Here is a 72,089-nt window from a genome sequence, read left to right as displayed (position 1 = left end):
GGAAACATGACTTAGGGCCACCATCAGGTGTTTATGAAGACCATAATTGGAAGGCCTGAATGAATTTGTTTCAAATGAGAGATTTTTTCCACTCTTGTGAGAAAATCAATCTAGAAAATACTATGTACTATAGAAATCTTACTGGGGCACTATTCAATATGAATATCACTATAAAAACCACACTAACCTCTTGTGAAACTTCATCAATAATATTGGCTGCAAAGTTTCCATGGCTTCGGCCCATATGAAACAAAACAGAGAAGATATCAACTTCATCCTAGAAGCAAAGAGAACTTTTGAACAAGTTAAAGAAAATAAAAAATAATTTCATATTCCAAAATGTATTGAATAAATTTTTGAAGGATACATCAGAAGGTTCCTTTATCCCCAATGTGCTGAGGGGGAGGATCTGAAATCCAGAATGTCAAATAGAGAACTATGATCAGAAACTGCATACCTGAGGATACTTCTCCAAATTTTCAAGTAGACCATCAACACATAGTCTAAAGAATTCCAAATACGGAAGCCTCGCTAATTTGAAAATTTTTCTAGCAGAAGACCTTATCAGAACGTGATTGTCAACTAAACTGCCAACGAACTACAAAATATAGCAAAGCTATTATTTGGTGACTATCCATGAGAAAATAAGTACAAAGAAATCCAACAAAGCAATGGTTCTTATATAGATTAAAACTAAACACAAAAACTGATTATGATTCGTTGCAGAATCCAGTTAGTTCATATTTCTACCGATCAACAGCATAATCATTATAAAGTCAAACCACAATACAACATTGTAATGTCAATTCACAACCAGACACATACGTAGATAGTTGCAGTGGCCATTTGATTTCCTACTCCCACTACAGCATGGTCAAACTATGGCCTCCCTCCCTCAGTGCACTAAATAGTAGATTAAGGATCATTTTTGCAAACAATTGTCAAAAATCATATCTTACCATATGCATGTGTATCTCTTTCACATTCAGATACTCAGAGGTTGCCATGAGATGCAATGTATCAAGAGCTTCTAACCTGACAACCAGTGAATTATCATTCAGAATGTCCATCAAGATGTTTAAGGCCCGATCAGCAAACTCAGCAGAAAGGATAATGAGATTACGCAATGAGTAACAGGCAGATTGTCTCACCTTTCAGAAAATTACAACAAAGTCATCATCAGAATAAACAAATAATAGAAAATGCATTCAGACTAGTTCCTATTATGTTAAATGCTCTTCTACACATGTGGAGAGAGAGAAAGAGAGTCAAGTACATCATTGACCACGGAAAACAAGACCAATCTTGCAAGAAAAACTGTAAATCCATAATCAAAATGGGTCAGAATGAACAATTATATCAAGCCAAAAAGGGAAAGACGCTGTTGTAACCAAGATATACTATATCCAAACATAATAGTCACAGCTGGCACCGCACCTTCAAGTTAATTTACCTCATAGTATTCGTCCTCCAGACCATGTACAAAAGCTCCAGCAGCATTTGACGCCAAAATTTCAACCCTTTTTGCTATGTGTAGATGGTAAGGTTTCTTCTCTTTCATGATTGACAAGACCTTCTTAGATAGGGTTTGTAACAAAATGTCCTCAGATACCATTTTTATCTTCCCAAGGGAATTAAAAGCTTCAACCCTGACCATAAGACTCATATCTCTTACCATAGAACAAAGCTGCAAGTGAAGAGAGAAATATTCAAGTTGAAAATGATAATAAAGACTAAAAGGTTGATGGCATAGTCTATTTCGTATTACTGTTGAAATTTATACTATAATGCATCTCTCCAAGCAAAAGAAGTAGATCTCTAGCTAGGGCAAAGTTAAATCAGGAGAACAAAAGATGAAATCATCATCCAAACATTTGTTTCTGATTGAGAATGTCACATATCAGCGTAGACATAAAAAGTAGAAGGACTAAAAATGATATTATTCTATGAGTTAGTTAAATCTGTTATTGGTTATCTATTTGTTACCCTTGCTGTTTTAATTATGGTATTTCCCTTGTCCTTTTCTAGTTTGTTAGGAGATTGTTATTCCAGCTAAGGAATGTAAAGGTACAATAGTACTGGCCATGCTGAGTCACTGTACTATGCTGAGTCACCGTACTAATCCTTATCCTATTTAGGTCATGCATCTGTACTGGGTAATTATCAATGAAAAATATTAATCTTCACTTCCTTCTCTCTTCCGACTATTCTCTCTTCTAATTTCTGTCTATTTTCTATAATTCTGATCTCTATTCTTCCTAAATCTCCTGAATTCTATCTGTATGCCTGACATTGGTATCAGAGACACCGTCCTCCGGCCGTTTTATGCATGATAAATACCTCCCACCAGAAAACAAGAGCAGCCAAACGCCGCCGCGCCATGGATGCCCTAGAACAAAAACTTCAAGAACTCACCACACAGTTTCACTCTAGATCTGAGGCAACTGCTGAGCATTTAGACAGACTGCAAGCCCAGTTCCAGTTTCGCAAAGAACAGATAGCTGCTCACCAGAACCTTGAGGACTTGCTCCACAACTCGGTTGAAAAACTCACCAAACTCATTCAATCAAATCTAGATCTGAAACAGCCCTCCTCTCATTCTGTTATTACATATCCTCCTGAAAAAGGCATTTTGGGAAGCATTCCTATGACTTACCAGACAGGGGAACAATCATCACACAAATTACCTTATTTCCAGAAACTACTTCCTAAATGTGAGCTTCCTTCCTTCAATGGTATGGAGGTTGAAATATGGATAAGCAAATGCTCTAAATACTTCCAGTTGTTTGATGTGGCAGAAGAGAAGAAGGTAGAGTTAGCAGGACTGTTTATGCAAGGTAAGGCTGAGAAATGGTTTAAGAACTGGATTCCAATACATCCAGGGGCTAGTTGGTCAGTGTTCATTGATGAAGTGGGAAAAAGATTCCAGGAAACAGAAATCACTGAAGTGGTGGAGCAACTGTCACAGCTGAGACAACTTTCTTCTGTGGCTGCCTACCAGGACCAGTTTGAGGAAGTTAAGTTGAAGATGGAGAAGGAGCATCCTGAACTCACTGAAGCATACTACACTAAGAGCTTCATAGCTGGGCTCAAACCCGAGATTCGTGCAGCAGTCAGAACTCATGAACCCAAGGAAGTTTATGGAGCGATAAAGCAAGCTAAGTACCAAGAAACCTATCTAAGAGAAATGTTAGAGATGGTTAAACCAAAACCGACCTTTCGTTCACCTCTTTCTCAAAAACCTTGGCAGCCTTCCACTATCACTACTAAGCCTCCTGTATCAACCCAGAACACATCCTATCCTAAGCCACAAGACCTCAAGCCAAATACCTTCCCTATTACTAAGAGAGTTCCGGGGGCTTGCTGGAAATGTGGGGAGAGATATTTCCCTGGGCACCAGTGCACCACAAAGAAACTTTTAGCCATTTCTGCAGACGAGGATGCAAATGCTGAAGAGGCTGAGTTAGGGTTGGACACAGAGGAAATTACAGAAGAAGCAGCAGATGAGGTGGAGCAAATGCTGGTTTCCTTGAATGCTCTGGATGGAGGGCTCACCAACACCACCCTTAAACTAAAAGGTACCCTAAATAAAAGACCTATAATGATCTTGATTGATAGTGGGAGTACCCACAGTTTTGTGGATACTAAAGTAGCTAAAGAGGCAAAGTTACCCCTAGTGGCAATAAAACCTGTAGCTGTGACTGTAGCTGATGGCAGACAGCTAACTGTCACCTCTAAATGCAATGACTGCAACTGGTCAATGCAGAACAACAGATTTACTTTTACCTTGAGGGTTATAGAGTTGGGTGATTATGATATTATTTTAGGCTCGGATTGGATGAGGGGACACACTCCCGTCACTTTTGACTTTGATAAAAATAGGCTGTTAGTTTGCAAGGATGGAAGGCAGATCGAATTAAAAGGGGTCAGTGATGAAATAAGCCTGAAGCTTATGACAATTAAGTCTGTGAACAAGCTAGTGTCCAAGGGGTGGAAAGGGGTTACTAGTAAGTTATTCCTCATGATCATGCACACACCAGCAGAGACTCCTAACCTAAACACCACAACCTCAATTGATCCTACACCAACAGACCCCATACAACTACTCCTATCACAAAACAACCACTTATTTCAACAGCCTACAACCTTACCACCTACACGCACCCATGATCACTCTATACCCTTAAAACAAAACTCAGAGCCAGTAAATCTCAGACCTTACCGTTACTCTCATCACCAAAAAAACGAGATAGAAAGGTTGGTGGAAGAAATGTTGGAAGGAGGCCTCATTCGAGCCAGTACTAGCCCTTATGCCTCACCAGTGCTGTTGGTTAAAAAGAAGGACGGATCATGGAGATTCTGTGTGGACTTCAGAGAGCTTAACAAGGCCACCATTAAAGACAAATTTCCTATACCCATCATTCAGGAGCTCATTGATGAACTCCATGGTGCCACAAAATTTTCTAAGCTTGATTTACGTGCAGGTTACTACCAGATTCGCATGACAGAGGCAGACATTTACAAAACAGCATTTAGGACTCATTCCGGCCACTATGAGTTCCTAGTTATGCCCTTTGGGCTTACCAACGCACCAGCCTCATTCCAATCCCTCATGAACTCCATTTTTAAGCCCTACCTACGCAAATTCATCCTAGTGTTCTTTGACGATATTCTCATTTATAGTCCTAACCTGGATTCCCATTTAGACCACCTGCAAATTGTTTGTGATATCCTCACTCAGCACCAATTGTTCCTTAAGGCCTCTAAGTGTGAATTTGGGGTTGATCATATCTCCTATTTAGGACATATCATTTCAGCAGACGGGGTGGCTACTGACCCTGTCAAGGTGGCTGCAATGCTCCATTGGCCACTTCCAACCACTCTCAAGGGCCTTAGAGGGTTTCTAGGCCTCACGGGCTACTACAGGCAGTTTGTTCAAGGGTATGGAATCATTTGTCGTCCACTGCATGACTTATTGAAGAAGGACCAGTTCCATTGGAACGCTGCAGCAACAACAGCCTTCACTCAACTAAAAAGCCTCATGTCACAGGCCCCGGTCTTAGCGCTTCCCGATTTCTCTGTTCCTTTCACAATTGAGTGTGATGCTAGTGGTGTAGGGATGGGTGCAGTACTAATGCAGAATCAGCGGCCTCTTTGTTACCTTTCCAAAGGCCTATGCCCCCGTAACCAAAAATTGTCTGCCTACGAAAGGGAATTCCTAGCCCTCCTACATGCGGTGACAACTTGGAGACCATATTTGGAGCACTCTAAGTTTGTGATTAAGACTGACCAGGAGAGTATAAAGCATCTACTGGAGCAGCGGCTTCACACCTCCCTGCAACACAAGGGTATTTCCAAACTGTTAGGTTTGGAATACACAATTCAATATAAGAAGGGTTCTGAGAACCGTGTGGCTGACGCCCTATCCAGACAGTTTGAGGACCAAACAGTTCTACATCCTGAACTTTTAGCCATATCTGTGGCAGTTCCGTCTTGGTTAGACGACATTCAAGCTTCCTATTACCAAGACTCCTATGCCACTGCTCTTCTTCAACAGCTTTCAATTCAGTCCACATCAAGCACTCATTTCACATTAGACAAGGGTCTCCTCAAATACAAGCAGCGCCTGTGCATTGGTAGTTCAACTGACCTTCGTAGTAAGCTCATCACCGTATGCCATGACTCGCCTATTGGGGGACACTCAGGCATTAAAGGAACCCTCTCCAAACTCCAACAAAGTTTCTACTGGCCACACATGGCCATTTCAGTCACTAAATGGGTCTCTCAATGTGATACTTGTCAACGGTGTAAGGCGGATTTAGCCCCCTATCCTGGCCTCCTTCAACCGCTTCCTATTCCTAAGTCTGCCTGGACAGACATAGCAATGGACTTTATTGAAGGTCTTCCTAGGTCAAACCACTATGACTCTATTTTGCTTGTGGTGGACAGGTTTACTAAAACAGGGCACTTCATTCCACTCACACATCCATTTTCGGCTGCTACGGTGGCTAAGGCTTTCCTCAATCAAGTGTTTAAGCTCCATGGGATGCCTAATACAATTGTTACTGACAGGGACAGGATCTTCACAGGTACATTTTGGCGTGAACTCATGAAGCTCATGGGCACCAAACTGCTCTTTAGCAGCGCATACCACCCCCAAACGGACGGCCAAACTGAACGGTTGAATCAATGCCTTGAAGGCTACCTTCGCAGCATGTGTTTCCTCACCCCTAAGCATTGGGCTAAATGGCTGTCCCTTGCAGAATACTGGTACAATTGCACATACCATAGTGCAATTAAAATGCCTCCTTTTCAAGCTTTGTACGGTATGACTCCTACCTTACCTGTATTACCCTGCATCACCTCTAATGTTGCAGCAGTGGATGGTTTTTTGTTGGAACGTGAACGCATGAATCAAGCTCTTAAAACTTGCCTCGCCCAGGCACAGAACCGCATGAAACAGTTTGCTGATCGTCATAGGTCTGACAGGACTTTTCAACCAGGGGATTGGGTCTTCCTCAAACTTCAGCCTTACCGTCAAGCTACCATTGCTCTACGCTCTTCTCAAAAGCTCTCTGCAAAATTCTATGGCCCATTCCAGGTCTTAGCTAGAGTGGGCAAAGTGGCATACCGACTCCAGCTGCCTCCTTCTTGCAAAGCTCACCCGGTTTTTCATGTTTCCCTCCTCAAGCGAAAACCCGACCCTCTCACCCCTGCCTTAACTACTCTTCCTCCCCTAGAGGATGGTCCTGCTGCTGTACTACCAGCTCGAGTTTTGAACACACGCAATGCCATCATCAAAGATGTGATGGTGCCGCAACTACTCATTCACTGGTCCGGGTTGTCTCAATTGGATTCTACTTGGGAAGATTCTACTTTCATCGCTCAACAATTTCCAGAATTTTTTCATTCTTGGGGACAAGAATGTGCTCAAGGAGGGGGAATTGTCACGTATCAGCGTAGACATAAAAAGTAGAAGGACTAAAAATGATATTATTTTATGAGTTAGTTAAATCTGTTATTGGTTATCTATTTGTTACCCTTGCTGTTTTAATTATGGTATTTCCCTTGTCCTTTTCTAGTTTGTTAGGAGATTGTTATTCCAGCTAAGGAATGTAAAGGTACAATAGTACTGGCCATGCTGAGTCACTGTACTATGCTGAGTCACCGTACTAATCCTTATCCTATTTAGGTCATGCATCTGTACTGGGTAATTATCAATGAAAAATATTAATCTTCACTTCCTTCTCTCTTCCGACTATTCTCTCTTCTAATTTCTGTCTATTTTCTATAATTCTGATCTCTATTCTTCCTAAATCTCCTGAATTCTATCTGTATGCCTGACAGAGAACGTCTAGAAAATGGGTTGAGTATTGAGTTCTCCCTCAAACTTCTACTCCAGGATCAATTTTTCCCTTATACAAATTTAAGCCTTAATTTTCTCTTTCATTCTTAAAGTTGGATCAAATCAACCCTAAATTAACAATCAAACTAAGTTGACTGATAATTTGTTAGTCGTAATTTGTCATCATTTGAAGTGCCATTTTCTTGAAAACATTCATTTAATAAAAATGCCACATCAGATGCAGGAAATCTTTTTCTATTTTCATATCCAAAATCCTTAATTTCATTTTCAGCAAGTTCATGTATACTGTAAACGTAAACACATCTCTTTCCCAATTTTAATCCAAATTTTTTAACAACAAAAGACTTGGAAGACGGACCAATCTACAGAAACAGTGAAGGAAGGGATGATCTTTAAAAATAGATCATCTACCCTAGCAAAATATTACGCTACTGAGTTTGGAATAGCTAGGACTTTTGTTGTGATTTTGAGAAGAGACTAACGTGTCTTCTAAAGTGAGTGAAAGAGTCCTGCTGGAAAATAAATAATTCTATTAATGCTGACATGGTTTGCCTGTTAATTTAGGGTTGATTTTTCCAACTTTGAAAGATGATGGGAAAAATTAAGCCTTAAATTTGTTTAAGGTAAAATTGATTTTGGATTAAACGTTTTAAGGGAAAATGTGATACTTAACCCTCTAAAAAATAGTAGACAAAGAGAATTCCTACATAGGTGATGGATGCTAATTTATCACAGCACAAGAAATCAGATAGGAGAAGAAAAGAAAAATCTAGTAGCATAGATAATGTGGCAAAGAGTACCTGGATGAACACAGTATTCGACCAATCTCTTTTATCTTCCTCTTCACTGGTAGCTATAATAATTTGACCCAATTCACTAACCTGGATTACCATAAACAGCAGATAATGTCGCAAAGATACAAAAGCTCTCATAAATTTACTCTTCAAGAAGTAAATAACTCCACAAAAAAGAATGACCTAAGAAAAAAATAAAAAATATGTAAACATAGTCTCACCAGGCGAACTGCAGCAGAACGTACACAATCTTCCGCATCTTTTAGAAGCTCAACACCACGGTAATAGCATCCTTCAATCAGACTCCTATCCTGAAAGACTCCATACCTGCACAGGCCAACCAATCCATCCAACGCCTCTTTCCTGACATAAGGATAAGGATCTTTAGTGAACCCCAAAAACACAGTCAACAAGACACACGGCTGAACACCTAATTTCTCGGCGTTCCTAAGAAGCCGCAGCCGTTCGGAAACCGAGGCACCAAAACACATCGATACGAATAGGCTATCATCCAGCTCGGTAATTATGTTTGGATCCCCGTCGGCGATTGACTCAGTAGCTAGTGGTACAGAGTGGAATATCAGAGGATGGCATGAGGCGAGGTCAGTGAGTAGCTTGACAGTGTGGTGACGAGTTAGCGGATCAGTGGTTTGGTTGAGAAAGCGAGTTAGGGTTTCAAGGATTGAACAGACTGTGGAATTGGAAGTGTGAGGATTAACAATGAGAGATCTAATGGAAACTAAGGATTGCAGAGAGAGAGGCTTATCGGCGTTAAGGGACTGTTCCCACGAGCTCCACAACTCCTGCTGCAACATTGAAGAGTCAGCTTCTGTTTGACAGCTCGGGGTTAGAGATGAAGTTGGATGCTGTTTTGTACACCGTTAGAAGCATCCAGTTCTCATTTCAAACTGATGAACTCTGGCACCTAGTTTGACACGTATGAACTCATATTATTAGGCCTAATACTTGTTCACCCATCAACTCGTCCAATATCTTATTTACCCCTTTAACTCCATAAAAGTAGTATTTTCCACCCCTCAACTTATACATTTATCCCTTCAACTCATAGAATATTCTATTTACCCCCTTAACTCCATAAAAATGGTATTTTTCACCCTTTACAATCCATTATCGAAGCCTAAATTGATAACTTTTTTAAACGTTAAATCTATATTTATGTTATTTTGTAAGTGGAACCTAAATTGATACTTTCCCAAAAATCATAGACCTATTTTGATATATATATATATACATCATCCCTACATATAATGTATTTAACTTGTTTATATTAATGTTCTTGTTATTTGTATTTTTTATTCGTTTTTTCTCTTTTCAACTTTTTTGACTAATATAAAGGGATAAGAAATACCATTTTTATAAAGTTAAGAGGGTAAATAGGATCATAAGTGGTGAGAAATACCACTTTTATGGAGTTAATGGGGTAAATATGATATTCGATGAGTTGAAAATTAGTAAAATGACAAATTTGGATAAGTTTAGGGGGTGAAAATACCATTTTTATGGAGTTAATGGGGTAAATAGGACATTCGATGAGTTGGATGGGTAAAATGAATAATTTGGACAAGATAAGCCTAATTATTATAAGAAGCTGCATTATTTTAATGGCTTAATACACAAATAACCCCATAAACTTGTTCAAATGTTGCAATTGTCCCCTCCAACTTTCAATTGTAACAATTTACCCCTCGACTTGTCTAATTGTAACAATTTACCCCTTAAACTTGTCCAATTATAAAATATAACCCTAAATTGCTGACATGGACTGCAATTGAAGAAACGCGTAAAATGAAAAATCTCCGACGCTCGTGAAGTGTGATAATCAGATCTTTGGCGTGATTCGAATCCGGGGAAACGCTTTTACTGTTGCTTCAAGTACGGGGTAAAAAAATTCTCAACTTGGGGTTTTGTTTTACAATTGAACAAGTTTAAGGGGTGCGTTGTTACAATTGAAAGTTGAGGGGGGAAGTTGCAACATTTGGACAAGTTTAGGGGGTTATTTGTGTATTAGGCCTATTTTAATTATTATGTAGAATCACTATATACGTATCCAAATATGAATTGGGGTCCTCCAAGTGACATAGAAGACCGAGTGTTTAATATAAGAACCCGTTTTGGAGGGTAAGTAAAAGGAAGACTTTGAAAATATCAATAAGTTTTTTTTTAATGAAAGAGGAATTTGGTATGCTATGAGGATAGAGATTACGATAAATGCAATGTTATTGCACCATCCTACGGAGTGCAGCTCCTCGATGTGTGATGCGATGGCGGTAGATGGTTTTATGACCTACAATGTGGACGCAAGTTTTTTTTTACAGAAAACCGCTATTGCTCGTATGGTTTTCTGCTCAAAAACTCAGTTGGTTTGTGTACTTATGTCTCACGTGGGCCACTCGAGGGATCATATGAACAAATTGTTGTTGAAGTCGTTGCAATCCGTGAGGTTTTTATCTTGGTTGAAACTCCGGAAAGTCAGCAATCTAGAGGTGAGGTCGGATTGCCTATTAGAGGCTAAAGGGAAGGCTTTGTAAATATAGATAGGTACTTTCTTTTCTCTGTTTCTTTTTCTTTTTTTGAATAAAGGGCACGTTTGGTATGCTACGAGGATAGGGATTACAGTAAATGCAATGTTATCGCGCCATCCTGTGAAGTGCAGCTCCTCGATGTGTGACGCGGTGGCAGCGCCCGGTAGAGGGTTTTATGGGATGTGATGTGGACGCGGTTTTTTTTTTAAAAAAAAACAGCTATTGCTTGTACGGTTTCCTGCTCAAAAACTCGGTTGGTTTGTGTACTTATGTCTCACTTGGGCCATTCGAGGGATCATATGAACCAATTGTTGTTGAAGTCGTTGCAATCCGTGAGGTTCTGTCTTGGTTGAAACTCCGAAAAGTCAGCAATGTGGAGGTGAGGTTGGATTGTCTATCGGTGGTCCAGGCGATCAACAAGTCTTTGGTACAATTTTCATATTTGTGTGATGTTATTTCCGAATGTATTTTCTTTATGCAAGTATTAGATAATGTCTCAATTTCTTTTGTTAGACGCACATTGAATTCTGCAACTCACGGTTTAGCTCAGGATGTAGTCTCTAGGTTTGTTCGTGAGGACTGGGATGACCGTCCTCCGTTTATTTCCGATGTTATTTTAGCTGATTAAAAATTTAATAAAAAGTGTCTTTGTTCAAAAAAAAACTTGGACCGGACCGGTCAGTCCGAACTGGTAAGGAGTCCAATCTGAGATTGAGCGGTCCGATGTATGTTAAAAAAACCAACGTGAACCAATGACCGGAGGTCGATCTGGGAACCGATGCAACCCTAGTCTAAGAGATCTCATTTTGGTGTGGCATTCGTATCGCTCACGTCCAGATGGTATTTCGACTACACTCCTTGCGTGTGAGATAGTCTTTCCCTGGTAATTGGTTAACGGCTTGTAAGGATCATTTACTTATAAACTAGTTAAGATTCTCATTTCTTTCGTACTTGTAATGAAAATGTTTAATTTTATTTTCTCTTATTCTAAACCATTTCAGGTGGTTCACTTTAAGCATCAATTTCTCATTTATCACTTGTCTGTTCAGAGTTTATAATATATCGTTAAAAAAATATCATAATATAGAATAATGTTGACATATTTCAAGTTATTCTAAACTTTATTTATCTGTTATATATTTAAGTCTTAAGTTGACAAAAAATAACAAACCAGAAGTTGTTTATAATTTGTTTTGGATATATACAACTTATTAAAATAATTTTAAATTAATTATAGATATTTAATATATAAATATTATTTATTTATTTATTACATCATTTGTTCCGATCAATCTGAGTCTTTCGCCCGACCAAGTGGCCCATGATCCAGTTATGAATCCGGTTTGTTGTCCAGTTAGATTTTGATAACATTGGATAAATGTTGGGATCGGTATAATATGAAAGGGTAAGATAAGATTAAAATAGAATAGTTGAGAATTATTATTTCATATATGTTTTGTGAGATTGGGATACGGATAAAAAAAAATAAAGTTTACCATGTCATCCCTGCTTAAAGTACATAATACTGATTTCATGGATAAAATGTACGGTTTCATTTCAATAAAATTATAGAACTTTATCTCACCTCCTTATACTACCATATGGTAACAAATGAAGTTTTGAATAACAAATAAGGTATCGTTTGGTACATTGTAATAAACGTTGTAATGAAATGTCCATTACAATGGATGTTCATTACCATGTTTGGATTGGTCTATTATTTTTATCGTAATAGAATCACAATTATATCACTCAATTTTTCTTTACAATTTATGAATAGGGATTACATAAAAAATAGGCATGAATTCTCATTATGACTAGCTCAAATATATATGATTATTTATATTTATTATCCACAATTATTATTAAACGGTAAAATATAAAATGAGAAAAACATGAAAAATACGAAGAACGGGGAAAATGTGAAAACGGAAAAACACGAAAATAGAAAAATGGGAAAATATGAAAAACGAGAAAAAAACATGAAAACAAAAAATGAAAAAAACGTGAAACATGGAGAAAATGTGAAAAGTGCGTAAACGGAAAATGAAAAAGATGTAAAAACGCGAAAAATGCAAAAAAAAAACAGAAAAACGTGAAAATGCGAAAATGCGAAAATGCAAAAACGAAAAAAATAACGAATAAAATTTAACAAGTTTTTAACCATTATATATGAATGAATTGAGAATAATTGAATTTTCTAACTACATTTGACGAAACAAATATAAGTATTGTAATAATAAATTATATTTCACCAAATTTTTTAAGATTTATTAACCAAACATTGAAATAAAATCATCATTTAATCACAATATTGATTATATTACATCATATAAAACAGAACCTAAATGTTTTAGCATAACGATACAGATATTGGATGCCTTCGCCTAACTTTAGCAAGAGAACTCTGACTTCTCTCTAGCTTCTTTGCCTATCTTTCTCTTCTAATTTTCCGATCCTTCGGCTCTCCATTGCTGTCATTATCGTTCAACGTTCCGATCTTACTTTCTGACAAGGTTTACTCATTCATTCTTCCTCGTCTCATTTATGTTTAAATAGTTTTTAGTTTCTGATCTTTTTTTTTTTTTTTGTTAGTTAGAAGTCTATATTCCTCACTAAATTTATGTTCCCGTAAGATCTACACTTGTTAGTTATATTTCTTTCATTTATTCTTTTTTTTTTGGTGTTAGTAAGAGCATAAAAGGTTCATCTTGTCCGTAGACCTATAGATGTGCTTGGCTGGGAAAAAAATGATATCGGATCCAAACATCCGGAAGAGCCGAAAGGATGAACTATGGACTACAACGTTTTTTCAACGGGATTTGACTTGCGATAATGATATCTCATTTATGTTTAAATAGTTTTTAGTTTCTTATCTTTTTTTTTTTGTTAGTTAGAAGTCTATATTCCTTACTAAACTTATTTTCCCGTAAGATCTACACTTGTTAGCTATATTTCTTTCATTTATTCTTTTTTTGGTGTTAGTAAGAGCAGAAAAGGTTCATCTTGTCCGTAGACCTATAGATCTGCTTGGTTGGGGAAAAAATGATATCGGATCCGAACATCCGGAAGAGCCGAAAGGATGAAGTATGGACTACAACGTTTTTTCAACGGCATTTGACTTGCGATAATGATATGATTTATATTTTTATTGTATTTGTACTTTTTTGTTTTATTACTCTTTGTAGTATTTTTTTTTTCTTCCCTTTACTGGTTATAGTTTGTATGTAGGGGTGTGTATCAGTTCGGTTTAAACCCCATATCAAACTGAACCGATCGAATTCAGTGTTTCAGTTTTGTTTTTTTAGCACTTTGGTTTGGTATTGGTTTTAATTTTAAGTGTATTTTAGTATTTGGCTCGGTTCGATTTGAAACAAAATGTTTAAAAAACGAATCACACCGAATTACACGTATATATATATATATATATGTGTGTGTGTGATTTTACAAGTTTAATTTTATTATTACTGTTGAGATAATAATAATAGATATATTTTGAAAGTATTTCATTTTTTTTGTTGAGGTAAATTTAATTAACATAGTGGTTTTTATTTGTTATTTTTTATTTTTAACTTAATTTGGTTTGTTCGGTTTAAAAATGAATCGAACCAAATATTTCGGATCGGTATTGGTGTCAATTATTCTGATCATTTCAATATTCGGTTTTTTGGTTCGGTTCGATTTTGAACTGATACATACCTCTATATGTATGGGTGGAAAGTTTTATTTCTTTGAATTTTATCTAAATGAATAATATACAGTAAAACCTCTATATAAAAATACATTTGGACCGAACTATTTGTATAATAATTGGGAGGTTATTACTAAATAAGTTTGATATTCAACCCATAAAATTTAAATTTTTATTATAGGCATCATGGTTTATATATAATGTATAATAATAGCCATTAATGGAATAAATTAAATATAAGGCTCGGGGTGATTTTCAGGGGTGGTTTTTAGAGGTGCCAGCATATCTGGGATGTCTGACGATCCTCCCTCATTCCCAACCTTTCAATTAAAAAAAATATTTAAAATTTCAATTTACAGTTTAGGTTTTCAATATATATATAAATAATTGGAAGAGTTTTATGGGAAACATGTAAACATTAATGAGAACACTAAATATTTGTAATTTCAAATTGTAGTTTGTGTTTCCAACTCATAAATAATTTCAATAGTTTTTTTTTTTTGGTAAGAAAGGAAAGGAAAAAAAACAAAACCAACAAAAAAACCAACTCATAAATTTAAATTTCAATAGTTTTTTTTTAATATTTTATAATTTAGTTTGAATTCTTAATATATATATATATATAAATATATAATTATTACTATATAGAGACATAGTTTTTAAAGGTGGAACTTGAAAAGTGTGTAACAAATAATGTTTAGGAGGTTAACTGGCCCAAATTGAGACCGAATTTTTTATAACAAAATAGAAATCATTCCTATATAGAGTATTTTTATACAGACGTTTTACTGTATAACATTTTTATAAAAATAGGGTTAATACACATATTTGCCCCTATGTTTTCGCGGAAAAACAGATTTGCCCTTAAATCAAATAAACCCACAAAACTATCCCTGAATTTTCCATAAACCTGCAATTATACCCTAATCTAACGGAGCTGCTAAACGGCGATGACATCAAACCTTCTTACCTGCAAAAAAAATTGGATAACGACAATCAAAATTCATTTGGTTTCTTATTGTTTTCTATTGCTATTGCTTTTGGATTAATTAGGAGGTTTAGACGCCATATTATTAAGTTGATTGAGCTTTTATGAAAATGAATTTTGACCAATCTGTTCTTCTAACTTGCTTTTAATCGAAATTGAATATGCATATTTTTTTCTGTTTGTGATTGGTTGTTCTTTTCTGAAGTTTTTCTGGGGATAAGAAGGTTTGATGTCATCGCCGTTTAGCAACTCCGTCAGATTAGGGTATAATTGCAGGTTTATGGAAAATTCAGGGATAGTTTTGTGGGTTTATTTGATTTAAGGGCAAATCTGTTTTTCCGAGAAAACATAAGGGCAAATATGTGTATTAACCCTAAAAAATAAAATAAATGTTTTTATATATTTTTTCTAAAAACTAATTTTATAAGATTATTCTTTATGATTAGTGGAACCCACCTATAAAAAGGATTAAACTACCAAACTTGACATGACATAAATTGGATTGCACCAATTTAGCATTAATTAAATAAAATCATGTGCTTATTAAAAAGAACAGCACTTTTTTAAACTTACGCGCTTAATAATTTAATTAAGACAGAATTAAATCACTACGAAACGAGTAAATCTAAGTTCTAGAAGAAACTCATCAATCACTAAGATTCACCCTTGGAATCTTCTGCAGAGATATTCATGAGATTTTTGTTTTTTCCACAAATAAATAAATCCATGCCCCTCCTCTAATTTATAGCGTTTTGGCCATCTTTTATTAGAAATTATAGGTAAATTACATGTATGGCCACTGAATTTTATCCATTTTAATATTATAGACATTAAACTTTAACTAACTCCTCAAAATAGCCGTTAATGACCTTATAATGAAAATATTCAAAATTTAAAGTTGTTCAAATCGACATTTAATATAAAACCACATTTTTTATTTTCCAAAATCATATTTTTTTTGGAGTTTTCTCTTTCTAAAAATCTATTATCGCTCCTAACAATGACTTTAAAACGAAAATTTTAACAAATTAAAGTTATTTAAAATATCATTAACTCTTTGAATTTTTTATTTTGATGCTATCAATGATCGTTTTGAGGCACTGAGTGACCAACGATATTAAAAAGTGTAAAATCCAGTAGTCATGCCATTAAAAATTGAAATTTGATGGCCATAATATTAAAATTTGTAAAGTTCAGTAGCAATGGATGTAATTTACACCAAATTTTAGGTAGGCTAAATTAAAAAAAAAGTAAGCGTGGTTTCACATTTTGGCTGATTAGTACCTGTGGTTTTCTTTTTGCCTCAAATCAAATTGGGTAATGCTATTTACCGCAATATTTTTTTCACCTACCGCACTCTTTTTGACATTTATGCCCTTTTCATAATTTTTTCTCAAAAATCAAAACTTTTTTTTCTCTTTTTTTGAAATTTTTTTAAAATGGATTTGGCCTAAACGGGCACCGCGCACCGTTCCACCGTACGGTGGAACGAACGGTGGGCAATGAGCTTAACCTAAAGTGGGGTAAACCCATAATCTAAAATGGTAGAGGGAATGAGATTTTTTTTAAACAAACAAGAACAAAGGGAATGAAACCCTTCCATTCTCATTTCCATTCCTAAAGACCCCAAACCAAACACCCCTTAAAGTTGTTTATAATTGTTAGCGATATTTTGCGAATATGCTAATTTCAACCTTGTCACGTGTGGTTAGGGTGCGGGCGTACCAGAGAAGATTACTTCTCAATTGAAATGGTTAAGTTTATGGAAATGCGCGCCAAAACTTGAATTCTAAACGAAACGATTAGTGAGGAACGCAAGGATTGAAAAAATCCCTCTTGGGTCTCTAGCGCCGTTATAAAAACTTTGCTAGATAAATTGTTTTATTTAAGCTAATGCGGGTAAATTGAAGACGAGAAAATAAAGGAATTTAAAGTGCGAAATTGACACAAGATTTGGTGAAAATTGGTATTTTATTGATGAATAAAGGTTTGAATACATAAAATTGGAAATGAATTACAATTGAGAAATCTCTATATTAAACATATAGGTAATCAATTGAATTAGAACGAACAAATCAATACGAAGAATTGAAATGCAATAAAACAAATTGGAATTCAACAACAAACTCGGAGCCACAATAGCTATCTCGGATTGATGTTGAATTTTGGTGTCGGCGTGAGGTCCTTGGAGAGCTGCAACCGGTCGGGCCCGTACGGTATATGATCTTGGCAATGGCAAAACGTTGGTAGGCAAATGGGGCAGATTTAAACCTTAATTTCGAGAGCTTTATTGGAGTGCTTAAGAACATGGAATTGGGCAAGTAAATAGTGTAAATTGAACTTCGGGACGTCAGGAACAACTTTGTATAAGGGATCGAAGGCTAAAACAGATGCTAAGTAGACGAAATTGGGGATTGAAAATGATTGGTTGAATCTGGAAAATTCTGGAAACAGGATGTCTAAAAGAATTTGGGCTGGAAAGATCGGCTTGTAAATAGAGTTTTTGGGCACGGAATTGGGTAAATGAATAACTAAATCGAAATTCAAGACGTTAGGAACAACTTTGTCGAAGGGATTGAAAGCAAAAAATGACTTTAAACAGACGGAATCGGGCTTTGAAAGTAGTTGGACGAATCTGGAAAATTGATTTGAAAACAGAATTATAGCTAGGAATTGAGCAAATTGAAGGCTTGGAATGCTAAATTGAATTGGAAAGGACTTGAAAAGAGGCTATTGAAACTTGGATTAAAGTTGAAGAAGAGCTAAAAGAGGAATCAAAGCTAAGAAAAATGAAGAACGAAAGGAAGAACTTTGAAGAACTTGAAGAACTAGGAGCTAGGAACTAAGAACTAAAAAGAGAGCATTGAGAGTAACCTTTAGAGAGGGGTTTGTATGTGTGTTGAGTGTGATCTTTAATAAGGGGAGGGGGTTTATTTATAGTATTTTGGAATGGCATTTTGGTAATTATTCACCAACTAACTCAACTACCTCCATGCCACATCACCCCACTACCTCAACTTCCACTAACTACCATCAACTTCCATTGACTGCTTCCAACTATTGCCGGAAGAGGCGATATGCCCCGCGTATCATTAGTTACGCCCTGCGCATTGGAGGTCCTGAAGTTTGTGCGTTTCGTTGATGATATCTGCGCGTGGCGCCTCTGGTGTTATGTCCCGCATAGGAAAGTACGCGCTGCGTAAGAGAAGGACGCCCCACGTGTTTGTGCTCCTGAACTTGGAACGCCTTGTTGATGCGCTTTACGCGTGACGTATAGGAAGACACGCCCCGCGTAAAGCAGTCTCTGAAGCGGAACGTCTTCGGGTGTGTGGAATACGCCCCGCGTGTGAAAATACACGCCCCGCGTATTTGAGGTGAGCTTACGAATTTTTTTTCTGATTTTTATTTATTATTATTATTTCCTAGACAAAATATAAACTATATCCTAAATTTGACAACAAGCATTATATATATATATATATATAAAATACATTTTATTTATTTTGGGCCAACAATTGCCCCCCTCTTTTGTGCATAAATGAAGTAGCGAAGATAAAATTTATGTACAAAAGAAGTTTTATTAAATATATTCTCTTTTTAAGATAATAGAGAAAAGAATCCTGCAGGATTTTTGGAATTTGAATTCCTTAGAACTCTCCATCTTAACATGTCTACAACTCTTCTTCCTCTTTTGTTATTCTCTTTTTTTTCTGCCATTTTCTTTCCTGAAGCTCAACAAGCATTCAGAATCAAGCTTTTAATCTTCCAAATATGGGTATGCGAACTATTTTTCTTTTCTATTTTCTTTCTTTTTCTTTTGCTTTTGTGTATGTAGAATCATATTCATTGAAAAAGCTGATAAATTGAATTGGAATTAAATATAAGGATTTTAGAGCTACCATGTGTGAATATGATTGTATTGCTGAAATTTTGTGTCTGTCTGTCTCAGCTGCGTGTTCATATTCTGACACCATTCGCGCTGATTCTCGCTTAGGCATAACACTTGGCTTGCAGGAGGTAATTTTCAATGAACTTTGCAATTTCCTGATCATGTATTTGAAGGTAGCATCCATAGGCTTAATTGATCGTGTTTATACTTCAATTTCAGGATAGTGCTTTTACTATTAGCCCTGTTGCTGCGAATAATTCCCCTTTACCCCCATATCCCATGAGCAGTTCTACTGAATTGGCCCTCCATAGAAAAACTTATCAATTCCCTGCAAGTAAGAAAGGACTGATATTTCCTCGCTGTTACATTGGATGGAATGACCTTGTAGATCGCCTAGAGCCGAGATATGCAAGTGTTTGGAACCAAGTTGGCATTAGGGATTTTATTCGTCTGACCCGTCATGAAATTACTCCTTGTGTGAATGTACTGGAGAGGGTGCTGAATAATTGGTCGTCGGTGTGTAATTCGTTGATCCTTCCGCTGGGTCCCATGTCTATCACCTTACGTGATGTAGTGGCTTTGACGGGGTTGCCTATTATCGGAGAGGAGGTCCCGAGTTGTGTTGAGACGAATGCGTTTTCTGAAGTGAAGGCTATCTTATCCAAAGCGGTCGGGACTTATGTCCAAATGATCATAAGGAAATTGGACAAGAGGGAATTGGATGATGAGGATCATGTGCATTTTCTGTGGATGATGCTTAGCAATTATATTTTTGAGCCGTTAGGCCTCAGACCTACTGCAGAAATATTGATCATTGCTAAGGCTCTGGCTTCGGGCCGTCGTTTAGCTCTTGGCACCATGTTGTTGGCCTCAACATTCCACCGTTTAGCTCTTACTATTGAGGATAGACCATTCATAAAACCTAGAGGTGGTTTGTGGCTGCTGCAGCTGTGGCTTTTTATTTATTTCCCTCATCTGGCCACCGCCTCGTCAATTGAGACTTCGGGACATCTTGGCGTGGACCTTTGCTACAGCTCTTCGAGTTTGGCTGTTAGTGTAGTTGTGAGATTTCTTCATACTTTGGTGCCATCTACTTATAACAAGCTGTTTCTTTTTTGGGAAAAAGATAACTCGTGTCTACCATCTTGGGCTCTCTCTTACTTGTCCGCTGCCCCCCCCCCCCCCCATGAAGGTGCTGAATGGCGGATGACGGTATGTGCGACACGTCGGTTACACCATGGGGTGAATCGAACTAAAATCTCTCGCTCATCAAACCTTGGTTTGACCTTATATGCACCCTGTCTTTGGGCACGTCAATTAGGCTTTTTCCAATCTATCCCGGGGCAACTCCCATTTCCTACCCCTTCACAGCGGTGTGGGGCTAGTGATGAAGACATCGCGGTTGCGGTTCTGGATGCGGGATATGATCAGGGACCACTTCTGCTTGGATCGGATCAACCTTCGTTTGATGCTTGGTGGGAGACCATTTTTCAGCATTGTATCCCTCCTGTTGGTAAGCTCTTTTTATTATATATATATATATATATATATATATATATATATTATTTTTTTATCTCTTTTTGTAGACTCAAGCGGTAGCTCAGGGAAAGACAACAATCCGAATTTCCTAGCTCCGAATGAGCTTGACGCCAACGACAATGGGAAAGGAAAGGCAATCATGATGGATGAAGGAGAGTGGGTGGCTATTGCTGTAGGGCGTTCTGCGAGACAAATGGAAGAAAAAGACGACTCCGATGAGGGCCTATACTTCGGGTTTGAGGATGAGACGTTGGATCAACTGGGGGCACGTTGGAACTTGACGTCTTCGCTTGGCACTTTATCTCTTGACGAGGACTCGACTGAGGTGGCTATGACTCTATTGCAACTTCCGGCATGAACCCAACTTCCTTCCGCGTCTTCTCTGAACCGCCTAGTCCTTGCGCCATTGTCTCAGGTTTGTATGATCTTGCTAATCTGTTACTTATGAGTCATGCTTGAGATAAATTGTTTAGATTGATTGATTGAATTTGCTGAAATATGGCAGGAATCAGCTCTTGTGCGTCCTTTGTTGGTCCCTATCGGTCTTAAAGCTGATAATCCTTTTGCCGGTTTGGATTTTTCATTTTTGAAAGGACCGTCTACTGCTGCAGCTGACTCATCCTTGCCTAGTGATGACTCGTTGAGTGACGCTCATGCCAATCTTAGCAAGCTCGTTGCTTCTCCTCTTGATTCCTGGACTCCCACCCGTATTGCAAGGGCAATGACTGATTTTGATCTAATGATGGGTGCATGTGCTCATCCTTTCAAGACTGAGCCGTTGAAATCTGCCAAGAACCATGTGTTGTTTTGCTATCAGTCCTATGTTACTGAGAAAAACGTGGCAGCAGGTCTTGCAGCTCGAGTTAGATCAAATATGGCAGAGTTAGAGGCCTACATCAAGAAGTTTAATGCTCTGGTTGATGCTGAAGAAGCGGATAGGCAACGATTGGCCAAAATTTCAGCTGTAGAGGAGCGGCTTGCGGTATTGGAGAGAGAGGTGGCTGAAGCTCGAGTGTTTAAGGAAAATATGGTTAGAGCTAGCTCCGGGTTTAGGGCTTGTTTCCCGCGGATGGAGGAAGAATTGGGTCGTGAGAAAGATCAATTGGCCAATCATTATGATGAGATGTTGGCATGGCACCGACAGAGCGAGCAACACAAAGAGGCTGCCTCCAAACTTTGCGAATCTTGGGCGAAATACCCAAAGCCTGACTTTTGTTTGTTTCCATGAGGCACGTTCACGGGTTGCCCGTACTTTTCCTCTTTGTTTTGAGTTTGTACGCTCATTTTTTCATTTATTTATTTGTGTAGCACGAATGGACATTGTTTTGTGAGTTGATTACCGTTTGAACATTTGCTAAGTCATCTATTTTTGGCCATGGCACACTTATTCTTTTATTGATGAACATTTAGCACTTACAAAGACAATATATAAATGCCCAGAAAAATTAGCACATACGCCCTGCGTGTACCTGATTACGCCTCGCGTATTTGAGCTTCTGATCCTGGTGTGTATAGTCGATGATGACTACGCGTGGCGTCTTTGGTGTTACGCCCCGCGTAGTAGAGCTCCTAGAGTCTGTCTTTTACACACATCTTGCGTATGGGGAAAGCATCCTGCGTGTTTGGTATATGCCCCGCGTATGAGAATGCACGCCCCGCGTGTTCGTACTCCTAGATCTGTCTTTTACACACGATTGGTTTACGTCCCGCGTGAAATAAAGACGCCCCGCGTATTGTCGAACACGCCCTGCGTGTTGGTGCTCCTGAACCTGAAGTGCTTTATTGATGTATTTTATGCATGGCGTCTCTTGTGTTAAGCTTCGCGTAGGGAGGTACACCCCGTGTATGAGAATGCACGCCCCGCGTATTTGTGCTCCTGACCCTGAAACGACTTATTTATGCATTTTACGCGTGGCGCCTGTGGTGTGCACCGCGCGTAGTTGAGCCTCTTCTACGTCTTGCGAGTTGGTTGCTATATTAATTACGTCCCACATACTTTGGAAATATTTCTTCAAGTATTTGCCGTTAATGTATCTCCTGTGTGGTTCTCCGCCCAAGCTCTTCAACCAATACGCGTTCCCGGGAAGCACCTTGTGGATTTGAAATGGTCCTTCCCAGTTGGGCGACCACTTTCCAAGCTCACGGTCCTTCGTCCCAATTGGTAGGATTAGCTTCCACACTAGTTCGCCTTCTCTGAAGCTTTTCTTTTTGACTTTCTTGTTGTACACGTCTTCCACTTTCTTCTTTTGGATCATCATGCAATCGAGCGCTTTCTGCCTTTCGTAGTCCAAATCTTCTAGTTCCATGGTCATGGCTTGTATATAATTGTCTGGCTCCAAGTCATTCTGACGCATTACTCGTAATGAAGGCACGATGACTTCTAATGGTGTTACTGCATCATGACCAAATGTTAGAAAAAATGGACTCACTCTGGTCGCTCGTGTCTTAGACGTTCGCATGGCCCACAGTGTTTCTGAGAGAACTTTGTGGCATTCTCTAGGATTGTCTTCTAGCATCTTTTCCAAGATTTGGATCAGGATCTTGTTGGACGCCTCAGCTTGACCATTCGCTTGTGCATAAAATGGGGTGGAATGAATCAACTTAATCCCGTACTCTTCTACGAACTCGTTCATATCTTCGCCTGTGAACATGGTCCCATGATCTGTGGTGATGGATTCTGGGATTCCGAATCTATGAATCAAGTTCTCTTTGATGAATCGGATCACTTGTGTTTGGCCGACTTGTTTCATTGGTGCTGCTTCCACCCATTTGGAAAAGTAATATGTGGCAACTATGATGAAACAATGACCTTTTGATGAAGCTGGGAATATTTTCCATATTAGATCAATAGCCCATCCTCTAAACGGACACGGCTTCACCACTGAGTGTAATTCTTCTGAAGGGACTCGTTGGATTTGGCCATACAGTTGACACTTCTTACAACCCTTCGCATATGTGATGCAATCGCGTAGGATCGTTGGCCAGAAGTATCCATGGCGATTGATAAGCCACCGCATTCTCCTTCCGGATTGGTGAGTTCCGTATATGCCTTCATGGACTTGCTTCATGACTTCCATTGCTTTTGGGAAGCCGAGACATTTGAGTAGCATTCCGTCGTAGCTCTTACGGTATAAATCCCCTTCCATCAACATGTAATTTTGAGATTGAATGCTCAATGAATATTTTACTTTTTTGGATGGGTCATTGAGGTAGTCGGTAAATGGTTTCCTCCAATCCTGAGCTAAGTTGATGTCGATGTCGAACGATTCAAACTGGACACCTCTGTCTGCCACGGATGGATGACCTTGTCTTCTGATGATGACGACTTTATATGCTGTTTATTTGGAGATCTTCATTCCATAAGCGATTTGGGCTAACTCGCCAGCTTCCCAATTATCATTTCTTGGAATATGCTCTAAACTAACTTCATCAAACATTTCCAGAAGTTGAATTACAAACGCGAAATAAGTTAGCAAAGATAAACTTGAGCATTTATATTCTCCTGTTAGGTTCCGGATAACCAATTGTGAATCACCGAAAATCTTGACCTCTTTCGCTCCTAGGTCTATCGAGATTTCTAAGCCGATGATTAGAGCTTCATATTCGGCCTGGTTGTTCGTGCATTCAAAATCCAAGTTTACCGCTAATATTTTCTTTGTCCCGGATGGGGCTGTGATGATCACTCCTGCTCCGTTGGAACTGTCTGTGCTTGAACCATCGAACTTCAACTGCCATGGTTCTTTGTGCGTCAGATAAATTGGTAGTTCTGCTTCTTCGGGATATTGAAAGTTGGTTGGGTGGTCGGCCACAAAATCTGCAATTGCTTTCCCTTTTATCGAGGATTGCGGGAGATACACCAGAGTGAACTCGGCCAATGCTAGTGACCATTTTCCTATTCTTCCTGAGAGGATAGGCTGGTTTAGCATGTATTTGATCAAGTCGGTGCTAGCAATCACATAAACTCTCGCTTTGAGCAAGTAATGCCTCAACTTTGTGCAAGCGAAGTAGAGAGCCAAGCATGTTTTCTCGACTGGACTATATCTTGTCTCTGTTGATAGCAAAGTTTGACTTAGATAGTAGATGGCTTGTTCATGACGGTTTGCATTGTCTTGGGCAAGCAAGCACCCGATTGACTCGTCGATCGCTGATATATAGAGTTTGAGTGGAGTATCCTCCCTTGGTGGCATCAACAGAGGTGGGTTGCTCAAGTAAGTTTTGATCTCTTCGAACGCCGCTTGATGCTTGTCGTCCCACTTGAAGCTTTCTTCGTCTTTGAGTCTTAACAGATCTGAGAATGGTCTGGATTTTCCAGCCAAGTTTGATATGAATCGTCTCAAGTAGTTTACTTGGCCCAAGAACCGCTGCAACTCCTTCTTATTCTTCGGAGGTTGTGCTTCTTTGATTACTTTTGCCTTATTATTGTCAATCTCGATCCCTCTTTGATGGACTAAAAATCCGAGGAAGTTTCCTGCTTTGACCCTGAAGGCGCACTTTAGAGGATTGAGTTTCAAATTGTATTTACGCATCCACTCGAAACTCTTCCTCAAATGGCCGACGTGTTTTGCCTCTCGCTTGGATTTGATAACGATGTCATCTATGTATACTTCCATGGAGGTGCCGAGTAAATCGTGAAAGATGGCATTCATTGCTCTTTGGTATGTGGCACCGGCATTTTTCAAACTGAATGGCATGACGACCCATTCAAACGTACCAATTGACCCCGGGCATCGAAATGCCGTTTTTGCAATGTCTTCTTCGGCAATGGGGATTTGGTTATATCTCGCATAGCAATCGCAAAGAGATATTAATTCATTTTTAGACACATCATCTACTAGCATATCGGCAATAGGCATCACATAGATGTCTTTTGGCGTAGCTAGATTTAGATCGCGGAAATCTACGCATACGTGTAATTTACCGTTCTTTTTTACTACAGGCACGACGTTAGATAGCCATACCGCGTACTTTGCTGGTCTGATGAATTTAGCTTTGAACAACTTTTCTATTTCTTCCTTCACCTTGCCTTCAACCTCTTTGCTCATCCTTCTTGTTGGTTGCTTGAAGGGTTTGAACTCCGGTTTGATTGGCAACCTATGTTCCACTACGTCTTTGCTCAATCCGGGCATTTCGTCGTAATTCCAAGCGAAACAGTCTTTGAACTCCCGAAGCAAAATGATGATGGCTTCCTTTAACGTTGGGCGTAGTAAGCTACTGACGAGCGTAACCCGAGATTCATCTTCTGTCCCTAGGTTCACTTCGTCTAGAGGGTCGACTGCCATGGAACCTTCATCTTCTAACTTCGGGTTTGCCCTTTTTAGATCTTGTAATTGGATTTCTTCTCCTTGAGGATCTAGTTCTGCTACTCCTTTGGGTGCTTCAATTTCTGAGACCCTCATGTCGTTCTCCTGGTATAGTTTCTCCACTAGTTGTTGTGCATTCAGTTTTGATATAGCGGCTGAAGCCATTGCTTTTTTTCCGGATGTTGTCTTAATCATGGAATCTCTTCAATTATCGGTTCATCACGGAATGACCTTCGACGGGGCACGATTGCTGTTGGACTTAGGATATTCTTAATCTCTTCGCCATATGATTGCTCTTTGTAATTGGATCCCACTCGGATTGGGCCTACAGATTCCTCGTAGAGTCTAGCCTCGACCACATCTGAGTAGGCTTCGAATGGTTTCTCGTTTGCCCGAATGACTTCCACCTCGTCTCCCTTCCAAAATAGAAGAAGTTGGTGCAAAGACGAAGGGATGCATGAGTTGGAGTGAATCCAATCTCTCCCTAACAGTGCCTGATAACTCGCGGTTGAATTTACCACGAAGAAAGCGGCCATGGCGGTGTGAGAGCCAACGGTGAGTTCCAATGGTAGGACGCCGTATGTCTTTGCAATTTCTCCCGTGAAGGCTGAAACTGACACCTCTGATGAGATTATATCTTCCTCTGATTTCATTAAGGCTAGGACCATCTTTATAGGCATGATGTTAACGGTTGATCCATTATCGATGAGCACTCTGGAGATTGGTTTGCCATCTACATGAGCCTTGACGTATAGAGGTTTGATATGGCGAGTCATCCTTGGAGTGGGTTTGTCAAAGTAAACCCTCTTCATGCCCTCTTCACCCGGTGCCTTCGGTGTTGCGTCTTCTTGCTCCTTGTACTTGGGCTTGGGGAATTCTTTCTTGATATCTTCGCTTCTAAAATCCGAAGGTAAGATTAAAGAGGTAGCTGCACAATCTACCCGTATGATGAAATCTCCAACCCAGATTTGGAGGTTCTTCTCTTGGTTTTTTCCTCCTCTTTTCGCATCGTTGGAGTTGACGCTGGATGACTCCTTTTGACTATTTCTCTTTTCTGCCTCTCTTTTCCTTAATCTTCTCTTTGCATTCCTGGAGAGAGGCCTTGGGAATTTCTTGTGGCTATTTAATTTCCATTGATTGAGGGGTGACGTGCTCGAGGGTGTCACGAAACGTGACCGTTGTTGTTGCACGTCTCTTTTTTTTGTATTCTGTGACTGCCTTGAGCTTTCCTCCAACTTTGGTGGCATTGCTTTTGGTACCCATATCTGTCGGGTTGTCACGTCACCCTGTTGCTTTCCTCCCCCCCCCCCACACTAGTGAAGTGGCATTGACCATATTGGCTACCGGGAATGGGTCCTCGTCGATCAGCATGCTTTCTTTCTTTTCCGGGAATTGGAGTATCCCGCGGTTAATCCTATCCTGCATGGCATTTCTAAAACCAAAACATGCTTGAGTGTTATGGCTCTAGTTGTCATGATACTTATAGTAGTCTCGTCCGCGTATTTCCTCTTTGGATGGGATCACATGTCTAGGAGGCAGCGTGATGAATTGTTCCTTTAACAGGTAGTTGAAGATCTCTTCCGTCTTCGAGACGTCAAACGTATATTGGGTGGTTGGGATCCTCTTGACCACCTCCAGTGCTTTGGGATTTTTTAACAACACGGGACATGTTCGAGATCCGGTGTTCGTTAAGTCGGCAATGGCTACCTCATGTGTTTGTACATCCCATTGGTAGCTTTCTACAGAATTCTTCTTACGTCGGTGATCTTCCCTCATCAACTCCTCATACTCTGAAACCTTGGCCACCAACTCGTAGTAGTCGCAGAAATCTATCCCCTGAAATTTCTTCCGGTTTTCGAATTCCAACCCACGTTGGGCAATCTTCACGAACTCGACCTCGGGGATGTTGATTCGACAACGATGTCGCATCTTTTGGAATCGGTTGATAAAATTTTCAACCGGTTCTCCATGTCGTTGCGTCATTCGGGACAGCTCCGCAACACAGATCTCGGGCTCCGTTCGATAGAACTGGTTGTGGAACAGTCTTTCCATTTGTTCCCATCCATGAATGGATACGGATGGTAAGGTGGTGTACCAAGAGAAAGCCGGTCCCGTTAGTGAACCTGGGAATAGCCGCAAGCGTAACATGTCGAAGTTCGTGTCCATGCTCAAACCGCTGCACTGAAAGGTGAAGCGTGTCACGTGCTCCACAGTGGATTGCCCTTCTTCTCCTGAAAATAAAGCGAAATCGGGTTCTCTGAAATTGTGGGGTAAAGGGTATAGCTGATCATAGTGCCGTGGATATGGTTTCTAGAACTCGGGTCGGTATACTTCCCTCACGACTGGCCCATAGATCTCTTGGACGATGTTTCTTATGCGATGGGCCTCTCCCAAGTTGTTGGTGGGCTCCATGCGTGTATGTGTCATCTGTTGTGGGTGAAAATTGGCTTGTCTCACATTGCCCCCCAAATTACGAGCATAGCTTTCCTCGTAATGTTCGGCATGGTTACTAGGTCCTGTATGAGATCTAAACTGTTGTTGAGGTGGAGGGATTTGAATAGGTTCTGGGCTGATCCTGTCACCGCGCTCATTGAACCTGAGATTCTCTTCTCGAGCTGGTGGCGGGGTATACCTTTCCCCAGCTCCTGATGTCGGTGTTTTCTTCCCACCGTCCACCGGTCCTTGAGATGTCGCCCTTTGTGTGAACTGCTCGGTGCACTTTTCTGGGATTTTACTGATCTCTCCGGTTAAATCAACGATCCTTTCCTCGAGAGCCGGTCCCTTGTTGGAATTGTTCATCACCTCGTTGTTGGCTTGCATTGCCTTGCACACATCCTCATAACTTTATCTCATGGATTGCGAAAATCCATGTAGAAATTGGTCGATCTGCTTCTCTAGTTTTGCTAAAAATGGTGCCATGTCGAATATGGGTGGGCCTTGAGGTTGTTGGTTTGCACATCCGCTATTGTTCATGGTCTCAGCCGCACAACCTTCAGGCATACTGGGTTCGTTGCTCTAATCCCGGTTCTGATTTTTACTCTCTTCGGAGTCCGATGGGATGGGATCTTTTCCCGTGTTCTTCCTAGGAGGCATTCTCCGTGAGTACTTATAAGTGAAAATGATGAAATTATGTTAGTAATCTAGTGCTGAAAAAGAAAGAACAAGGAAATAAATAAATGCTTATTAATGGAATAAAAGCAAGGCATGAAAAACAAGTGGTTTAAAAACTGATTGAAAAAAGAAACGAGTTTTAAATTTTTGGCAAGCTTAAATAAAAAGTCCCACTGGGGCGTGCCAAAAATTGTTAGCGATATTTTGCGAATATGCTAATTTCAACCTTGTCACGTGTGGTTAGGGTGCGGGCGTGCCAGAGAAGATTACTTCTCAATTGAAATGGTTAAGTTTATGGAAATACGCGCCAAAACTTGAATTCTAAACGAAACGATTGGCGAGGAACGCAAGGATTGAAAAAGTCCCTCTTGGGTCTCTAGCGCCGTTATAAAAACTTTGGTAGATAAATTGTTTTATTTAAGCTAATGCGGGTAAATTGAAGACGAGAAAATAAAGGAATTTAAAGTGCGAAATTGACACAAGATTTGGTGAAAATTAGTATTTTATTGATGAATAAAGGTTTGAATACATAAAATTGGAAATGAATTACAATTGAGAAATCTCTATATTAAACATATAGGTAATCAATTGAATTAGAACGAATAAATCAATACTAAGAATTGAAATGCAATAAAACAAATTGGAATTCAACAACAAACTCGGAGCCACAATAGCTATCTCGGATTGATGTTGAATTTTGGTGTCGGCGTGAGGTCCTTGGAGAGCTGCAACCGGTCGGGCCCGTACGGTATATGATCTTGGCAATGGCAAAACGTTGGTAGGCAAATGGGGCAGATTTAAACCTTAATTTTGGGAGCTTGGTTGGAGTACTTAAGAATACGGAATTGGGCAAGTAAATAGTGTAAATTGAACTTCGGGACGTCAGGAACAACTTTGTATAAGGGATCAAAGGCTAAAACAGATGCTAAGTAGACGAAATTGGGGATTGAAAATGATTGGTTGAATCTGGAAAATTCTGGAAACAGGATGTCTAAAAGAATTTGGGCTGGAAAGATCGGCTTGTAAATAGAGTTTCTGGGCACGAAATTGGGTAAATGAATACACTAAATCGAAATTCAAGACGTTAGGAACAACTTTGTCGAAGGGATTGAAAGCAAAAAATGACTTTAAACAGACGGAATCGGGTTTTGAAAGTAGTTGGACGAATCTGGAAAATTGATTTGAAAACATAATTATAGCTAGGAATTGAGCAAATTGAAGGCTTGGAATGCTAAATTGAATTGGAAAGAACTTGAAAAGAGGCTATTGAAACTTGGATTAAAGCTGAAGAAGAGCTAAAAGAGGAATCGAAGCTAAGAAAAACGAAGAACGAAAGGAAGAACTTTGAAGAACTTGAAGAACTAGGAGCTAGGAACTAAGAACTAAAAAGAGAGCATTGAGAGTAACCTTTAGAGAGGGGTTTGTATGTGTGTTGAGTGTGATCTTTAATGAAGGGGATGGGATCTATTTATAGTATTTTGGAGTGGCATTTTGGTAATTATTCAGTGGTATTTTGGTAATTATTCACCAACTAACTCAACTATCTCCATGCCACATCACCCCACTACCTCAACTTCCACTAACTACCATCAACTTCCATTGACTGCTTCCAACTGTTGCCGGAAGAGGCGATACGCCCCGCGTATCGTTAGTTACGCCCTGCGCATTGGAGGTCCTGAAGCTTGTGCGTTTCGTTGATGGTATCTGCGCGTGGCGCCTCTGGTGTTACGTCCCGCGTAGGAAAGTACGCGCTGCGTAAGAGAAGGACGCCCCGCGTGTTTGTACTCCTGAACTTGGAACGCCTTGTTGATGCGCTTTACGCGTGGCGTATAGGAAGACACGTCCCGCGTAAAGCAGTCTCTGAAGCGGAACGTCTTCGGGTGTGTGGAATACGCCCCGCGTGTGAAAATACACGCCCCTCGTATTTGAGGTGAGCTTACGAATTGTTTTTCTGATTTTTATTTATTATTATTATTTCCTAGACAAAATATAAACTATATCTTAAATTTGACAACAAGCATTAAATATATATATATATATATATATAATAAATTTTATTTATTTTAGGCGAACAATAATATTATTAAGTTTTGATATTTTATGTTTTGAAGTTACAAATAACTAAACTGATAGTATCAATTTAAAGAGTACTGGTTTTGCTAACCGCGAAGATCCCAATCATTTTTTTTTGCAACAAAAAATCATAAGCGCTAGTCTACAAATCCGCGAAACACACAGATTTATATTTTGGAGTTTACCTTAAATTAAATGAACAAAAGTAATGTAAATAAGGAAAAAAAATACTACCAATTGGAATTGTTTCATTGACATTATAAAAATGCAAGTTTATTTCATTGAGTTTATACAAATTCAATTTTATTTTATTTTTAAGAATTTTGTCGATAAATTTATTAAACTAATTAAGGTGACTTCTCCATATATGTTAAGTGTATTTTTAACACGTGTTCCAAAATAATTCACCCATTAATGAATTATTTTTTTGGAAAGAATTCTTTTTTATTTTTCTCAAACGTGTTATAATTAGTGAAAAATATAAATAAAAAATATAAATAAAGAAATATTATTTTGTTTTTTTATATAATAGTCATTTGTTTTATATAGTTGGGAAAAAAAAATTAACCAGTAGTATTAGATTTCGATAAACGTAACATGTTGATTTGATAAAATGACATGTTTTTATTTTCTTCGTGATAAAGTACACTTTAAGGCACTTGTTATTGGATATATTCCACTAAGAATCAAACGACGGATATATTCACCAAATCATTCAGTTATTGTAAGGAACAAACTGATAGCTCGTGACAGTCTTATTCAGCTTGAGGGGAAATAATAACGAAAATTAATGAAAATAAAACCAATGATTAATTAAGTTTTCAATAATATATATCCAATGTTGTTTTGTTTAAGAATGTCTCGCTATTGACGAGATTTTTTTTAGGCTTCTTTTTCTATTTTTGTTTTATCTCCCTTCTCTCTATGCCATGAGTACTTTAAGTTAGAAATGGGCAATCCCCGACCAGTCTGTATGTTAACAAATCAAACTCAGTTATGTTCGACGCCTGTCAGACTGTTTTCTCCGACTGCCCGTCCAGCTGATAAGTGGTGTTTGCCTTCGCGTGGTATGTTGAAGTGTAATGTCGATGTTATGACTTTCGCTACTCAAGGCGCTACTAATTTTGGTTTCGTTATCAGAGATTTCTAGTAACCTAGTCGTTGCGTCAGTTCGGCTTTTATCATGTTTCTTAAACCCCCTTATTGTTGAGTGTCTTAGTACGTGGGAAGTGTTGAGTTGGTTGAAAGAACACAATTACAAATATATTATCCTGGATTCTGATTCTCAAACATATGTTTAGATCATATGGCACATGACGCAGTTGTTTTGTGGCACACAAAATGACATCGTTTTGTGTCACACAGAACGACAGTGTTTTGTGTCATATGATCTAAAAAAATTAGGATGGAAATGATACGGATCGAGTTTGAGTCGATAGTTTTCGTAAATTATCAAAGATATTTTCAAGTTAAACTTGAAGGAGTCGTGAAACTTTCAAATTCATAAAGTAAAACTTGTAGGAATTAAAAATCTTCATTGATAGAGGGATGAACCCTAACAAACTCTCAAAGAAAAATTTATATTTGATTGATAAAAAGATTGTTTTATTACAAAAAAAAAATGAATTTATAACCTTTTTAACCTAAATGATGAAATCTATATATAATATAAAACAGTAACAATGGAGCTGAGGTGTCACTTCCTCATTTTTTACCGATAAAAAATATAATATAAAATATAATATATTAACTTTAGTTATATTCTTATATTTATTTATAAAAAGATTATTTTATTCATACAATATCTAAGAGTTCTATAGAATTTAAATTAATCCCTAAAATCTCTCTAATTCTCTTCATATCTACATTATATCTAAAAGTTCTACATAATTTAAATTAATCCCTAAAATCTCTCTAATTCTCTGCATATCTATATATATAATATAAAACAATAACGATGGAGCTGAGGTGTCACTTCCTCCTTTTTTACCGATAAAAAATATAATATAAAATATAATATATTAACTTTAGTTATATTATTATATTTATTTATAAAAAGATTATTTTATCCGTACTATATCTAAGAGTTCTACAGGATTTAAATTAATTCCTAAAATCTCTCTAATTCTCTGCATATCTAAAAGTTCTACATAATTTAAATTAATCCCTAAAATCTCTCTAATTCTCTACATATCTATATATCTATATAAAACAGTAACGATGGAGCTGAGGTGTCAATTCATTGTTTTTTTACTGATAAAAAATATAATATATTAATTTTAATTATATTATTATATTTATCTATAAAAAGATTATTTAAATTAAATGTGAAAATAAAATAATAATATTTAATTTATATATCACTTTTATATCATTAATTGTATTTATTAAATTATATTTTTGTTAATATTTATATATTAAGTTGAATCCGTGCATCACACGGGTCAAAAACTAGTTACATAAAAAGCCTAAAAGTAAAACTAGTTAGATAAAAGGTTAAGGGGTCAAATGAGATAGGAGTGGCAAACTTGTAAATAAGTTGATGATAGAAATTGTAAATAACTGATGGTAAAATTGTAATTAAGAGGAAACTGGAGAAGGGGCATGGCTGATTCGTAATGACATTTTAAAAGTTCACACAATGTGTAAAAATAGCCACACAGTGGGTGGGCTTTAATTTCGAACTGAACTGGTGACTTTGAAAGTCCACACGACGTGTGGAAATATCCACATTGCGTGTGGATTAAAAATAAAGAGTGAATATGAAGAGTATTATTGGAAATGATATGTCTTAGTCGCATCTCAAATTATTATTTTTAGATAGTGGACTAAGTGTCCATTTGTTTCCATTTTTCGGAACTGCTTTTCGTCTTTCAATTTGGTAAAATTTCGGAACATCTGTTTTTTTTTTTTTTGCTTAAAAAACAACTAATATCTACTACCTATCAACAACAGCAAACAACTAACAACAACATCAAAAAAACAAACAAGCATAATTGAAACAAACAGGCCCTAAGAGTTTTGAAAATGCTCTTAGCCACTAAGTAAAAAGAGTTAAATGACAAAATAAGACAAGTTAAAGGGCCGATAGAGGTATTAAAACTAAGTGCTCGATTGCTTCCATTTTTCGAAATGACCTTTTAGGGGTGTTTGTTTCAGCTTTTCGGATTAGTGTTTAGCGTTTTACTTCAAACCGCAGAAAATATAGCGTTTGGTTAAATTTATATAAACACAACGTTTAACATTTTTTCTGAAAACTGCAACATTTTTTAGTTTTTCATAAAAAGCTCATATTTGGAGTTTTTCATAAACAACAGTTTGTAGTTATTTATTATTGACAAAATTATCATTTTTATTTTTATAAAATATGTTTATTCTTTAACATTATTTATATTTCTACAACATAATTACCAAAAGAACAAGGTTTTGTTGCGTTATTTTTTATTTTTTATATAGATTATTTTTATTAATTTGTGTGCCACATTTTTTATTTTATAATAGGATAAGATGCAAAAATATCCTTAACATTTATATCAATGAGTAATTTTACCCTTAACGTCTAAAATGATGCAATTATACCTCTAACATTGACAGCAAAGAGCAATTTTACCCCTAACATTGACAAGTTTGGTTAATTTGAGAAATAATATATTAATTGTCTTGTCGGTTATGAATATTGTCATATACGCTTTACATATGTATCATTTTATCATAATTAGGAATAGATTACAAATATATGATTAGACGTGAAATTAAAAAAAATAAAAATAAAAATATATTGTCTTTTATACGAGTTGAGAAAAAAAAATTCAAAATTTTTGCTGAATTTGTAAATTTTAATTTTCAATTTAATTATTAAATAAAAAAATATAAAATCTCTTTTCTAGAACTAACTGGTATGTGCAATTAGTGTAGAATAAGAAATAAAATATATGTGTTTTATAATAATATCTAAAATTGACCCAACTTGTTAATGTTATAGGTAAAATTACTTAACTACTCACATTATGAGTAAAATTGCACAATTTTAGACGTTAAGAGTAAAATTACTCCTAATTGTAAACTTTATGGGCATTTTTTCACCTTACCTCTTTTATAATTTTGTTGTTGATTAATTTAAAACATGTACATATAGACCTTTTAAATCCGAACAGCAACAGTTCAATATAAATTTACCAAACACTAATAATTAAATAGCTAACAGCTTACTGTAACTGTAAACAACTAACAGCAACCGTAACAACTATTAGCTAACAGCTGAACCAAACATACCCTTTGTCTTTCAGTACTAAACATGAGATAGAAAAAGTTTGGTAAAATTTTGAAACAGTTGTTTTTTTACAGAGAAAAACAACTAATATCTAGGGTCTGTTTGGTTTAGCGGTTAGATAATAGCTGTTGCAGTTGCTGTTTGCGGTTGCAATAAACTGTTTGTTGTTGTTGTTAACTGTTTATTGTTAGCTGTTTAATTATTAGTGTTTGGTAAAATTATATTGAACTGTTGCTGTTAATATTTAAAATGTCTAATATAGACATGTTTTAAATTAATTAAGAAATAAATTATAAAATAAAAAGGATAATTTTATCAATAATTAATAACTACAAACAACTATTTATGAAAAACTCCAAAATGCTGCAGTATTCTAAAAAAATGTTAAACGCTACGGTTATATAAACCTAACAAACGTTATATTTCTTGCGGTTTGGAGTGAAACGCTAAACGTTCTTTTGAAAAGTTGAAACAAACAACATCTTAATATCTATGGGTAAATTATACCCATGGCCACTGAACTTTATCCATTTTCATATTATGGCCACTGAACTTTACACTTTTTAACAACGGTGGCCACTCAATTTTAACTAACTTCTCAAAATGACCGTTAACGATCGTTAACGACCTCAAAGTGAAAATATTCAAAAATTAAAGTTGTTCAGAACGACATTTATCATGAAACCACATTTTTTATTTTCGAAAATCACATTTTTTTGGAGCTTTCTCTCTCTAAAAATTCACTTCTCTCTCCTAACCAAACAACACCTAAATGACCTCAAAATGAAAATTTTCAAGAATTAAAGTTTCTTAGAATATTATTAACGCTTTTGATTTTTTATTTTTAGCCGTCAACGGTCGTTTTGAGGCGTTGAGTAGCTACCGGTGTTAAAAAATGTAAAGTTCAATAGCCATACCGGGAAGAAATGAAGTTCAGTAGTGATAATGTGAAAATGAGTAAAGTTCAATGGCAATGAGTGTAATTTACTCTAATATATAAAAATAACAAACAGTTAATAACAACAACAAACATCAAACAGAAACAACCAAAAATAAACCTGTCATAAGTTTAATATCCATATTGTTCCTTTAAAAAAATATTGCTCTGGCCTACAAACGTTAGGGGAAAAATTGCACCATTTTAGACGTTAGGGGTAAAATTGCTCCTGACCCAAAACGTTAGAGTAGTTTTACACCTTAACCCTTAATTTTATTATTATCCCTATAGTAACACACGCAACAAAAACAATTCCTTAGTTAGTACTGTAATATATTTTATTTTGTGCCATTTGAAACATGAGGAGATATCCTCTAATTAAACACATGTTAAACCTGACATATCTGAGTTAAAAATAACAACGTGCCAATTATTTTATTTTATGTTTTATAGGACAACGTGCTCATTATCTCAATAATATATAAATTATTTTTAGAATCTCTTTTTCATCAGGTGAGATTTGCCATGTCACAAAATTCTGCTGATGTGGTCCGTGTGGGTCCCATATTTCTTTCCAAATTTCACAATTCTCCCTCTTACCAAACACCATTGAACAAATTAACACATTTTTTTTTAACTTAATAATGCTATTTATGAATAAATTAAGGTTGATTTAATTTTTTTAAAATATTAAATTATTTAAGTTAAATATCTCTAATTTAATTATTAGTGTAAAAAATAATCAAATAAATAGTAGCTAACAAATCTCCTAACCAACAATCAAATAAATTATAAAAAATTATGTAAAAATATCTCTAACGTTTTGGGTCATAAATAATTTTACTCATAATATTAGAAGTCAAAAGCATTTTTATCTCTAACGTTGATAAATTGAATGAATTAAAATTCATTAAAATATCTGTTCGATCATAAATATTGTCATCTATGCTTCACACCTGCGTCATTTTATCAGTAACAAATCACAAATATTAAATCTCCAATTCTATTATTAAATTACAAAAAACATGAAATTATTTTTTTAGAAGGAATTGATATGCAATTGATGCAAAATAAAGAATAAAAATATCTGTGTTTATAATAGTGTCTGAAATTGATCCAAATTATCAACGTTAGAAATAAAATTGCTCTTGGCTATAAACGTTAGGGATAAAATTGCAATATTTTAAACGTTATAAGTAAAATTGTTCCGGACTTAAAACGTTAGAAGTATTTTTACTAAGCCATAAAATAACATGTAAATCAAACCAGTGTTACCATTTAATTTTTTTTTGTTCAAAATAGAAAAAAAAATCTCAAAATTATGGGAAAAACAACGAAAAATCAAACAAATTAGTAATAATAATAAAAATAATTACAATTAATTATATTATTATTATTAACTGCTAATAATTAAAGAATAACTAATCCATAAAAATTTGATTAATTTTTGTATAAACAAAATAATTAATTCATAAATTTCCGATTGTAGCAGAAGTACCAGGAGAATCTGATGAATCTCCATTAAAATCCATCATCATCATCCATTCTTGAATATCTTCTTCTCCGATCTTCTCCCAATTTTTATCAGTTCCCATTATCATATCCGTTTCCAAATCTTTCCTTTTTCCGGCATTTTCTTGCCTTATTTCTTGATTTCCCGGCGCCGGATTTTCAAGACTCACAGCGGCGGCGCCACCACCACTGCTCACATTGTCCGGAAACGGAAAGTTCAGTTTCGCTCTCGGTCCCCGGAACTCAATCGCCGCTTTATCATAAGCTCTCGCCGCTTCCTCCGCCGTATTAAACGTCCCCAGCCAAACCCGCATCGCCCGCCGCGGGTCTCTTATCTCCGCCGCCCATTTCCCCCATGGCCGCTGCCGTACTCCCCGGAAATTCTTCTTCGCTCTCTTTCTTGTACCTTTCTTGCCACTCTCTTCTTGATTCGGCGGGAAAAAATTACACCCCAAACAACCTTTGATTTTGCATACGTTACACGTGTCAATATCTGACGGCGGAAGCAACGGGTTGAGAACACTAGTACTCGTACTCGCCGGAGCCGCCGGGGTGGGGTGGGGATTAGGGAGGTGGGATTGAAAAAACTCCTCCGCCGTCATAGTAGTACCGGAGACGACATTTTTCAAAGCGGCAACCATGATGGAAAATTCTTGCTCCGGCGAAATTCGCGTCGGCGGAAATGGTGGTGGGGAAATGCTGAAGCCGGTGGCCGGAGCTCCGGTGTGTTTTGAACGTTTTGTTGACTTTTGCATACCTGAGAAAAAACAGGGACTAAACTGAACTACTTTGAAACTGAGAATTGAAATTTGGTTTTCTGGTCAGAAGACTGCGTATATATATAAAAACGGGGTTGACCAGGAAAGGAATTGACAGCTGGACACGCATATTAGACACGGGGTTGGAAAAAGTTGAAAGGGACACGTGTGATGATTAAAAAAATAAAATAAAAAGGGACACGTGTGAATATTGGGAGACAGAAGGGTCCCAGTGATGGTAATTTTGAAGACAGGCTGGCAGTTGGGAGTGATGAGATGGCAGATGACGTCATGTTTGGACGGTATTACAGTTAAGACGTAATGGAATACGTGGGCTGAGCAATATCTATTGAGAATTGACACGTCAATTTAATGGGGTCCACGCTGGAAGTTTCTTACTTTCCTTTATTGGAAGAACTACGTTTAGTTTGAGTTCAATATGTTTATTACTATGTAACCAAAAGAAAAATATGTTTATTGCTGTTAATTATTATTGAGTAAATAATGGGATATATAGATCAATTTAGTAATGTGCTATCTAGTGGCGAAACCAGGACACCAGATGATTCGGGACTCAAATATATCAATAAAAAATTAAAAAAGTTAAAAAAAAACCGAATTTAACTGTGCGATTGATGGTAAATTTTCAAATTCCAGCCGGTTAGGGTTTGACAAAAATTTTTTAGCCTCCAACGCATTAAAATTGTAAAAATGTTATCATTTTTTTAGAAACTAGCATTGAACTAATAGAAAATTAAACATGTTTACTTTTTTTTAATGATAAAGACATAATAAAAATGAATATTAAATGTCTATTTTTTTTAATGGTAAAGACATATTAAAAATGAATTTAAAAGTGTTATCAAAATAAAAATAAAGAGTCTATTTAAATTAATTAATAATGGTAACATGTTTTTATAATTATTGAAAAATAAAAATAAATAAAAACTTTTAAAAAAAATGAGATTAAAGATAGTCGAACACATGACCTCTCAAATAGAAGTAAACATCCTTAACTATCTCATCTACCTTTAAACATTAAAATAATATTACATAGAGTCAATATAATTCTCTCCAAAATATTACCAAACACCATTACTAAAATTTTCTTTTTTTCTCAATTCTCTGGTCGTCTGCCGGGGCTCGAGCCCCCCTAACCCCCTGGTTCCGCCCTTGGTGCTATCGAAAATTTGAAAATACTGTGATTATGTTAGTAATAATACACTAAATATCTTAGACATAATTGATATTTAGAAAGTATGTAGTGATAGTTAGATATCAATCGATCCAGTTTTTTCTAATTTTTTATAACATAGGGTTAAAATTGATATTGCATGGAAACTTTAGGTTAAAGTTGCACAATTTCATACGTTAAAGCTAAATATGCACTTGCATTAAAATGTTAGAGCTAAATTTGTTCTTTTTGTAATTATGTTAGTAATAATACACTGAATATCTTAGATATAATTGATATTTAGAAAGTATGTAGTGATAGTTAGATATCAATCAATCCAGTTTTTTCTAATTTTCGATAACATAGGGTTAAAATTGATATTGCATGGAAACTTTAGGTTAAAGTTGCACAATTTCATACGTTAAAGCTAAATATGCACTTGCATTAAAATGTTAGAGCTAAATTTGTTCCTTATCCCCATTTTTTCTTAATACATCATTTGAATTTTAAAATTATTAAAAAGCTTGATTGACCATCTTAATTTTAAAGTGTCTGGTAGCGCCTCCAACTTGCTCAAAATGTCTTGATAGTACCTCAACTTTCTTAAAACGTAGTTAATTAATCAGTTGGTTGCAAAGAAATAAGTTACATGGGAAAGATGTGTTGCACGCGCCTTAGAAAAGCTAAACGATCAAGATCGGAGTATTGAGTTGTAGTATTAAATGACACATGATTTAAAATTGAGCAAATAATAAATTCATTTTTAATATGTTTTAAGCTATTCGTGAATTATATAATAATATTTCAATAAGTGTCTAACACATCTTCTGCATGTATTTTTTTTTATAACTGAGCGATTAATTGACTACGTTTTAACCAAGTTCAGAGGGGTAACAGAACATTTTAAACAAGTTGAGGGGGCTATCAGGATACTTTGAAATTATAGGGGTCAATTAAGTTTTTTGGACAAGTTCAAAAGACATATGTCATGCTATGTGTAGGTTTCTCAAAACAACTCTTTTTGGTTCTCATGGTCCAATTGATTAAATAGTGACCCTTGTAGTGGATGAATCTCTTTTCTCGGGAATAGGTGAATTTTTATCTTCTTCAATATGATCATTACTTGAAGATCCTAGGAAATCTGTTGGCAATGTCACTAAGGTTGCACATCTAATAGGTATCACCATGTCACTATTCACACCTTCTAAATGATTTCCTCTAAACTGTCTTCTGAAAACTTCTTCTATGGCTCATTGGCTTGCACTTCTTCCTTTTTCTCAACATAATGCCTTTCAGCTTCTCTTTTGCGCTGCATCTTTCTCTTCAGTGTTCTTGTAATATGTTAGGGCAACTGTTTATGGCGTACCATATGCCACTGGTTACCAAAAAAAATTGTTGGAGGCACCACAAAGCGAGGTCACATCTGATTGGAGGCTAAATGAAACTTCTTTTATATGAAATTCACTTATTTGAGGTTTTTTTATCCCTCCTCGCCTAAACTCTTTATTCATAATGATTCATTTCGATGCTCTTCAATTTTACCCAAATTTTTGACTCATACCCTCACTTTTCCACTAGTGTTAGCTTGAAGTTGCTCAGAACCTCGAAGGTACGCCCTAGGAATCCAGATATGAAACTTCATACCTTTCTCCTTCTTGAACTCTGTAAATTTTAGATGGAAGTCTCATTTTTTTTATCGTTGATGATATCTCAAATATCTACTGCCACCATATGGACAGTTTCCACCAAGGGAAAAGGATATTCATCTATCAACATTGCTTCATTTTTCTCTGGGAATTTAAGTATCCTTGTTGATCCTCTCATAGACAACCTTCTTGAAGCCCAAAAAGCAGTTGGTCGTATGATTCTAGGAATCATGGTACCTGTAGTATGTTTTTCATGTTGCTTCTTCTTTCATTGTTAATCTATGACCTGCAACCTAAGTAATACATTTTTCCTTTAGGAGAAAGTTAAAGAGAGCATTAATCTTGGACACTTCAAAGCTGAATTCAAGAGGTTTATCATCAAAAGATTTTTTTGATGCCTCGTGTCCTCTAGTGGGCTAAGACAGTAAAAGGAAAACGCAAGTCCCTATACTTTTGATATTTGTCACTTCCACCTCATATGATTTAATTTTTGATAGTATGTTCCCACGATGGCACTCTTCTTTCTTTGACTCTATTCCCTCAACATATTCTCGTACTTTGTCACCTTGGTAGCTAACTCATATACTTCTATGAACTATACCCTTATAACTTCTTCCTCAACTCGATGTCAAGTCCCATATGGCCATTTTTACATACTATATTTCTGGGAGATAGACATACACATATTCCTCATATTTTTTAAACGAGCAATAAAATTGGTATGCCTTTTCTCACGCCTTTTGAGTAAGCCTATAAAGTTTAGCAACATGCACTTTTGGCTTTACCCGAAAGAATTAAGTGTAAAATTGTCTCTACATATATTTCCACTCGTAGATGGAGTTCCTAAAGAGTGTAGGATACCAAGTGAAGTTGGTCCCATCAGAGAATTTAAGAGGAGTCTCAACTTAAAATGGTTAAAGTTAGGGTAGTTGGCAAGTTCTCCACATTGGATCATGAATCTTTCTACGTGCTCCAAAGTTGACAAATCATCTTCCCAAGAAATTAAGGAGAAGTCAGGTACTTTGTATCCCATTGGATAATGATTCTCCCTATCAATCACACGAGGATGTGGCTTGTGGAACTCAAGGCGGCCAACCGATACAACTCTTGGATAACTTCTCTAACTGCCTCTATAGTGAATGTGATAATCTATTTAGGGATTCCATTCTGCTGGTGAACATAAAGCACATGAGAAATTCTAGTGTTCCTCCCATTTCCTCTATAGTTACTCCACATATCTCCAATGATATGGTGGTTTTCCGCCTCCTCGTTATATAAAGCTGTGTGGGAGGTAGGATTAGTGTTTCCAAAATATTGAAGAATAAGTGGCTTACCATAATTTTCCCGACCTATCGAATTTAGTGGCCTTCTACAAGACTACCTCCTCCTTCAAGGGAGCAATCTGATACTTCTCAGCATTGAACGCACCACGACGTTCATTGAACTCCGAGAAGCCTTGATGAATATGGTTTCCTCCACTCTTGATAATCCGTGGCTCTAATATCTTTTGGAGTATCTTATCCATGTCACTCCTTAGAGCTTCCACATAATTTTCAAGGAACTGAAATGTTCCCAAGAATGGTGAATTTTGGATCTCTGCAGAGGTCTATGATTATTCTTTAGAGTTAACATTCTTTTCCGCTTCAATTCGTTTGTTGCCCTGTTCTCTTCCTTTTCGGAATTTATTGTTCTTATCATTTGTCTTAGATGGTATAGTGATTTCGTTCCATTAGACGTGCCGATTTTTATTTGCCTCTTTTTAAAAAAATGCGAATATGTTTAAAAATTATAGTATTTTCGAAATATGAAATAAAATTACGGTCACTAACTTAAAAAAAATTTATGGTGCAAACAATGTGATTATTTTTAATTCAAGTTATTTTATCTCTTTATTAAGGGTTCGTTTGTTTTACATGCTGTTTGTTGTTTCTTGTTATCTTTTGTTGTTTGTTGTTTGAAAAAACTTATTTTCCAAAAAACAGAGATTTGCTGCTTTTATAAAATGCTATTTTTTAGCTATAAAAGACAAACATAACCAAACACCTAAAACTCGCGTTTTCAAAGTGAAAAGGAAGATAAGAGATAAAAAATCAACTCAACACCTCCTAAATTCAGCAAAAATATAATTCTATAAATAATTGTAGGATGATTTTTTTTGGTAATTAATTTATTAGTCCCTATATTTTGACAAAACACACTGTTTAGTCCCTATATTTTTAAAAATACACGGTAAAGTCCCTAACGTTTTTCTCGGTGAACTGTTTAGTCCCTAACATTTTTCTTGGTGAATTGCTTAGTCCCCGCCGTTAGACTCTAATGAAGATTCTGTTAGTCAATTTGGATTTGCGTTCTTCTTTTCCTTTATTTTCCTTTCCTTTAAACTCTAATGCATCTGAAATCAATTTTGAGTGTTATTCTTCTGGATTTTCTTCTTAATCGTTCAAATTCGTAGGCATTGGGTCTGTTTTTTTTCGTGTTCTCCATAAAAATAGCTTCTTCTTCTAAATTGGATTTCCTCTTCTGAAGTTTGAAGGTAAATAGTAAAGGGTAAATTAGTCATTTCCGAAGTCATAAACGGTAAAAAAATCTAACAAACAAACTGAAGGACTAAACAGTTCACTGAGAAAAGGTTAGGGACCTTACCATGTGTTTTTGAAAATATAAGAACTAAACAGTGTGTTTTGTCAAAATATAAGGACTAATAAGTTAATTACTTTTTTTTTTTTTGGTAAAAGGATGAAATTTTTGATTAAAATGAGACAGCTAATGCTACGGACTATACACGTGTGAACGCTTCTGACTTATAAAAGCTTCTAGAGTACACGTCGGATACACCCTATTGAATATTTGACTGTCTTTATCTTTGACCCCAAGCATAAATATTTTAGTCATTATTATCAAAAAAAAAAAAAAAATCTTTAGGCATTATCTAGTTACTTTTATTTTCTTAATGTTGCTATTAAATCTTTATTTTATTTTCTCAAAAAAAGAAAAAAAAATCTTTATTTTTATATTTGGGATAGTGTGCAAAAATACCTATAACATTTACAATCAGAAATAATTTTATCTCTATCGTCTAAAATGTTATAATTTTACCCATAATATTGATAAGCTGGATTAATTTAAAAAATAATTCATCAAATTGTATTCTCGAATATAAATCTTATCATTTACATTTCACATGTACGTCACTTTATCACTCATTAGCATGATTGTCAAAATCGGACCAGTTATAGAACCGAAAAGACAAAAGATCAAGGGTTACAGGTTCAACCGGAGTTCACAAAATCCTATAAATTACATTATTTTTTATTCACATTTAACATTATAATATAGTAAAATATTTTATTTTTTTAAAAATAGTAAAATATTAATATTATTATAAAAAAATATACTATAAAAATATTTTTTAATATCAGTTAATAATTTGTAGAAATATCAAATTTATAAATTAAAAATATAAACAATTCAATAGAGTATATATTTTATAATTCAATTTAAAATTATATAATTTAGTAGACTTTTAGATTTTATTTTATATAAATATATAAAATTTAAAAACTTTATTGATATTAGAAAAATAAAATATTTTTGTATAATAATTATACAAATATAAAATAGAAAAAAATAGTATTAAATGATATTTTAAATATTTAAGTTGTAAATATAATTATATATAAAGTAATTATTGATAAATATTATAAGTAATTGGGTAAGTTTGAGATGTCCCAAGTTTGAGCCACATATCTGCAGAAATTCTTATATTTTTAATTAAATAGCAATTCTGGCTAGACCGTTTAATTGGGACCGGTTCAAATGGTTTATGGTTGAACTGATCGGTTATGATTGGTTTTTAGCTATGTTAAAATATAGCTTTCTCTGGACCGAAATAGTGATCAGTTCTGGTTGAATCGGATCGAACCGGCCGGTTCAGTCCGGTTCTTACAACATTGCTCATTAGTAACAGATCACAAACATATGATTAAACGTGAAAAGAATTTATTTATTTTAAAAAAATATAATGTCTTTTGTACGAGTTGGACAAAAAAATTAAATATTTCACCAAATTTATAAATATTAGTCTCAAATTCTATTATTAAATCATAAAAATATAATTTTTTTTAGAACCAATTGATATGCAATTAGAATAGAATAAAGAACAAAATATCAATATTTTATAATAAAGTCTAAAACTAACCCAACTTGCTAACATTAGGGGGTAAAATTGCTATTGTCTACCAACGTTATTGGTAAAATTGCACTATTTTAAACGTTAGGGGTAAAATTGCTCTTGCCTGTAAACATTAGGGTAAGGTTAATCTAATAAAGGGTGGGTTACTCTATCAAGTGCTCGAGAGAAGGGAAAAGTTTGGAATTTCACCCTTACTTCACCGGTAATGCAGTAGAAACTTGAGGGGAATACTTGGCAAAAACCATTTCTCAATGATATCCCACTATCAAAACAACTGGCTGAATCCCGTGAAACCCGCATTGTATCCTTGGATGGTCATCTTAGGTGTTGTGAGCCTCTTAGTAGAAAAGTTAAGGCCTAAAGTCATAGACATCCTGAGAAGTTCTTCGAAGACTGATTAGAATGGAAGACTAATTTGAATGGAAGTCTATCCGCTCCTGGATGAGATAGGGCTTAACCCCTAATAATTAATTCTCGTTGACCACGTCCTATAGGAATCTTCGCCTACCTCCCATCTATATCTATAGGTGGCAATGGTAAGAGCTGGTAAGTATGGTAACAGTATCGGCGATCGGGAGTCAGCGCTCCGCTTTCTATCTAGGTTCCGCTCTTACTTATGCATCTGGAGGATTTGCGAATCCCTCCTGCTTATACTAAAACTTTTCAGGGGTCGCCTCTTACCGAGGTTCGTGTTTAGTCGACCTAAGCTAAGCAATGTTCAAAATGAGGGGAAATAAATTATTAAACGTCGGGAAAATGGAATTTCCATAATAATTATGAAGCACCTTATCCCTTTTATATTTAGTTCAAATATTTTATTAAATTTAATATGGTAATAGTTTAATAGTAGTGTTCAACTGGATCCTAAATGATCAAGTGCGTTTGGTCATTTACCGTTAGATCTAGGCTTATTCAAATTCTATAGTGGCGATACAATGCATCTAAAGGCCTACAATTTAATAAGCATAGATCTAACGGTAAATGATCAAATTAACTTGGTCATTCAGAGTCAAAGTGAACATTACTGATAGTTTAATTAACATTGACCATGTTGATTTTAATGACCAAATGAGATTTTTGTTTTTCCTTCAATTCTAATTGATTGCTTTTTTTTGGAGGAGCGTCTCTTTCTCTGTCCTCTCTGAAAGAATACGCGACCTACTGCCGATTTGAAACCGTCGTTGGACTTAGCAGTGTCGCGTCGTCCCTCGAACCACCGGTCCATCATCGATCTTCCTGTCAGCCGCCGTCTTCGTCGTCATCCGCTCACCTACCACCGACTCGTTGCCTTCCGCTAGCTTCGTCGCAGTGCCGCCGTCTGGCTGTTGTATCGGATCTGTTCCGTCGTCGTTCGGTTTGGGTTTTGGATCTTCACCGCCGCTCCCTTCCTCTCTTCGCCGACATTCCTCCTGCCGCTGTTTCGGATCTCTGAGGTTCACTGATATGTGCCGTCGCCGGTTCGCTCGCGGATCTGTTATGTTGACATATATGTGTATTTCTGGTTTGAGACAAACAAGAAGAATATAAAGATCATCTTCTTGTTGTGTGATTGCAATTCAAACAACATATCTGACTTTAAATTTATTTAAATCTGATATTAAGATCGAAGTTTTCCCTCGCCGTCCCGGCCACCATGGCTGGGCCGGTTTCACCCGTTCTTCGACTTGTAGTTGATCATAGAATTGGAAAAATGTTTGCTGATTATAAAAAACGTTCTAGTTCTGTTATGAATCATAAATCTTTTGCTTTTGTGGTTGCTTCATCTTCACTTGTCCCTCTGGTCTCTGAAGCTGTGATTTCTGATGACGGGGAATACAAGTCTGTGAAGATTAATCAAAAGGCTTTTGAAAAACAGATACAGTTATGTAATCACTCTTTAATTGGATGATTAAACTTGAATAAAGGAGAAATACCACAGAGACTTGATGATCTTCGTTCAAATCTAACGAAAGCATGGGGAATTTATGTCCCATGGCGTTTGATCTCTTTAGAAAAGGGTTTTTATCATGTTTTACTTCCCTCTGAAGAAGCTAAACAACTGGTTCGCAGTCGTGGAATTATTGGACTCAAACCAGGAGTTTTTCGCATTCAACCATGGACCCCAAATTTTGATCCGTTATCTCAAAAAACAACTAATGATCAGATATGGGTAAGTCTTTACAATCTTCCTTGGGTTTATTGGGACCCTGTGATCCTCTCGGACATTGCTTGTTGTCTTGGTGGTCTTATTAAAATTGATCGAGCTACTTTAGAAGGAGATTATGGACATTTTGCTAGGATATTGCTGGACGTTGATATGGCGAGTAAATTACAGACACATGTTGGGATTGAAAGAGATGGCAAAAAACTGTGGATTCAGGTTGTATACGGAGATTTGCCAAAATTTTGTAAACAATGTTCGACTATAGGGCATGTTGCATATCAATGCAAACAAATCTCTGATAATAACGTTTCAAATCAGAATGATACAGCCGTAGTCTCTTTTACGTCAAAATTTAAACGCTTAATTGCATCCCGTAAACGTTCCACGACTCAATCTAAATCGGAATCAGATACTTTTGATGGACAAAAATCTAATACTCATAGGAATAATTCAGGAGAACCAGACAACATTAAAATTTGGAAAAAAGTTCGTGATCAAAGTAATGATGACATTCCTGTCTCTGGTATTCTTAAAAATATTACTGATGCCCTTAAACAGTCGGTACCTCAAGGAGTCCGTGACCATGTTTCAGGAGAATACGTTATTGTTGAAGAAATTAATAGCTCTTCATCATCTGATTTGGAGGATGAAGCTAGGATGGGAAGTGGTATTAAAACGATAACCAACTGGTTACCACCAATTAGTAAACGTTATAATGTTAATGTCCCTCGTCCGGTGAGTATTGTTTTTCCGGACTCGCCACAGAAAGCTGACATTTTATCTTCTAATAGATTTGATCTTTTATCCAACATGGATGGGAGCACAAACAATGAAATTATTATTTCAGAGTTATCACCCTCAAACTCAGAATTTCAGAATTCAAAGCATGTTTCATGGGCAGATGAAGATGAGGTTGTTTCTTCGGATTTAAATCATCGGTCAATTGAGATTAATGCCTCTAAATCAATGCGCCCTAAAAGAGAGCGCAAGAAACCGGGAAGATATTATACATGATTGTCCTTTATTGGAATTGTCGGGGTTTGAATAACCCTGGTACACAACGAGCTCTTACTCTTTATTATTCACAAAATAAACCTGATTTCGTTTGTATTGCTGAGCCAATGGTTCAGTTTGATAGTATTCCGACTAGACTTTGGAGTAGTCTGGGGTTGAAGTTGATTGCCAGGAATGTTGGAAACTTTCCCTCTTTGTGGCTATTTGCAAGAATCTCTCATCAGGTCACCATTATTCGTGAGCATGAGCAGCATATCACAATGGATTATAGTATATCGGGTTCTGTGCAGCGTCTGACCTTCGTCTATGCCAGCAATTTAATTTCTCATCGGTTATCTCTTTGGTTAGATGTTATTGGCCTATGCGATTCATCTCCAAATAGTTGGTTAATTATAGGAGATTTTAATGCAATCGTCGGAGCACATGAGAAGACAGGTGCCTTACCGGTTAGTTCGTCTTGTGTTGATTTTCGGTCATTCATTGACATATGCGAGGTTTTTAATGTCGATACAGTTGGTGCAAAGTAAACTTGGTGTAATGGTAGATTAGGTTCTGCAAGGGTTGAGTGCCATTTGGATCGATCAATGGTCTCGACAGGTTTTACGGATTTTTGGGATTCAATTTCTTGTGTTGCGCTTCCGTGACATTTATCGGATCATAATCCTCTTCTATTTTCCTGTTCTCGTGGTGATCCTCATGTTTCTCGCTTACGATTCCTTTCTATGTGGGTTACTCATCCTCTTCTACATGGGGTAATTGCTCAGCATTGGGCTGATGCACAAACCTCGTTATCTCCTGCGCAACTTCTATGCTATAAATTGCGTACTTTACGTCCCATTCTTAGAATTTGGAATCGTAATGTTTTCGGGCTGTTTGATGAAAATATTCGTGTTGCAAGTGAGAAATTAGCTGCGGTTCAACATCAGCTTGAAGATGTGGGATTCCAGATAGATCTCCATGAGCAAGAGCTTTTATCTCACGATAGCCTTGAATTAGAGCTTCAGAGGAAAGAATCTTTCTATAAAGAGCGGAGCAGGGTTAAATGGTTAAAAGATGGGGATCAGAACACATCTTTCTTCCACCACGTTGCTGCTATTAAAAAATTGCGGGTTGGAATTGATGTTATGGAAATTAATGGAGAAATTACGAACTCAATGGAAGCTATTTCTTCACATGTGGTGAATTATTTCTCCCAACTTTTTACTAGTCGTAGCACTTCAGTGGATTTAGGAGTAGTTGCGGATGTTATGCCCCATTCTGTCATAACAGAAGACAATATTGATTTGGCAAGATGTCCTTCAAATGAGGAAATTTGAATTTCAGTATTTAGTATGGATAAAGACAGTGCACCTGGGCCTGATGGTTTCACAGGGTTTTTTTTCCAAAATTTTTGGGACATCGTTGGTTCTGATGTCTGTAATATGGTTAAAAGTTTTTTTTAACAACGGTCATATTCTTCCTGGTATGAATTCTAATCTCATGGTTTTAATTCCTAAAGTCGAGGGTGCCAGCCGAGTAGATCAGTATTGACCAATTGTTATGAGTAATTTTAGTTTTAAAATTATTTCTAAAATTCTCGCAGACAGACTTGCAATTATTGCTTCTCGTATTGTTTCTGAAAACCAGTTCGGGTTCATAAAAAATTGAAGTATCCACCACTGTATTTCTGCAGCTTCAGAAGGGATTAATTCTTTGAACAAACGTTGTTTTGGCGGTAATATGGCTTTGAAAATTGACATTCAAAAGGCGTTTGATACACTGGATTGGATTTTTTGCTCGCAGTCTTAGATGTTTTCGGTTTTTCATTGCAGTTTAGAGACTGGATCCTTAATATCCTTTCTTCTTCTCGAGTCTCGATTCTTGTTGGGGGCCATTCTCGGGGCTATTTCAATTGCTCATGTGGGGTTCGTCAAGGAGATCCTCTATCTCCTATTTTATTTGGCCTTGCTAAGGATTTCTTTAGTCGTTGGATCACTAAATTAGAAGCAAGTGGTGAGTTTGATAACATGTTGTTTGCCCATGGGGTTTTTTTTTTCCTTCACATCTGTTATATGCTGATGATATATTGCTTTTTGGCAAAGCTACCGTCCAGAATATTGATGACATGTACGGCTAGGTAGAGTTTCTACGAAATATATATTATGATAAGTGCGTTACGACTATGGATGTGATCTTCCTAAATGCTCTATCTCTACTAGACGCCACTACTTAGGGGCAAGTGTACCCCGTCGTATCAAGTAATAATCCGGTTAAGACCGGGTATCGAATCCATGGGATTTATAACTACAAGTATTAAACGACTCGGTTTTATACGTTATCTAAGCGGTGAATACTTTGGGGTTGATATGGGAACCAACTACAAACTACTCCTAAGCTATTAGTGAGACAAATTTACGTCACAAAAACTCTACGAAGTGATATGAATGGTGTTAAGTTATAAATATAATAAACAATGATTCTAAATGTATATACGGCTAATGATTTATTCTTGCAATGACGACTACGTGTAGTGTGACCGATCCGTGAAGTACTTAGACTACGTGGTTCCTAGTCAAGGCGTGTCTAATGCTTGGGGATCAGAAATTAGGGCCCGTAAGTTCCGTGGTTTGTCAATTCCTATGGTTTCCGGAGCGTCACTTTCGGTGAGATTTTATTGCTTGAATTGGGTCTTTTATGCCACGCGTAGCTGAAGCACGCCTCGCATAAGTAAGTCTCTGGTTTTTTGGACTGAAGAACTTCCCATACACGCCCCGCGTGTATGGTTGTAAGCCCCGCGTATTGTTAGTTGACTTAGAAAATCTTGCAGTCTGACATTCATGATTGAGACATTATTGCTTATCATTGCTCATACGCCCCGCGTGGCAGTGGGTAAGTTCCACGTGGTGCCTGCGGATTGAGCAATTATTTCTGACAGTGTGTTCCACGCCCCGCGTGGAGGGTGATACGCCCCGCGTATGTCGGAGGACTTTTGCTCCTTGCTCGTACCTGAAATACAATTCTCGGGAGCCGAGTTAGCTTGACGTTTTTATTTCTAATTTAATAAAAAATAAGGAAAATTAACCGAAAGTACAGAATTTATTTTTATTTCGTTATTTTATTAAAACATTTTATTTTTGTAATTAAACTTATTTATTTTATCTAAAATTAAACCGTAAATCACGCTAAAAGATAGGGACGAAATTCCCCTATCAAATATGCGCACTATTAAAAAACTTTTTGAGTTTTACGGTCTTCTTTCTGGGCAGATTTTTAATTGGGGAAAGTCGGCTGTGTATTTTGGGAAGCATACTTCAGCCCAACGTGCTGCTTTTTTGGCAAATTTAATTGGCATTCGTCTGCAGGGGTTGCCTTTCTCTTATATTGGCGTCCCACTTTTTATCGGAGCTCCTAGGCGTTGCCATTTACAGCCTCTTATGGATAGGTTCCTGGCTAATTTTAGTAAATGGAAAGGAACTTCTCTTTCATTTGCTGATCGGTTAACTTTGATCAAGTCAGTGTTGACAGGGTTTTTTTTTTCATTCTTTCATTATTTACAAGTGGCCAATGGCGCTTTTGAAAAGGATGAATAATTGTATTATGAATTTTCTGTGGATTGGCTGTATTGACACAAGAAAACTTTTACTGTTCCGTGGAAAGTCTGTTGTATTCCAATTGAGAATGGCGGTCTAGGCATAAAAGATTTGTTGCGATTTAATAAGGCTCTTCTTGGCAAGATGGCGTGGGAATTACTTACTGGGAGCTCTTTAGTTTCAATTCTTTTAAAATGGCGTTTTCTTACGCGTTCTGGGCTCCCGAAAGCTGTAATTTCTAATTCTTCGATTTGGCCATCAATCCGAGAGGTCTACTATATTCTTAGGGATCAATCTCATTGGTGGATAGGTAATAATTCAAAGCTGAATTTCTGGAGTGAGTTGTGGATTAAGCCTTCGGTGGGTGAACAATTAAATCTGCCTGTAATATCTAACGTACTCGATTTAATAGCATTGAGGAATTTCTTGATGGAGATTCATGGATAAATCTGCAGCAGCTTCCACATGTTTTACAACAACATATTATGGTGATTAGGCATGGCGGTGATGATGAGGATTTCTGCGTCTGGACATATTCTTCTTCAGGTATTTTTACTGTCAAGGATTTCTATTTTTCATTAGGTAATAATGCAGCAAAGGTTCAATGGTGCAAGTTTATCTGGTCTGAAGTCATTCCCCCTTCTCGTTTGATCATTTGCTAGAGGGCTTTATTGGGTTACATGCCCACGCATGACCAATTTCAGAAGCATGGCATACCTATTATTTCCCGTTGTATGTTATGCAAAGCGGCATCGAAATCAATTGAACATATTCTGGTTCATTGTCCCTTTTCTCAAACTGCCTGGAGAGCGTTGGGCTCTCTTTTTGGTAAACATATCATAGTGACGGATTCTCTAGTTACTCTTATCTTGAATTGTTTAAATCATAGCTTCAGTTCTCAAGTGGGTTTGTTATGGTCAGTTGGAGTTGTTAGTTTGATTTGGATTTTGTAGTACACTAGAAATACAGCGATATTTGAGAATGAAACACCATCAATTCATCTTGTGCTTCGTAGGCTTTGGATTATGATTCGTGAAGGTGGTATTGGTAATAAAGGTCATATGAAAAACAATGTTGATGAGCTTCGTGTTCTTAGGCAGTTACACATTCCCCTTAGACCCCCTCGAGCTCCTAATATAGTGATGTTACTTGGGTTCGTCCTCCACCGGGATGGCTCAAAGTTAACACAGATGGTTCTGCAAATATTAATACAGGAATGGGGGGAGCAGGGGGTTGTTTCGCACTACTCGAGGATTTGCTCGGGGTTGTTTTGCGTTTCGAGTGGATACCCCTTCTGCGCATATTTCCGAATTGAAAGCCGTTATTTTTGCTATTCAGATTGCTTGGGAAAAAGGATGGCACAAATTATGGGTGGAATGCAATTCTGTTTAAGTGGTAAATTTGCTTAGGAAGCGCTCTTTAGTTGTTCCATGGACATTGCGACAGGATTGGATTACTTGTCTCCGGCATTGTTCTTCTATGGATCTAAATGTTACTCATATTTTTCGCGAAGGAAATAGAACGACTGATGCATTGGCCAAATTTGGCGTCACAACAGATCATATTGTTTGGTGGAATTCTGCACCAGCTTTTTGCAATAGATTTATTTCTGATGATATGTATTGTTTAGAACAATTTCGTTTCTCTTAATTTTTCTCCTGTATTTTTTCCCCATTTTAATAAAATTCGGGTCTGGGTTTTTGTTTGGTTTTGTGAAGATGCCAACCTAGTTTGGATCTTTGCATTCCAATCTTAGCATGTAACCCAACATTTACTTAAAAAATGACCAAATGAATTTAATCATTTTTTTTAGATCTAAGCTTATTAAATTTAAGTTTTAAGATGTTTCGAATTTCCACCATATGATTCTAATAAGCCTAGAGCTAACGGTAAATGACTAAGTGACCATTTATTTTCAATTTTCGGAACTACATTTTTCTTTTTAAGTCTAAACAGGAGACAAAAAACGTTTGATAAAAATTTGAAACAACTGTTTTTTACAAAAAAAATAAGCTAATATATACTATCTATCAGTAACAACAAACAATTACCAACATCAGCAAACATCAAACATCAAACATCAAACAGAAACATGTGAAACAAACGACCCTAAATATTACATGTTATTAAGGTCCATGTCATCAAAATCAATAATTTAATTTTAAATAAAAAAACCGCCCACTTTATTAACTTGATTAAGTTAAAATTGTAGATGCTTGGACCTAAAAAAAAGACACTCTTATTTTCTTTATGTTAGGCACAATCTGGGAAAGGAGACTCCCAAAATATCTTGCTGCATGAGGTCCTGCATTGCACTGGGGGATGCTCAAAAGTATGTAAGCTCAAAGGGAGGTTGTAGGCCAAATTGGCCTCCTGCCGACACACCTATTGCCTTCACGATATGTATGAGAGATAGCCACCATCTAGTCCTGGTTCAACAACTCTTTAATGGCATCGATTATCGATTATCGTATGCAACTCGTTTGGGCTCAGTTCCTTTCCTTGTAACATATTGATAACAGTTTGGATGTCTGATTCCACCTCAATAAAACACAGTCCCAAAGACCAAGCAAGCGAGAGTCCTTCGAACAGTCTCCAAAGTTACGCCTTTCTAATAAAGTAATGTCCTATATTTTTTGCAAAACCAGCAACCCACATTCTTTCATGGTCGCGTATCAGGCCGCCCGCATCAGCACATAGGGAGTGGCCTTTAAAAGAACCATCCACGCTGAGCTTGGACTAGTGGGGTGGAGGTTTCTTCCATGAGATCACCTGTTCGATCTTAGGGTGGTGTTGACACTGAACATCTCGCCGAAGGAGGTCATTTGTTTGATGAACTTCATTACAAAAGACCCTGATGTGTTGGCAAAGAGCAGCATATGACTTGGACCTGAGCTCAAAATTTTTAGCATTTCTATTCTTCCAAAGGAACCAGCAAACTATCCCAAAGAAAACGTTCCAATCCATCCACTGTCACGTGACGAACACTGCAGATTTGACATGAGCCAAGAGTCGGCATCTTCCTGAATGAAAGAATAAAAACTATTAGGATTGAGGAGAAGAAGCCAGACCATTCGAGCCATTTGACAGTCCCGTGGCATATGGATAATATTCTTATCACCAAGATTGTAGATGGAACAAGAGCTGGCAAGGGAAAGGTGTCCACGACATCGCTCCATATTAATAAACAGCTTCCCTTTTAGTGCCAACTAGAGAAAGCATCTGACCCGCTGAGGGCTGGTCCAGTTCCAAATCCACTTCCAGGCCGAGGAGAGAACCGGACCCAGGGAACCCTCCTAGAGAGCATATGCTAAGCTGACACTGAAGTTTCCATTTGAGGTGCCAATTAAGAAACATCTATCTTTCCTAGGATCGCCCCGTGGGGGTAGAATGACGATAATTTGGAGGTTGGAGATATCAGGTGAAATACAGTAAAACCTCTATATAGGAATACTCTATATAGGAATAACCTCTATTTTGTTATAAAAAAACTTGGTCCCGATTTGGGTCAGTTATAAATAGGAATAACCTCTCAAACGTTATTTGTTATACACTTTTCAAGTCTCACCTTTAGAAACCATGCCTCTATATAGTAATAATTATATATATATGTATATATATATTAAGAATTCAAACTAAATTATAAAGTATATAAAAAAACTATTGAAATTATCTATGAGTTGAAAACACAAACTACAACTTGAAATTATAAATATTTAGTATTCTTATTAATATTTACATTTTTACTATAAAACTCTTCCAATTATCTATATATTGAAAACCTAAACTCTAAATTGAAATTCTAAATATTTAATTTGTTCTATTAATGTCTATTGTCATACATTATATATAAACCATGTATGTCGATGATAATCTTAACCAATTTCAAATGGTACTAGCTTATTACCCGTGCGAAAGCACGGTTTGCATGTACTATCAATATGTTTGGAACTTTTATTATATAAAAATAGAATTTGAATAACATAATAATTTTTAAAAAAAAAATTAATGTATATTATTAAAAACTTCTTAAAACACTACGTCTTTCCTTCCTTTATCACATATAATTTAATTTTAATCTTGTGCTACATATGCTTATTGTTATCTAGACCATTTAAAATTTGAAAAATTAAATTAACAATTCAAGATAATTCAACCTTGAAAAAAAAATAAGAAATTAAATTATTTGAAAAGTTAAATTAAGAAAAGACGTTGATTGTAATTAAAAAAAAATAAGATAAACAAAAGGAAAAGATAAGAAAAAGTATATTAATAAAGCAACCAAATTTAAAAATAAAAATAAATTACTATTTAAGCTACATGTTCTTATTTTGCTGTAGATCCAATCTCAGAACCAATGCCATTATTTTCGATGTAGTCTTTTTTTCGTTTTCGGACTATTAACGCGATCCAGTTGAATCTATTACAAACAAAACTGAACTAAATTAGAATAATCAAAAGAAGTGATTCTCTTAAAACAAAATAAAACCAAATTTAAACATGAAAACAAACCAGTGATTATAATTTAAAAGCACACAAAAAAATTGAATTAAAGCTGAAACAACCAGAATTAAACTAAAAACAAAACTAAATTAGAAAAAAAAGTTGCAATATCATCATCAGTGATTCAAAGAAATACATGCCCAAATCGTGATATCATCATCAAAGATTCAAATGTAATGAGAAATTGATGATCCGCGAAGCTAACTGGGCCGAGTCTAAGACGCGGGCCCAATCATCTAAGATAACTTAAGCCCACGCCTCAAGTTAAACGGGCTCCTAATAAAATACTAACTGCCCACTCAGGGAAACAGTTATAAAGAACCACGCACATGGCCACGTAGGAGGGGCGGATAGCAGAAATAACCACCAAAGGCGGTTACCTTGAGATGCGTATAAAAGAAATAGGGAAGTCCAAAAGAAAGGTAACTTCATTTTTTGTTCATCGATCTACTAAATATCCCAAATCTGACTTGATCGTCGGAGAGTTTTCCCGGAGATCCTGTCTCCGGTTTTGTTTTGCAGGTAACTATAACGAAGATTATCCAATCAAATTCGCCAAGTTATCATTGGTGCGGTGATCGTGGACCTTTTTTACCAACATCTGGTTAAAGGTACACCAAGAACATGTCAGAACCATCACGAACAACCGGAGTTACAACCAGATCAACCAGTGCGAACTCAAGGGGTCCACGGACTGTGAGTCCGCAGCCTGCGAGTACGCAGCCTGTGGTACAGGGCTCATCGAATCCTTCGGGACGGGTGAGCCCATTATTGGAGGTCCAGGTGCAAACTGAGATGGAGATGTCGAATAGTGAGTTCGTCCAAATGGCAAGACAAGTCTTGGCTGCGAATATGAGCCAAGCAGCTGGGGATCGAATGATTAGTTTATTAACTGCAGTCGCTGATCGCGACACAGCCGTAGCGGCTTCTCCTCCAGAACCCGTTGTCACCACAACACAACCATCAACGATTCCTACCATATCTATGCTTCCGCAGTCATCTCGAGAGACAAATCGGGTGGGTCAGAGTAGCCGCATGACACCATATAGCAATCCAGGCAACTACTCATACCAAGATCCTAATATGGTGACCCATTCGACCTGGCAGGCATCCCAACCAATGTCAGGAGTGCAAGGGTTTTTCCCGCTACAACAAGCGGAACCCTTTGTTCACAGACATTCAGAGGTGATGACAGCCGGAGCGAATATGTCCGCGCGGGAACGCATTTGGAATTTTGATCCTATAACTGGACAACGGTTAGAACCACAGCGAGAACAAGTGTCAACACAGTATGGGAGGTGGATATCGCCCAGAATCCACCCGCAGCGAATGGACGAAACTCAGCGGGAACCCCATACTGAATTGGAGGATCAAATGCGAAACATGATGGAGCGAATGGGGTATACCCCAAGGGCGAGAGCAGTTGTGCAAAGTGATTCGCCTTTTGCCGCATCGTTACGGGAATTTATCCCAGATCACAGAATAAAGGCACCGGCAATGCCTAAATATTATGGGGATCCGAACTCTGACCCTGAGGCGCATGTCAGAAACTATAGAGAGATAATGGATGTTGCAGGAGCAAGCGAAAGTATAATTTGTCGACTGTTCTCGACCACCTTGGGCGGAGCAGCATCCGATTGGTTTCGATCTCTACCAACCGAATCTATTCACAACTGGACTCAGTACAGTCGTGATTTCTGTGCAAAGTTCGTGGGCTGTAAAGCTGCGGATGTGACTGACAGACAGTTAAAAGAGATCAAACAGAGAAATTATACTTCGCTGCGGGAATTTGTCGTGGCATTTAATGATATTCTGGTGCGGTTGCAGAATCCAGATATCGTAAGCATTCGCAATATAATGGCAGATGGAACCACAGACTGGAGCATGCGGGAGGAAATCATTCGCAATAAGCCACACACGGTGGCCGAACTGATGAAGATAGCAAAGGAATTCATGGAGGTGGATGATGTTAACAGGGAACATAGAGCTCAGACCAGGCGAGAGAGAGATGCCGCTAGATCCACTTCAGACAGTCGGTGCCATCAAAATCAAACCCATTCCAAGGGTAATTTTATCCGAAAAGGCAATCACTCCTTTCAAGGGGGTGGACATCAAACACCATTGAACACGACTCGCCACGAGGTGTTACTTTGGATTGAAAAGAACTCCTTAAAGAAAGATGTGCAGTTTCCCGAGGCAAAAGGTCGAACCAGTTTGGGGCGATATCCTAATAAATACTACAGATTCCACAGGTTGAATGGCCATGACACGAATGATTGCTACGAATTGAAAAGGGAGATTGAAAAGTTGATCGAGAAGGGAAAGCTAAGTCAATTTGTTAGAAAGGAAGCGATTGATGACAAGGCAATTGCCCCACGTGAGACAGAAGCAAGACCAGAGAAGAAGCAGAAAAGGGGGTGATTAACGTAATAGCTGGCGGAATCTATGCGCCCCCAACAAAAAGAGCTCGCCGTGAACAGCGAAAGAGCAACACAAGTAGGGGAGACGCCCTCAATTATCCATTCGCACGAATCACGGAGCCGCATGCGAATGCATTGGTAATCACAGTGGCCATAGAAGGATGGGACGTCAAGCGAGTCCTTGTAGATACGGGCAGTTCTTGCAATGTTATCACTCAAGCCGCATTCAACCAGTTGGGGATTCATGATGAGCGAGTAGAGCATACTTTCATGGATGTAACTGGTTTTGGAGGTCAATCATCTCAAACGAGTGGACAGGTTGTGCTAGAAACAGAAATGGGCGATAAGAACCTAAGGTGGAGAGGTGATCTGGAATTTGCAATTGTTGATCTTCTGTTGGCCTATAATATAATTTTGGGGCGTCCATTCCTATCGGAAACGGAATCGCTCATTTCGATGAAGCATTTGACATTGCATCTGCCTACACATCAAGGGCGAGTGATTGTTGAGGGTGATCAGCTTACATCTCAACAAGCTTATACAATGTCGCTTGAAATGAAGCCGGGCGAAGAGGATAAAGTTGACGAGAAGTTGCCGACTGAGGCGTTAGGAGAAACAGAGCTGTTTGCCATTTCAGATGACAAGAAAGTAAGGATAGCGGCAGAACTCCCAGAAGAAATGAAGAAGGCCATTACCGAAGTGTTGATCCAATGCGAGTCGGCATTTGCCGCCCCGGATGAAATACTGAAAGGGATAAGTCCAGAAATAGCAACACATCGATTGAATGTGGATAAAAGTGCAACCCCGGTGCAGCAGAAAAAGAGGGGGTATGCTCCAGAGCGGCAAAAGGCGATTGAAAAAGCGGTAGCAGATTTGCTACAATCAGATGCAATCCGAGAGGTCACTTATCCGGAATGGCTAGCCAACGTAGTGCTGGTTAAGAAGCCAAATGGAACATACAGAATGTGTGTAGACTTCAAGGATTTGAATAAAGCCTGTCCGAAGGATATGTATCCGCTACCCAACATCGATATACTGGTAGATGGGACTGCGGGATTCGAAGCTTTGTCTTTCACCGATGTGAAATCCAGCTACCACCAGATACCAATGGAGAAAGCGGATGAGATCAAGACGTCATTCATAAATTATCAGGCAACATACTGCTTCAAGGTGATGCCATTCGGATTGAAAAATACGGGAGCAACATATCAGCGGATGATGAACAAGATATTTTCAGACAAGGCAGGTGAGAATTTCTCGATCTATGTGGATGACATGATCATTAAAAGCAAAAAAATGCAAGATCATCCGCAGGATATTAAAGAAATTCTGGAAGTATTGATTAAGTATGGCCTCAAATTGAACCTGGAGAAATGCACGTTTGGCGCAAGAGCAGGGAAATTTCTGGGTTTTATTGTTAGTGGCAAGGGAGTTGAGGCGAATCCTGAGAAAGTTAAAGCAGTGATGGAGATGAAGACTCTAAGGAACATAAGGGAAGTGCAGCGACTCAATGGGCGGTTGGTGGCATTAGGGCGATTCATATCGTGCTCTGCCAGAAGATGTCTACCTTTCTACAACGCCATCAAAAAATCTAAGTCCTTCGAGTGGACGCCGGATTGTCAAGAAGCATTCGAGGGGATAAAACGATTACTATGTTATCCACCCCTGATGAGCAGGCCAATGGAAGGAGAAGATTTATTTCTTTATGTATCCGTCACCAGCACGGCGATATGTACTGTGATGGTACGAGAAGAGGAAGGGCAATAATATCCGGTGTATTATGTGAGCAAAGTCTTGAAGGATGCAGAACTTCGATATTCGAGGTTAGATAAAATGGCCCTCGCGGTGATAACCACGGCGGCTAGGTTGAAGCCGTACTTCCAGGCGCATACTATTATCGTGAGAACGGGAATTCCAATGCGAAAGGTATTGCAGAAACCTGACGCATCCGGGCGACTAATGGAATGGTCGATTCGCTTGGGAGAATTCGACATTCGTTATGAAGGAAGGCCAGCTTTAAAGAGTCAAGTACTTGCCGATTTTGTGAATGAGTTCACATGGGATGAGAACGAATGTCCAAAAATACAAAAAGAAGAGTGGAGTATGTTCACAGATGGGGCGTTATCCGCAGATGGGGCCGGACTGGGAGTCGTCATCAAAGGTCCGGACGTTATTCGCCTGTACTATGCAGCAAAGTTAACGTTCAAAACTACTAACAATGCTGCAGAGTATGAAGCAATGATATGCGGATTGAAATTGATTAACGAACTTATGCCAGAAAGAGTGGTCATTTACAGCGACTCTAAGCTTATGATAAATCAGATCACAAAAAATTATCTGGTAAAACAGGAAGATCTGGTCAAATATCATCAGGTTGTTGGTAGATTGACACAAGCGTTAACACATAAAGGAATCGTCTGGGAGATGGTGCATGTTCCAAGGGGTCAGAATGAAAAGGCTGATGAGTTGGCAAAAGCGGCGGCAAGTAGGAACCCATGGACTCAAAAAGCATGTGATTTGGAAGTAAGGTCATCGCCGGCATTTGAAGCCGACCAGATTATGGTCATTGAAGAGCTGGAAGATGATGAAGATTGGCGGATGCCCATTCGCCAATATCTGGAGAATGGGGATTTGCCGGTCCACAAGGGTTTGGCCAGAAAGCTAGTTGGACAGTCGTCGAGATATTCAATTCGAGATGGAACTTTATACCGGAAATCATATACATGTCCATGGCTGAAGTGTGTTAGCCGCAATGAAGGGGATTACGTGCTGAGAGAACTTCATGAAGGAATTTGTGGTGCGCATGAAGCATCCGCGGCATTGACAAGGAAAGTGAAATTGCTGGGATATTACTGGCCAAAGATAGTGGAGGATTCCCAGAAAATGGTAGCGGAATGTCACAGCTGTCAAGTCCATGCGAATGAAAAACACGTCCCTGGAGCAGAACAAGTCACTATTATGACGGCATGGCCATTCGCAACATGGGGAATCGATATAGTGGGCCCATTCCCAGAAGCAACAAGGAAAAGGAAGTACTTAGTGGTCGCGGTTGATCACTTCAGTAAATGGGTAGAAGCAGAGGCAATAACTGCTCAAACGCCTGAGCGAATGATCGAGTTCTTGTGAGAAAACATCATCATGCGGTTTGGGATCCCACAAATGCTCATAACCGATAATGGTACCCAGTTCAACTGTGTCAAATTCAAGGCCTATTGTGAAAGCATGGGAATCAAGAATCATTTTTCCTCCGTGAATCATCCCCAATCGAATGGTATGACAGAGGTCACAAATAGAGCCATGATCCAGGGCATCAAAAAGCGACTCGGTAATAAGAAAACGGGTTGGGCGGATGAGATACCGCATATGTTATGGCCGTACAGAACTTCAGTAAAGGCAGCTACAGGTGAAACACCCTTCTCGCTGGTTTATGGAGCCGAAGCAGTCCTTCCTGTCGAAATTCAGTCACCTATAGATAGGGTGATTTATTATTGTGACACCCAAAATCCTATCAATGTTAAAGATGCATTGGATTCTGTTGAAGAGCGAAGAGAAAAAGCTTACATTCGAATGGCGGTATATCGCAATAGAATCAAAAAGTATCATGACAGAAGGGTGCGAAAGGTGATAATCAACGAGAAAGACTTGGTCTTGAAGAAAGCGGACAAAATACAATCCAGAGAAGGCAAAGGAAAATTAGGTGTCAATTGGGTTGGGCCTTACAGGGTGTCCAAGAAGTTGGGACCCGCAACCTTTGAAATAGAAGAAATGAACGGCAAAAAGATCCTGCGCACCTGGAATCTGGAGAACCTGCGCCTATACAAGCAGGCTGAATAGTTAAGGGAGATGACGAGTACTCTTTTTCCTTTTACAAGTTTTATCCCACTGGGTTTTCTAGTAAAAGGTTTTAATGAGGCTTTGATCCCGCACAGTTTATGCGTCCATGTAAAGTGAAGTCTTTTTTAATAAAGATATTACAAGGTTATAATTATCCAATATGCAACAGCTGAGTGCATGTCCTTTTCAAACGATAATAAAAACACATAAATGTGTTGCCTACAAAAAAGAAAGGCGGATGCATGATTACGCATCATTCGCAAAACCTTATGATTGTTTAAAATTACAAGGCATAAAATTAAGCGAATAAACGAGTACTCTAAACATTGCGAAAAGGGTTTGGCCACCCAAACAAAAGCAAAACTAACTATGGAAAAGTTCAAGTATGAAGCCGGTCGGCAAAAGACAAAGGTCGCATGCGAAAGCAACCGGCATTAAGGCGAATAGAAATCCCACAGAAATCGCACATATAAGCAAAACGACAAGCGAAGAAAGTAAAGCCGTTCGATTAAAATATACTCATAAGTTTATTACATACAAAAGTAAAGATGAGAATGAAACTATTCTACAGTTCCTTCCTCTTCGCCTCTGTTGCCCCATTTGCCTCCAGCGGCTCCCTCATCTTCTTCAATGGGGTGATTTGTTTCAAGCGAATCCCCAACAATAAGATCAGTAATCGCATCAGGGTGGGATACCGCTGGCTCAGCATGAGAAATATTTTGTGGCGTGCCTTCCTCCGCATTCTGGTCTGGGGTTTCGCGGCTGATTGGAGATTCGTAAAAACTCTGCCAGTCCAGGAGAAGTACCTCATCCATGTCAGCATCTTCTGCCTCCAACTTGTCCCATTTCGCGGCTAAATCCTTATCAGGAATGGGAACTTTGGGGCGATTGAGTATACGCTCTGGATGCCCATGCTCATAGGCTGCATGGATCCGCTCTCCATACCAATAGATGCGAGAGCTATCTTCGGCTAAGATCTCCTCTGCCTTCCTCTTCTGCGTCTCCAAAGCTTCATTAGACGAATTCAGATCATCAATTGCCTTCTGCAGCTCATTGGATTTAGCCTGGAGTGATTTAAGGGCTTCCTCCCTCTCGCTGACAGCTTTTTGACGGGCATCCTCGAGGGCCTTCACTTTACCTTGGGCATCATCAAGAAGCGACTTCTGAGTCGCCAATTCAGTACCAAGGTTTTCCAGCTCTCTCGCCCTTTCAGCATCCCTATAAAGACTACCCTCCGCAAAATTGATAATCTGCACATAAGGCGATACATGAGTAAAAGAGCGAAAGGAGACATGTATTTGAAAGATGGAACATGAGTGAAAGGTAGTATACCTCAATGGCTCGCTTCTCAATTCCCTCCATAGCAGTTGGAAGCGACACCTTTTCGCGGATGCGAGAGGCAGATGGGAGTCGTCCAAGGACATTGCATATGGAAGAAACAATGTCCTTGCAGGAAAAGCTCATGGCCATACCAAATGTTCTAGTCCACCATCCGCTCATATCAGGAAGCGGCTGCGAACACATAAAGAAAGGGATCAGGGGAATCAAAGGTAACTGATAAGATGTGGTGGAAAGTAAACAGGAAGAGAGAGCAAACTATGATACCTCGTGGATGGGAGTACTGTCCTTTCCTTTCGATGGGGTGGACGCAGGCGTGTCACTAGCAGGCAAGGGAATGAAGGTGTTTTTCTTCTTGGGACGAGACGACTCCTCATCCGCATTGTTCTTCCGCTTCCGGTTTAAAGAAAGGTCCTCAAAGACAGGGTCCGGTGGAACGGAAGCAACGGTGGTAGGAGCCGCCTCAATAAGAAGAGTCGCCCCCACAGTTGGATTCGTCCCTGTGGTAGAAGATGTTTCCACCGACCGCTTCTTCCTCCTCGCCAAAGCTTTCGCCTCTCGATCTGCAGCGAGTTGGGATAAAGGGTCACCCCTGCAAAAGGTTAAAAGAATTCATCAAAAAGGAAATAAGCTAATAATACCTTGTACGAAAACATGATAAGGGATATAGACAATATGATCCCCCTCGCAATAAGCAATCGCTACTCGGCTCCTTAACATATGGAATGCCTGATCATATGTCCATATGAAAGGGGGAGTGTTCTTCAAAAATTTTACAATGGCGGATTCTTCTTTGCTCGGATAACCAAAATTCAGACTCTTTATATTAGGTCGACCCCAGTAACGAAGGAAGTTTGGGTTCTCTTCATTAAACTTGATGAAGAAATAAGACCTATCCCACTCGCGGATTTTATTTGACTTTTCATCAAAGCCGTAGTAACCGCTCTGCTGGATGAAGGTAAAATACTCCCCAGATCTTTTGAAATTGTGAAGCTTGGAGAAGACTTGGAGCGAGAAGGGGACCTCCAGACAATCCGCCAAAAACTTATCAAGGGTCAGATCCGCCCACCCATTGGGATGCAGTTGCCCAGGGGCAATTCCATAGCCATTGAGGATAGAAGCAACCTCATCCACCAGCGGGTATGTGAAACCGCAGATGATTTGGGCAACGAATATGGTAAAATATCCCTTCGGGAAGTTACCGGGACCTCTATTTTCCCCAGGAAGGCTGGTCTCCAAACCTTGAAGCCAAGAATACTGCTCCCGCAGGTCGTCAATCGTCTCGCGGCAAACTAAGCTTCCTAACCTATCCTTCTTCGATAATAAACGGGGAGTGGAGATAGGTGGTGGAGTCAACTACTTAGGGTCAAAACCTGGGACTTCATCAGTCGTATTCGCCAGATGGAGAAACTCGACAGGATGAGAATCAGACCCAGGTAAGCTAGTTGAGGCTTCATCAATCATCTCATCAACTTCGTCGGACACTTCGCGCAAATAATTCTCGTCGAAGGGTGTGAAATCGAGTTCGAGGTTTGACATATCAACAAAGAGAATATACAGGAATAAAAGACTGATGAAGGAGTTTGCAGAAAGAGAAACTTACATGTGAGAAAGAATGCAGGAGAAGAACGAAGAAGAGAGGGTTGACACTGGAGAGGAAATAACAGAAAACGAAAAGCCACTGGTTAAAACCCCCGAATTTTAAACCCAGACGAATGTGAAGAGTTGCATAAACGTGTGAAAAGACCCTAAAGGGCTCTTATCAAAACCAGGGGGGAGGCATCTGATGATCTGCGAAGCTAACTGGGCCGAGTCTAAGATGCGGGCCCAATCATCTAAGATAACTTAAGCCCACGCCTCAAGTTAAACGGGCTCCTAATAAAACACTAACTGCCCACTCAGGGAAACAGTTATAAAGAACCACGCACATGGCCACGTAGGAGGGGCGGATAGCAGAAATAACCACCAAAGGCGGTTACCTTGAGATGCCTATAAAAGAAATAGGGAAGTCCAGAAGAAAGGTAACTTCATTTTTTGTTCATCGATCTACTAAATATCCCAAATCTGACTTGATCGTCGGAGAGTTTTCCCGGAGATCCTGTCTCCGGTTTTGTTTTGCAGATAACTATAACGAAGATTATCCAATCAAATTCGCCAAGTTATCAGAAATATATCAAAAGCAGACACACAATGAAAAATATATAACTTCTACTTGATGGAAAACAGATTCCTAGCTACATTGTGGGCAAAGTTAGTAATTGAGTACTATTCTATAGGGGTGTACATGATCGGTTAACCAGTCCATTAACAAAAACCATTAACCAGTCCATTTAATTCGGTTAACCATATTTCGGTTAATATAAACTTCGATCGGTTAACCTATATTTCGGTCGGTTAACCATTAGTGACTTTTCATAACAAATATCACTTTACATCTTTAATTATTCACTTTAAAATAAATATATAATTACTTAAATATTAAATAAAAATATGTAACTCCAAATTTAATTAATAAAATTGCCAAAACAAATAAGTTTTAAATTATTTTGATATTTTTAACTTAAAAATTAAATATAAATATGTATATTTATAGATTGATAATTAAATTTCTATACATATTTATACTAGTTTTATGTGTATTAATACATAATCGGTTTATTTTTCGGTTTCGATTAACCATCGGTTTTTAAAATAAAACCCATAAACTAGTCCATCGAAAATCGGTTTCGATTTGGTTTCGGTTTCGGAAATCGATTTTCCGGTTAGTTTTGTGCAGCCCTACTATTCCACTGCATTTTCACAATGGTTTATCCAGTAATTTGTTTTTGGCGAATTAACAATGCTTATCCTTGCTTCAAAAACAACTCTTATCGGTTCATAAAAAAAAAAAAACTCTTATCGGTTCATTAAAAAAAACAACTCTTATCCTTATCTATTCTACAATTCGAAAACAAATAAAATTCTACAAAATTATCCTGATATACTTTACTACTTTTGAAATTTGAAATAACAAAAAAAAAAACATATTCCCATCCTCATCTAGAACCGTTTTAAAAAAATATAATAAATTAAATTATAAGTTAAAAATTTAAATTTAAAAAGAAGAAGATAACATCATCTATACAGTTGTAATTATAAAGTACACCACATTCAATGCACTTGTATAAAAAGAAAAAAAAAACTAATACCATTAGCTTCAATTCTATCAATTAATTAATCACACCACTCTTTAAAAAAAAAAAAAATCAATCACAATCCTTTTTCATAAAAATAAATAAATAATCACAACCACATGTTTTGTATATTCTGTAGTTTTTAACATATTGAGATGATATGACTCTAAAATGGCCTTTTCTATTTGATTATAATTTTATATATATTAAACCTAATATCTCTAATTAGTCTGTGTTTCTTAAAATAAACAGAATTGGTAACAAATAGCTCTTCCATATGCTGTTCTTTCACTTTTACCTCTCATAACATCTGATTCCTTTGCTCATTGCAAATTCTCCTTTAACATACCATAAGATTAATTGTTCAGATTCCTTTACTTGTTTACAGTCATGAAGAATTCATTAATCTGTATAGAAAATTGGTTAGAGTATTTGGCATAAGTAAAATTGAGAAATGGAAAGGAGAAGATACAAAAGTACCTCAGCAAGGACTTGTTTGGGGCAAACCAGAACCTCGAACAGAAAACCAGAATCCATCAATCTTGCAGCCAAATTGAATCCAGTCTCAATTGCTGGATGAAAAAATGAACTAAGCAGATTATCGATGATCGATTAAGTAATTACTATTAAAAAAAATCAACCAAATCAAAGAATCAATTTCATGAGAAATAATGAAATCACAAATTAGCAGACATTTAACATCAAAGTAAGGGAAATTAGTAGATATTGATTAAAGGAAGAAAATGGCATGCAAATGAAAAGAAATTAAAGATCAGCATTTAAGAAAGAAAATGGTTAGATCCATTCCATTTTCACACAAACACATCCCAATAATTGCAAAGCTAACTTTGAAGTTTCAGAAGCATACCAGGAGATTAGAAAAACGATGGGTAGATGGAGAGAGAGATTGAAGAATTTAGAAATTAGCAGAAATGGAAGAAGCAACATGAACTGGAAAGTTTAAGAAGCATAAGTGAAGAGCAGTTGGTAGAGGAATCATAGATACGTGAAGAGCAGAGCAGTTGGTAGAGGAAGCATACATGAAGAGTAGTTGGTAGAGAGAGGAGCGATTGAGAGACGTGAAGGAAAGTAAATTTGGGTAATTAAATGGCATTTGGTAGAGTTTTGACAGAAGATGAATTGTATAAAAATTTAAATAGATTAAAACAAATAACATAAATAATAAATTAAGAATTACCTCAAGCTGACACGTAATCTATAGATTATGTGTTGAGAAATTTTATTATACCAAACTCTACTTAGTAATAACCTTCCAATTATACAAATAGTCTGGTCCCAAGTGTATTCCTATATAGAGGTTTCACTGTAGTAGAGAAGGTAGCCCACTGTCTTTCACTTTTAAATTTAACTCAGTTTTCAAAAGTTTTAGCGGACCAAAGTCTCCAACCCACGCATCTGACCAAAAACACACTTGTAGAAGGGCCCGCAATAAAGGAGAGTAGATTTGCGGCTTGATGAAGGCATCAACATACGAGCGTCGGAGATTAATATAAGATCTATGATTGGGCCTTAACTACGAGCTCGAGCTTTTAGTTCAATCGGTTCCATGACATGGTATCAGAGTCCCGAAAACTACGAGCTCAAGCTGTTAGTTAAGGCCCAATCGTGCACAACACAGGCCCATCCCGCCATGTGTTTTTAATTCCACAAATTAATGAGGTTGCCGGGACTCGAACCCTCGACCGTTTGGTTCTAGAGGACCTGATACCATGTCATAGAACCGATTGAACTAAAAGCTCGAACTTATAGTTAACGGTCAATCATATATCTTATGTTCATCTCCGACAACGAGGAGCACTTGTACTTGCTCATGATAACCTAAACCCATTGCGAATGAGCGAATGAGGCTTGCTGAGTATCTAAAAACCCAACTTCATGAGGAAGGACTGGTTCATGGTATGCATTCTTTGCAGATAAAGGCCACCAAGGTAAGGAGGAAGGCAGATGTCATCCTATTTCTCCAGGCTCATTTTCCTTTTGTTTCCATTGCAGCCCCGCAGAAAACTTCTAATAATTTCCTCAATCCGCATACAAAGAGAGCTAGGCAGAGGAGTGGATTGCATAGAAGAGTAGGGGATCGAAGCCAGTGGCGAATCCAGGATTTGAGGATGCAAAATCGTTCGATTGTCATGCATTATTTTCATGATTATTTTTGATAGAAAACGTAAATTATAATGTTTCCGACTTGTAATCATCCATTTCCGGGATTCTCGGAAATATCCCTAATGTTTTGGATCAGGTGCAATTTTACCCCTAACATCTAATGTGGTGTATTTTTACCCCTAATGTTTGTAGCCAATAGTAATTTTATCCCTAACGTTGGACACTAGTATAAAATACATTCATTTTTTTCTTTATTTTGCACAAATTTTACCTCTAACATTGATAAATTGGATCAATTTCAGACACTATTATTCATGACCGAGAAGACAGTTTGATGAATTATTTCTCGAATTGACCCAATTTATCAACGTTAGGGGGTAAAATTGCTCTTGGCTTCCAACATTAGGGATAAAATTGTATCATTTTAGACGTTAGAGATAAAATTGCTCCTGATCCAAAACATTAAGAGTATTTTTACATTTTAACCCTTATTTTTGGATTTATTTATTTATTTTTTTTAATGGGATGAAGGGGGCAAATGCCCCCTTTGACCCCTACATCCGCTCCTGATTGAAGCTAACACTGAATTGGCAAGACTGAACCGCCCAACGAAGGATAGAGATTTTGCTTTCCAACCAGAGAGCTTCTGATTCAATCTGTCAATGATAAAATAGTAAATGTCCTTATTGATTCGTGCATGCAAAAAGGGCATACCCAAGTATCTGCAAGGTTATCCGTGATCTTGAAGTTGAGGAGACGGGCCAAGGAGTTTTTCTGAGAGCTGTTCAGATTGGTGGAGAAGAATATATTTGATTTTTCCTTGCTGAAATTATGACCAGAAGCTAGGGTGTACATGGTCGGTTAACCAGTCCATTAATAAAAACCATTAACCAGTCCATTTAATTCGGTTAACCATATTTCGGTTAATATAAACTTCGGTCGGTTAACCTATATTTTGGTCGGTTAACCATTAGTGACTTTTTGTAGTAAATATCACTTTATATCTATAATTATTCACTTTAAAATAAATATATAATTATTCAAATATTAAATAAAAATATGTAACTTCAAATTTAATTAACAAAATTGCCAAAACAAATAAGTTTTAAGTTATTTTGATATTTTTAGCTTAAAAATTAAATACAAATATGTATATTTATTGCTTGATAATTAAGATTCTACATATATTTGTACTAGTTTTATGTGTATTAATACATAATCGGTTTATTTTTCGGTTTCGGTTAACCATCGGTTTTTAAAATAAAAACCGTAAACTAGTCCATCGGTTACGGTTAACCTATTTTTCGGTTTGGTTTCGGTTTCGAAAATCGGTTTTTTGGTTTTCCGGTTAGTTTTGTGCAGCCTTACCAGAAGCAATGCAGAAGTCTTGCAGAATTTCTTGAACAACCTGGGCTTGAGTAGGATTTGCTTTAGCAAATAAAAGCAAGTCATTCGCAAGAAAAGATGGCTTAAACCGGGGCTACCCCTCCCAAAGGAAAGAGGATGCCGCAACTTATTTGAGGCAGCGCAATTGATTACGTGGGAAAGCTTCTCCATGCTAGGGATGGCAAAGGGTAGGTACCCGCGGCTAGTGCCAATCCCAATCCCAATCCCAAACCCTTACTCTTTTATTTTTTAATTATCCGTACCCTTCCCATTACCCTAAGGGGTATATGTTTTGTATCCCATACCCTTCCCATTTAATTCACGGGTACCTGCGGGTATCCTTACCCGTTAAGAATCAATAAATAAAATAAAAAATATTACAAATTTAACAAAGTATAAATTTAATAAATCATCGATTTAAAAATTGAACAAATTGAACCCTAATCAATAAAAATAAAATAGTTTAGTGGTATCACTTAATGGTTAAAGAACAAAAGGTTAGTATTCAAATCTCACATCTTACATCTAAAACACAATAATATTTTTTAATATATAAAAAATTTATGACGGGTAACGGGTACCGGATACTCTAGGGGTCTTCCCATACCCGTCCCATTACCTTAACAGGTAATAGTTTTGATCCCATACCCGTTCCATACCCTTTTATACAGGGTACGGGTAGTCCCATTAGGATCGGGTAGTACCGGGTACCTGCGGATAGAATACCCGTTGCCATCCATACTTCATACACAAGATAAAAATATAAGGCGGCATGGGGTCACATTGGCGAATACCCTAGATG

At 37.5% G+C, this 72,089-nt stretch overlaps 3 protein-coding genes and 1 long non-coding RNA gene across 5 annotated transcripts in view; all 4 read right to left on the bottom strand.

Annotated features, from left to right (window-relative positions):
* The window catches only part of LOC136226983 (protein SIEL), a 13,462-nt gene extending 4,387 nt beyond the window's left edge, over window positions 1-9,075 (bottom strand). Inside the window, exons 1-6 of one of the 2 annotated variants that reach the window (XM_066015700.1) lie at window positions 8,382-9,075; window positions 8,167-8,247; window positions 1,454-1,687; window positions 960-1,151; window positions 458-598; window positions 188-277 (exon numbers count right to left, since the gene is read on the bottom strand). In XM_066015700.1, coding sequence (XP_065871772.1) covers window positions 188-277; window positions 458-598; window positions 960-1,151; window positions 1,454-1,687; window positions 8,167-8,247; window positions 8,382-8,975 — 1,332 coding nt within the window. In that variant the 5' untranslated portion in view covers window positions 8,976-9,075. The remainder of the gene's footprint in view (window positions 1-187; window positions 278-457; window positions 599-959; window positions 1,152-1,453; window positions 1,688-8,166; window positions 8,248-8,381) is intronic. The other variant, XM_066015701.1, reaches the window with a different exon arrangement.
* A 28,767-nt stretch (window positions 9,076-37,842) lies between these two features.
* Window positions 37,843-38,830, bottom strand: LOC136228006 (ethylene-responsive transcription factor ERF109-like). The gene has a single exon (XM_066016836.1). The coding sequence runs from the start codon at window positions 38,766-38,768 to the stop codon at window positions 37,971-37,973; it is 798 nt and encodes a 265-aa protein (XP_065872908.1). The 5' UTR covers window positions 38,769-38,830; the 3' UTR covers window positions 37,843-37,970.
* Window positions 38,831-63,826: 24,996 nt separating this feature from the next.
* Window positions 63,827-65,336, bottom strand: LOC136227027 (uncharacterized). The gene is made up of 3 exons (XM_066015758.1): window positions 64,872-65,336; window positions 64,599-64,778; window positions 63,827-64,516 (listed from the first exon to the last, which is right to left on the bottom strand). The coding sequence occupies exons 2-3, from the start codon at window positions 64,764-64,766 to the stop codon at window positions 63,827-63,829; spliced, it is 858 nt and encodes a 285-aa protein (XP_065871830.1). The 5' UTR covers window positions 64,767-64,778; window positions 64,872-65,336.
* A 2,515-nt stretch (window positions 65,337-67,851) lies between these two features.
* On the bottom strand, window positions 67,852-68,884 carry LOC136227489 (uncharacterized). Its single transcript, XR_010688096.1, has 3 exons — window positions 68,646-68,884; window positions 68,258-68,349; window positions 67,852-68,184 (listed from the first exon to the last, which is right to left on the bottom strand). It is a non-coding gene; the product is annotated as an uncharacterized lncRNA (long non-coding RNA).
* Between the last annotated feature and the right edge of the window lie 3,205 nt (window positions 68,885-72,089).

Source organism: Euphorbia lathyris, chromosome 4, assembly GCF_963576675.1.
Source record: "Euphorbia lathyris chromosome 4, ddEupLath1.1, whole genome shotgun sequence".
Lineage (NCBI taxonomy): Eukaryota > Viridiplantae > Streptophyta > Magnoliopsida > Malpighiales > Euphorbiaceae > Euphorbia > Euphorbia lathyris.
Note: the sequence above shows the minus strand (reverse complement) of the source record. Positions and strands in the feature narration are given on the sequence as shown.

Coding starts and splice junctions, on each gene's coding strand:
- LOC136228006 (XM_066016836.1), bottom strand. CDS start 38,768: ATGCAAAAGTCAACAAAACGTTCAAAACACACCGGAGCTCCGGCCACC.
- LOC136227027 (XM_066015758.1), bottom strand. CDS start 64,766: ATGAGCGGATGGTGGACTAGAACATTTGGTATGGCCATGAGCTTTTCC. Junction 64,517..64,598: donor TTGAGAAGCGAGCCATTGAG/GTATACTACCTT, acceptor CCTTATGTGCAG/ATTATCAATTTTGCGGAGGG.